We start from the raw sequence: 72,089 nt of genomic DNA on the forward strand, positions 1-72,089 counted from the left end.
GATGTGCACTTCAAAATAATCCCAAATCTTAAAGCCAGAGAGAGATAGAGAGACAGAGAGAGTCAACTCTTTATATAAGGTGTGCCTCAAATGTTCGGACTGCTAATCCCAGATCTTCAAGCCTAAACTTCTACTTATCCTCTAAGCCTACATCCCTAAGAACTTGCCATAACTAATTGAGATAATTGCCCTAAACAAAGCTATTCCAGAGCAACTCTAACAAAAAGACAAGAAACCATATTCTTTTAGCCACTCCAAGTGGGATTAAAATGACGATGAAAGGAATAAAGACATTTCACATATTTTATGGTTTTGATGAAATTTCTCTATTTTGTGGTAAAATATAGCAACATGGAATTAATTAGAGTAAACGTCCTTTGAAAACACATTTTAATAGATTGTCCTTTGGTTATCCATTGTCATCATACAAGAAATTTCGAGCTCAAGCTTCTCCACCTCTTCTTCAAGTGAGATAAGTTGTGTTGCTAAAATTTTGATTGGATCAAAGCAACCATGTTATTCTGCTGTCTATATGCAAGATCAGTGCTGTCAAATGTGACATAAAAAAGGACTCATCTGAGATCCAAGCAACAACCTCATAAGTTCATCTGCTGTAGATTTGTCCCCAGAAATTGAGTTCTTCGTAGCTAAAACAAGCAACGGATGCACCAAGAGAAGCTTCTGAAGATCCTGAACCACATTTTCCATCACACTTTGAAGAGAAAGGCTTTTCCTAAGATACGGAGATGTTGCACAATGCCAAACAAGTTAAGGCCTTGAAGCAATAGAACTAGAAAACCAGGTAGAAAAGAAACATACAGAGCGCGTTTCAGTAAGAAAACAATAAGGCACATGTTAACCAATAACGTGAAAAGGAAAGGAGCAAATGTTTTTAAAGCTTAAGAGTGACTGTTGTTTGAAATGCAAATGACAGAAAACATTTAGAGGAGATGTGCTAGCTTAAAATGTTCATTGATATAAAGATGGACGTGAAAAGGTAATGCAATCTAACCCAAAATGCAATGGACAATGGTAACAGCAGAGAAGTACACAACCACAGAATTGGAAAGGCAACCTTATTAGTATTGAGAACTTAATAAAAAATTAAAAAAAAAAGAATAAGGAAATATTATATTTCCTACCAATGTACAATCTAAAACCATTTAGTTTAAAGGTCTATTGCCATTCACTCCTGTCACCATTTTCTGGGTCTGCAAAACATTCTGAAATAGCAGAACAAATGTTCACGAGTGTCTTAAATGCAAACTTCCACATGCATACGCTTCTAGGCTTCTGGAATACCTTCAGTAACATTGAGTCCACAGTTGAAATAATCAATTCTCATTGAGTGCAAAAGTGAAACAATGACTGAGTGGCTCAACCATAGACAATGACAGTGAGGGGAAATGGGTGATGAAAAGGAAGAGTAGGAACTTGCATGTATTGCTGGTAGAATGAATGGATAGCAAGAATGGTTCATTGAAAAAATAAAATCAAATACACATCCATCCCTAAGTCTAAAGCAATCCACAACTGGGAATTGTACAAATTTATAAATGAGGTAGGGAATTGCTAGTAGAAAGAAGAAAGCTACAAGGCCATCAGTTTATTTTAGATTCAAGTGCTTCTTCTCCAGAAGTCCCATAGTCCATTCTAAGTATAAGTTTAGGTATAATTTTTTGCAAATTGACAATGTCCAAAGACTAAGCCGTGAGTCTTATTGATAAAAACTTTAAAAAAAACTTTTGGCACTAAATTTTCCTAGCTGAAACATGTTCAAGTTAATGTTGTATACATTAGACCAACACTTAAAATGGTGAGAGAATGGCTAATGCTTGATTGGCGAACCTCAATTTATAGTTTTCTTCTATCTTCCTCCATTCAAATGCAAGGAGAACAAAAATCTCCAGTCTGGATTTTAGTACTAATCGAATATAACAATGTTGACAAGCAAATGAATATGATAACAGTAAATTGAACAGGAAATGCTAAGCCACGGCTTTGTTTCTACTAAAACCAACAGAATGGGGACTTAAGCTATTGGAACTACATCTCTACAACTAAATTCACAATATAGACAATGAACAGGCATCAGCTGAGCTTCCTGTTTTTACTTTTTATCCTAGCTCCACTTTTTATTTCACTTTTGTCTTTTATATCTGCTCAGCCAAGAAAAAGTGTCTGCATAGCCCAAAGTAGCCCAAAGCATATAGAGGGGAAGATATTAATCCATCAGGTCTATTAAAAATCATCCTTATGTCTTTTACCTGTTGCTGCCTCCTACAAGTAGTGATGGCAAAGCACGATCCATCCAGTAGAAAGCTCCAATGCTGGTGATAATAAAGAAAATTACAGATATTGAGAAACAGAATACCTTTTGGGTAAGCTGAAACCACAAGGTCATTCATACCAAAAAAATAAAAATAAAAATAAAATATCTCCACTTGAAATTAAGACTTAAATTCTGCAAAAAAAAAAAAAATGCTTTTGCCGTTATCGTGGTCAGATGCTAAGATGGTACTTATTCATACAGACAATAGGAATCAACAAAAACTTCAGCATACCCTAAGGATCAAACTACCAAATTTTACATGAAGAAAATTTTAATTGGTTTCCCACACAATGACTACCTGATACTTCCTAACAGGTAACCTACCACAGTAAAACACCCTGTAATATATAGTGCCAATATATAGATATTACACTAAAAAAAAAACTCTATATGCACATAATTATAATATGCATAAATGCTACATAGTGGTTCAATCATCTATGTACACGGATATATTCTAGACGCAGATACTTTGACATACACATAGTTATGGATGTGTGCATGCACATAATTCTTAAAAAGGAAAGGAAGTCTTCACAGCACACAGTTGGCTCTAGCACCTTCATTTTTTGTCTTCTTTTGTCCATCTCTGATTAAGTGATTACAGGAAGTATTTGGGGGACATGCGTTCTAATTAAGTGATTTTTTTCTTGAATTCCTTCTTTTACAAAGTACACTTGAAAGAAATGTTGGAGATTTTCTAGAGTATCACAGACCAACTTGCTCCAATAAAGATAAAAAATTTCTCCATGCAGTTTGGGAGTGGATGATTAAGTTATCACATTCCATTTACTAGTTACATGCCTAACATTTTAAAGAACTTATTATCTAAATATTATGATATTAAGCAATTTAAGGGGGCATAAAGAAAAAGATCAACATTTTTTGAAGAGCTTAATGTAATTTCACAAGCTAGATGACAGGTCCCTATGAGCATCCCAAACCCAATGGAGTCACATATATGCCCAAAGCCTGTAGATAGTTCTACTTGCACAGACAAGTATGTTAAATTTTCTGCAATAATTGCTAACAAAAATTGGTCTAAAACATTATGCCAGTCATGCAAACTTGGTTTTGCTGTTTTACTTTGTTTAGAGTTGTGGCCTTCATTAAACCAGTGAAGCATTGTGAGAAACTCTTCAAAGAATTAAACTAAGGATGTTATACCAAGATGAGAGCCTGGGAGCAAAGAAGCATATACTTGCTATTAGGATTCTTGGCCAAACCTGTCCAACACAAGCAAATGAACACCAACACCTTGTATATCCTTTTGCTTTTGAAGTTGATTATTCATAGTCTGCTGGGCAGAAAACAAAAGAATATTACTGAAACTGTATATCTTTGACATTATAACACCATAAAATAGAAAAGGTGCATGAACAAGTAACCAAAACAGACATCTTTGATCCTCAAATTTTGAAAACAAAATCTATGCTTGTAACCTACTTCTTGATGGAAAAGGAACTTAAACATGCAAAGGACCTTCAGAAGAGTTAGTACATCATTCATTTAGCTTACAAGAAATGTAACAAGACTCCAATGAAAAAATAATGATCAAAACATAAGTGGCGTCAAGAAAGAAATGAATGTTTACTGTCATTTATTTTCTGTAATGCATGTTATTGGTAACTAAGTAGTTTGCATAAGTTTCTTTTAAAAATCTAGTTTAGTCCAAAATGTATAAACACGTGAAAACAAATTACGCCACGACAGACAACTATAAAGAAGTGTATGATTCCAAGTGCAGATGTATGCAAAAGTAACTTTCTGCATAGTAAGGCCAAATTGTATAATTCCGTGTGCAGAAGTGTCTTTTTCTTTTTTGTTCCTTTTCATCCTGAGCATCATAAAGATGCAAAGCATGATTGCAAACTTTAAGTCAACATTCTCTCCTCCTTCAAGTATCAGTTCCACCATAAGTGAGCATAAAAGATTCCAAAAATTCAAAAAGCACAAGGATAATATCGCAACAGGAAGATGCAATAACTCATGCTTTTTGTGTACTAAAACTTCCTTGCTCAAGAAAAATGAACTTCAGTCCACTAGAAAAAAACAAGCAAGGAGAGTATTATTTGGAGCTCAAAAATGTTGAACTCCCATTTGCTAACTCACCTTAAGAGTGGCAAGAAATTCTAAACTATTGTAACAACGGATGCATAAGAAGCGTCTCATGCACTCAGCAAATAATTCTTCATCAGATTGAGTTTGTGACTTCGTATCTGAGTAATTGAAAAAAAAAAACACCAAAGACTGAATTAGTTTCAAATTCATCCAGCCCCAACATGCTATAGGAAGACAACAAAGTAGTACATGTTATTAAATCTATCAAATCATATATCCTGTCTATCTTCACATTTCTGTCTCTTTTTGGGAATGAAACACAATTAACCTTTCCTACACTAACATGTAAAGGATTTTTCACACTAGCAGCCCTAATTGCATGTTGCATGTACGGGAATTTCAAATACGAATAGAGGTTAGCATCCAGGCCCATTGGGAGTAAAATAAAAGAAATAAATTTTTACCCTGTTTGTAAATGGAACATTTTTCTAGTAAAACATTACATTAAATGTGTTCCTATTGTAATTTAATTCCTCATTGTTCTCTTAAAACATTTCGTATTTCAACACCAAATTATGAGAATGGAGTGCTCTGTTTATCCCCATTATATTGCCATATAATTACAACCCCACCAAACAACTGGAAAAGAACAAAACTTATATAACATCTAAAATCATTATGCAAAGATGAACTGAAATAATACATGGAAACGTATGACTTCTTACCGTTGCTATTGGCTTGAATTAATTTGTGCTTTAACAATCGGGAAAAGCGTAAAACATCGAACCGACAATCCAAGTCAACAAAAACAGCTAACCGCTCCATGCCTCCAAACTGGACGCCTTTCCATTGCTTAGGCAAAATACAACTAATCGCAGCCTGAAAAAAAATTCACAAAAAAGTTTCAAGAAAATAGTTTTTCACATATTAACGATTTAAAAAAGAAATGCAGAACTAGAATTAATTGATCATTAATTAACTAATTCTAATAAATTACCTGCATTAAGATGTGGGTTTTACCGGAAGAAGGAGGGCCGGCAACCTCGACGACGTTTCCGGGCCGGAGAGGAAGCTTGTGAAGCGGCGGAGGCAGTGGCAAAAAGGGTCGCTCCGTGAAGAGCCGAGTGAGCATTTCTTTAGCTGTTTCATCGGCTTTTATCCAATCTTTCACTGCTGACTCCATTTTCGGTTTTGGAGACCGACACAGGAGTAAAGACCAGACGTCAAGAACAACTACAGATATAGGCAAAAGCAGTCAAACAACAGTCTTACATGTCAATATAGGGAAAATCGCCACTTTAGTCCTTAAATATTTCACTTATGTCAATTGCATCCCTCAATGTTATTTTAGCCTAATTTAATCCTTTAACTTAAATTTCTTATCTAATTAGATCCTTTTACAGCAGCGCCGCCCACTAAACTTTTTCCAACACAAAAGTCACTACCTAATCAAGGACAAGAAAGGAAATACAAGTCATGCCATATGCTAAAACAAAGAAGTCTGAAAACTGTCTATCAAATGGGGTAGAATACAAATTTTACACTAAATTGGGGAAAAATAAAAATTTTCCACCGCCATTTATCACCGGTCAACGAGTCATCGCCAACTCCCTCACCAATCTTCTTCAGTGAACTTTCGAAACAAAGAGGTTCTCTTGGAACTCTCAAATTAGTAGCTAATTTTACCTAAACAGCTAAGACTCCTCTCTCAATCTGTCAATATTTCTACAAATGAGACATCGCAATTTTCTCTTTTAACTCCCATAAGTTCTCTACCAATGTTGCTGCATTGTTAATTTCATTGGATTCCTTTGTTGGGAAAAAAGCCCGTGTGAGTGTCGTCAAAGCAGCTCATTTTATGAATATTTTTGTGAACATTTTTTTTGTTTGCTCAATATGTATTCAAGATTGCATATGTTGAAGGGGCCCAAAACTGTTAGATGAAATGCTTGAGAGAATGTCAGTGGCATGAACCACCATGGTCTCTGGTCTGCAACCCTCAAAATTGCGCTAGAGGCATTTGAAGTTTTTGAACCTCTATTTACTGGAGGGTAGATAAAGGACTTGAACAAATTTCTCAATGTTTTTTATGATGCGACTGGTCATGGTTCTGGGGAGACAACAGAAAAGTCTCATCTCCGATCTCCCTAGAGACTTCCATGGGTTTGGAAGCCTTGAGAATTAAATTCCATGGATTCTACGTATTGAAACTTCATCAATTTTCTGATTTTTGCCAACTTTGTGAGAAGGCGATGGAATTTGAGAAAGAAATGTAAAACAAGAGAAGGCAGTGATGCTTAAGGAAAGGTTTTTGTTGATGATTAATGGCAGTAATGGATGAAGATTTTTTTGTTAAGAAGAGAATACATATGATTCGGTGGTGAAATGCTTTGGTGGAGAAGACACTTTTGCAGGTTCTTTTTGACAATTTCTGTTTTCTTCCCTAAGTTAGTGAAAAATTTGTTTTTTTCCCTTATAATGGAAATCCATTTTTCTTATATCTAACATTCGCCCTGACTTTGTAGTTCCTAGATTGCCCATAGTTGGGCGGTGATGTTATGCCGGAGAGATTTTTATTGGCTGCACCACCATGAAAGGATCTAATTGGACACCAAATTTAAGTTAAAGGATTAAATTAGGCTAAAACAACATTGAGGGATGAATTGGCATAAGTGCAATAGTTTAAGGACTAAAATGGCGATTTTCCCTATCAATATATCTTCTAACGTTTCCCCAAAAAAAAAAGTCAAACAACAGTCTTACAGAATTAGGTTTTGCTCCCAAAGAAAATTGAAAATGGTTAAAAATGCTCTTTAAAAATTTAAACTTTTGACCCCTTAGGATTTAAAATTATTTTATGTTCTGTACGTAGGCTTAGATATAGTAAAATTCACTCCCATTAACGTAAATTTTCATGTGTGTACGTGTATATATATAGTCAAAGAACTCCTTTTGTGTCGGAAATTGAAGCGATACTTGTTAACTGAGAGGTAATGATATGTAAATTGATAAAGTTATCCCATGTAACTTATCAACCATATAGACTAAGGTTCCGTTTGATAAAATTGAATCTGAATTCTGAAGTCTGAATTCTGAAATCTGAATTCTGAAATCTGAATACTGAAACAATTAATTTGCTGAATTTTAAGCACTGAAAAAAATATATGAATGTCTGAATTTTAATGCTAAACCTATTTATACTGTTTGATAAATATTTATACCTGAATGTTTAATAAGTTTAATTTGATAATTTTGCTCTTATATCTTTTCATTCAAAAAAGAAATGGAATATATGATTTAATTAGTTTAAAACTGTAAGGTATGAAAATGACAATATTTATTTTTAAATCAAATTAATATAAAAGATGAAATATATTATATAAGGAGTATGGAGAAGATGTGAAAGTCATTAAAAAGGGAGAAAAGATAAACTAAAAATCGTTAGATAGAGAATATTAGATTATTTAATTAAATCAGAATTTTGAACATAATTAACAAATAAGGGTAGATTTGGTAGATAAAATAAGGTAGTTGAAGTAATTCTATTGATTCTTATCAGAATTAAGCATTCAGTTAGGATTCTTGTACTGAAAAAAATACACACAGGTTCAGCATTACTTAACAAGTTCAACAAATAGATTTTCATTTATCAAACACTCAAAACATCTGAATGTCTGAAAAAATTCAGATTCAGCACTTTTTTATGTTATCAAACAGACCCTAAGTGTGAAAGCCGGGGATCCACGTCGGCGTCGTCGTCGTCCACATGGCGAGAGGGGATTGATTTTTTGGTGATGTGGCGCAAGATGATTGGTTGTCAGCTAAGCTTGGTTGCACCAGATTTTTCCCTCCCCTTCCTTCATCCCGTCTTTCCTTCCTTCTGGTTCTGTACTGTCTTTTCTTCCTTGCGCTTCATCAACCTCCTGTCTACCCACTCATCAGCTTCATCTCTACCCACTCCAACCTACTTCTTTTCGACCACAGATTGGTGTTGTTTCCGCTCCAAAATTTGCTTTGGTTGCACCTGATTTTGTCTCTCCTCTCTCCTTCGTTTGTCTTTCCTTCCGCTTGTTTTTGCTACTGTGCTGCTTTCTGTCCGCTTCTTTTTCCCTTTTCGGCCAGACCCTGAGGCTATTCCCACTCAAAATTTACTGTGTTTTCACAGTCCTTGGACAGCTTCCCCACCTTCTCTTTGTTCTTTCCTTCCCGAGGATTAGGTGGCTGTGATGATGAAGCATGTTGCTTGTTCTCGTTATTTCGCCACTCAATGGCTTCAGATTTCTTGTTTGAACCCCCGAGCGATGAGGAAATCGAGTACGAGCACGACGACAGTAAGGACGACTCAAGCGAAGAAAACGGAGAAGCGAAAAACAACGCCGTTAACGAGGAGGAAGACGAAATATCAATTTCTCCAGCTAAAAAGAATAAAAAATCCAAGCACTCTTCCTGGGATTTCTCTTCCTACTCCCAGTCAGTTGCCGAGGAGCATGCCCGCCGCTACACCACTTGAGGACCACTCAATTGAGTTTCGATTGGCCGTGCCTAAAGGAGAAGGGTATATTCGGAATCCAGTCGATTACATGGATACGACAGGTTATGAAGCATTGCTGCAAAACCTAGCCGAAACTGATAGCGGTGGGTGGCGAGGAGCGCCTCCCGCATCAAAAGCTTCTGTTGAAGCATTAGAAACCACGGAGATTAAGTCAGAACTGGAGGCATTGGCTTGTGCTGTATGTAAAGATATAGTTGGTGTTAGAGAAATGGTAAAAAAATTGCCTTGTGGACATGGGTATCATGGGGATTGTATCATACCGTGGTTGGGGTCGAGAAATTCGTGCCCTGTATATAGGTATGAGTTGCCGACAGATGATGCAGAGTACGAGGAAGAAAGAAAAAAGAGAGCTGCCGCTGCCGTTGCTGCTGCCGCTGCCGCTGCCCTGAGTTCTTCTTCCGGTGGCATTGGCGGTATTAGTGGTGATTACGAGATTCTGTTCTTCTAATCACACCGGTGGCATATACGTTTACTTTCTACAATTATTTTTTGATTTTCTTTTTCAAGAATTAGCTTATGGTTTCAGATATTTTGACTCGCGGAACTCTCTTTGTGGACTAGCTTGAGGAATTGTAAACTTGTTTCTTCTTTTCTTGTGTTGGGCTCTAAGAGAGCCAAATTCGGGGAGAATTTAACCATGAGTTAGAATGGAAATCACAACCATGGGTTTGACACCACATCCAACCCAAAACCTTAAGACATTGGGTCTATGGATCATTCCCACTTATATGTTTCTCATTCTACTCATCTCTTTCCATTGTGGGATATTGATTCACACTTGATATCCCAACAATCTCCCCCTCAATTGTGAATCTCTTCCACATCGGACCTCTCTCCCTAACCCATCCACTCCATCAACCCCACATCAATCTGGAGTGTACGATTCTTACTCAAGAGCCCACATGCCCTTGCCTCACTGCAGGTCTACATGATTATTTTTTCCCGCTCTTATCCAAGCCACGCCTTACCACTCCCATTGGCTTTTTATCCTGGAGTCACTGCCCAGCCGAACCATCGGCTTTGATACCACTTGTTAGGATCCAAGCGGGAAACAAACAACTATTGAGACATCAAGTGCACAACAATTTAATGAGAAACAAGCCACAAGTATGAAAGATAGACGACACACAATATTTAACGTGGTTCGACTCCACCATTGAGCCTACGTCCACGGAGAGAAACCTGTTGTTTATTATGAGAGGAAAACCCTATATAAGAATACAATTTGAACCCAATTCCAACCCTTGTATACCATCTCTCATCTCTTAAGAAGCCTCTCTCATACCCCATGTATAAGACTACATGATACCCACTTGTGTGCCCTTGTATTTCTCTTTGTGTGTGTCTTGTGTAGCATGCCAACCCACCTATTTATAGAGGACATTACTGCCAAAAAAATCAAATAACAATTAGAAACCAATACTATTTCCTAAACTCATATAGAGTAGGAAATAACATCTAGTTAAATAGGGTTTTACTTGACTACTACTTCAAATAACTAAAACCAATTAGAAAACTAGTTACTTCCACACAAAACAAGAAATCTACCTAAAAGAAATTAAGCCAATTTCCTAACATCTTGTTAATGTAAATAAGATTTATTTCGATAAAAAACTTGTTTCTTCTTTATCTCGAGCATCGTGTCCTTGGGGCTAGATAACATGGAAACTAAAACATTTGTACCTATGAAATTAATGATATCATTTTAAACATGATATGCTATGCTATTGAGGTATGCAATTTAACATGTGCATTCGGGTGTTTTAGGAGCTTTACTTATGTCATAAAATGCAGTTAATTTCTAGTTTCTTGTAATAATCTTTATTTGTTCAGTCTGGCAAACCGCAGCTATTAAAGGAGAGTTCACATCGATGGTTCTTTGTGTGCATAATAGATGTTATACCTTTAATTGAAACTGCAGATGCATAACATGGATGTATTCTTTAGAAACCCTGACCGTAATGATCTCCCCAGTGTATTCAGGCTGAATCTTTGCTGAACGTCAGTCAATGCTGCTGCCCGTGCTAGCTCCCAGTGTAATGCGTGATACTTGGTCGGGGATTTGCGGAAAGGCGTATGATTTGCACAATCTCTTGTGTGCTTGGATTCAAGTTCTCATTAACGTTTTGTTATTTTAATGCATGAAAGCGCGTCTTGCCCACCGAGATTGTAAAGTGCCTATTTACTTCGTTATTTGTGTGCAAAATTCATGACTTGCATTTTCTGCTCCTGTTGTGTGTTGCGTTTTTATCTTGAATCTTCGTATGGAGATGAGAACAGATATTTATTTTAAGAAGTTCTTGAGTTCGAATTCCTGGTTCTTATGTATAATAATAATAAAAATCAACCGTAGCTTGAAGTGAAACTTGATGTAAAGATGCATCATGTTTTACTACAATTTTAGGGTGTTGTAATTTTGTGCATTTAGCTTGATGAATGCTCGTGCACTCTCAATGCTGAAACCCTAGCCGCCAACTGGGAAGCTTTCATTCTGGCCCCCGCCCATGAAAAGAGGTGAAGAAACAGATTTCAGACGAGAACTTGATGATGATCTTCTCTCCTCCTAATGAGATTTAGTGAGAATGGCCGCCCCCGGAACCGGAAAGCCGTAGCGTTCTCAATATTGGTTTGGTAGATTTCTGCTATTCCACTTCTACTTCCAGTGTGCTTTTTCAGTAAATGATTGTTGTACGGTACATTGATTTTTAAATTACTACGACTACAAGTAAAAGCTTGTCCAAACCAAAAAAAAAAAAAGAAAAAGAAAAGATTGAATACGTGGCTAAATGTCAATGGGTAAAACCGAAGGTAGAATTGGGAGGTGGAACACAGGATCCTAATCTTTTATTTTTTTTAAGTATATTATTTGGTTGGCAATTTAGCCACTAATTAACTTTGTAGTATTGTACTATAAAGAACTTATATATAAAGTGGGAATGGGTGGTGGAATTTGTTGTTGGTCTTTCATCCTTCTTCATGTAGAAATCACGTGCACCATGGTTGTTGACTTGTTGGTCCTGGAATTCTTGTACCGGTTTCGTTCCCTTTTATTTTCCAAACCACCTGAAACCCTGTGCTGGAAAACATGTGCTAGAAACCATGTGCTTTTATCTCTCTCTTCCCCCTCAGTCTCTTCTGGTTCTCTTTTCATTTCTTCCTTTTTCTGTCATTCTCTCTCTTTTTCTTTTCCTCTGTCATCTTCCTCTTCCTCAAGCAGCAAGACTAATAAGGTAATCTTTTTTTCTTTGCAGATTTGCATTAAATTTTTTTTAAAATTTTTTTGCACTTCTAGAAGACCTCTGTTCCCCATTGTACTCTTCTTCCTCAGATTCATCTCCTGTTTCCCATTCACAAGTTTCTGACTGTTGCATGGTTGTTTTTGTTGAAATTTTCTTATTTTGTTCCATTTTATTGTTATTGAATATTTCTCTTTTATTTTTTGTTAGAAAACCCTTATTTTGTTTCTTTTATTTTTTTTGTGTCTAATGTTTTCCGTTTGTTTTGGCTAGAAGTAAAAAGAAATCCGTATTATTACTTTATCTTTCATTTTTGATGATGTGTTATACTAATGATATGCCAGTGAACCACAAAATCCATTTGGGTGTTTCCGCCTTCCTGCTCATAAACTTTGACAGTGGAATTAGCACATGAAGAGGTAATACTTTGTCTTTTATATCAGTGCTATTTTTTTTTGCCCTTGATTTGTCCCCTTTTTTTTTGAAACTCCAAAACTTGGGGTTTTTAAATCTTTACTTTTACTACTACGCCTCCTACTTATCCCATTTTCCCTCTTTATGATTTAAGTTTTAATCAAATTCCATAGCTATTTCTACAATAACTATAAAGAGATGTTTCCTATATTACTAATTGTTGATGTCATCAAATTGGGTGTTGAAAGCTGAAAATTTTTGCTTAGGTTGGATGGTTGGATGTAGTAGTTACGGGAAACAGGACAATTGAAATTTTAAAAGCATGAATTTTTCACTTTATTGATTGGAGCAAGTTCAATTGAATGTTTCTGAAATTCAGTTGATAATGTGAAAGTTTATGTTAAGCTGGCAGTGGAACTGAATCTAACGAGTTACGATGTTGGAGTAATTGGTGTAATCTGTTTAATCTTTTGTTTGCCTCACTATGTTTTTGCTGTGTAATTATTTTTTATTATTCGGATAAATTTCTCAATATTTTATCTGCCTAACTGTTTTAACATTGTGGATGATTGTGTTATTTGATAAATTTCTCCAATAGGGAAGGTTAAGAACCTAGATACTTTCAATTTGGAAATTGGGTGTCTAATAGTTTCTGTGTCATGTTTTGCAGACATCATGATCGTTATCATCTATCGATAGTTCAAAAGTCGCTGCTTATGCATTGTGAACTTTTTTTTTTGTACATTTGATTTTCTCTTCATTGTTTTCTTCCCTTTTTACTCATCTAAAATTTACTTTTTTTTTGTGATTGCAGGTGGAGAAAGTTGGGCTTTTTCCTCTTCAACATTGCTGCAATACTCTAAGATATGGTATATTTTATTTCATTCACTAATAAAAAGTTTACTTTAATGCACTGTGATTTTTATATTTTTTAATCAAGTTTTGATTGTGATTTTCCTGGTTATTCATTACTTGGATGCTCTTTCATGAGCTTCCTTTTCCATTCATTAAGGAGAATGCCTGATTTCTTTATTTGCTTTGCATCTCTATGCCATTAAATGTTGGATCTGTTTTTGATAGTTCTGTGTGTATTTAGTTGCTGGGTTTCCAGCCACAAATGACCAAAAGCATTGTAAGTCATCAAGGATTTCCATTATTCTAGATTATTGTTTCTAAGTGCCTTTTCCTCATGTCTTTGCATAAATTTTGCCTTTTCATTTTTCTTTTGCTAGTACAAGTTTTTCATTAAAATTTTGCTAATTTTGTTCTGAGGGGATTTGCTTGTGTATCTGATAGGATGACATTTTGAGGATATAATATAAATTATAGTAAAGTTAGTTCACCACCAAAATGGCTTTTCTTCTCTTTTTTCCTGCCATTCAAGAGGTTTTTTTTATTCTCAATGGAGCTTTTTTCTTCCCTTCTTCGTACCTTTTGGCTGGCTTTCATGGTACAGTTTAGTAGTACAAAATGCAATAAATCTCTTGGTAAAACTTCTTAGTTATATATTCCATGAATCTAAACTGTACAAGCTAACAAATTGCTTTCAACCCTATGTCAATTTTCGCTAAATTACAAGGACTAGCATAATTTTACTGATCTGATTGTTTCAATTTGGATGGTCAAATTTTTTCTTATTGGATGGGATAATTTGAAATTTAGAAATCGTATGCAAGCGTGGAATATACTTGGCAATGGATGGACTAAAATTGTTAGAGTTGTTTTAGGCAAGTAACGGGAATTAATTCATGGTAAATGATCTACTTATTTAGTGTTTTAATATTTGCCTTGCGTTAATGCCTAGATGTTTGAACATCCATTTAAGCCATTGGCAATTTGCGATTGATTAAACAAAATCTGTGCAAGCTTAAAAAAATATGTTTGCAACTCCTGTTTGTAAGTGCCATGAGTCTCTGATCATTGATTCTGTCTAACCGTATAGAAAAATGGAATTAATAAAATAGCTATATTTGCATTACCAGATTGCTATAAGTAAGAGAAGTCAATGGAATTCCTTCCCTAAGATACTTGCATCTTGTGTCTTACATGTATATTATAGTATAACTCATCCAAGAATAGTCTACTTCTATGCTGGGGAACATTTATGATACTTGGAGATTACTTTTGATGTCATTTTCTGAAGATAACATAATATTGCCTTTTGTTGATATTTGTCACTCAGGTGCTCCAAGAGAGTTCTAACATTTATTTTTGCAGTAAATTATGGGATTGTATTATTGTACCTTTTAGGTTGATTAATGGAATTTTCTGAAGATAACATAATACTACTTTTTGCTGATATTTGTCACTCTCAGGTGCTCCAAGAGAGCTCTAACATTTATTTTTTCAGTAAATTATGGGATTGTATTATTGTACCTTTTAGGTTGATTAATGGATGCTTCTTACCCTTTTGACTGTTGAACCTTTTTTTGAAATTCCATCAATTTTTTGAGATGCCTAATGAATCTATTCAAACCGTTTGTTATAATCTAACTGAGCTGGTCAGCTGATAATGTTTCTAAACCTGGAATTTTTTTTAATTTTATTTTTTTAATGTTGTTTCATAGTTCTTTGAATTGAAAGGATTTTGGCTGGCTTTAGCATCACTTGATAAACAGGACTTTTCTCTAGGCAGCAAGCCTTTTATGATTTTTATGAAGTTGGCAAAATATTAGAACTTACCAGGAATTTTCAATCTCTTGTATTGTGACGTGGAGAAGATTATAGTTGCTAAGTGTGATTTATAGTTGTCTTTCTTTTGTGGGTCTTTTATTTTCTCAATTCTTAAAGAGAATCCCTGCCTAAAGTCTCCATTTTTCCTTTGTTTCCAGCCTTCAAGCATGACAATGGAAGGGTGCACAAAAAGAAGCACCAAAGATGGTGATAAATCCACACTGGTACAGGCGGTTAACAAAACCTGAGCTGCTTCAATTTTTTAAATTCGCTCGGTTAAAGAACTATTGTTACTCAAATTGATGTTAATTCAGAAATAGTAACTATGATATGAAAGCAAGTATTATGATACACCGCTACATCACTTATCTCTTGATGCACTATATGTATATAAGAATACATGAGAAACATGTGATCCAATAACAATCCAAAAAAAAATAAAAATAAAATTGCCAAAAAATCTAATTGAAAAAGGAATTATAATCTTTTTGAATGTAATAATGGTAAAAAATACGTTGTAAAACTGAATGGAAAAAGAGCTAGAATCTTAATGGTAAACAATCTGCCTAGTAACAAATCCAAAATATATCTTTTGAACCAGGCTCCAAGTATCTGCACATCTGCGGTCAAGGCTTCGTCATTCATGGTAGAAGTAAAATAAACAATGCTCACGCAAATGTATAGAGAGCAGCAACAATGGCCTAAAGATTGATTGGTCTCTTTACTTATTTGATTATTCCTTTGTTGTATTTGTTTTCTGTGAGAGTTCTATCATTTTCATCTGAATTATGTGTTTCTCGGATTATCAAGTTTTTGGTTTCAACAATATATCACACTATTAGATAACATCATCCTTAATTTTTATAATATAATATAAGGTTTGGTTCTAACATCATCCTTAATTTGTATCCCAAGATTGCTATTTTTATATTTCCTTTCCTTTTTTTCATTCTTTTTTCCTTTCTTTTACTCAATCTTAGGAATTAAGCATTCTGAAATTCAAATCCCATGTCTACTCATTTTTTTAGCTAACAATTTTTTATAAATAGTTATTAATTAGTAGTTATTGATAAGGCTGCTGGAATTAACTCTCCAGAATTCAAATGCCATGCTTACTTTTTATTTTATTTTTGGTACTAGCAATATTTGGTGTTTTCTTTCCATCACATTGTTTCTTTCTTCTTTTTTTTAAGTGGTTGATTTTTTTTAATACTTTCTGATAATGTCACATAAATTAGCTAACTTGACATCGAATCCAATGCCAATTTTTTTTCTTTTTTTTACTTACAATATTTGTTATTTTCCTAGGGTTTCAGTTTCTTTATACTAATAATAATATTACTATAGTAGATTATGGAATAGTGCTGTTGTGTTTAATAAATTGTTATTAATTAGTAGTTATTGATAAGGCTGTAGGAATTAAGTTTCCTAAATTCAAATCCCATGCTTACATTTTTTTATACTAACGATATTTTTTCACTTAAAGTAATTTTCCCAAAGTTGCCGTTTTTTTTCAACAATAATAATACTATTATTATAGTAGAATATAAAATTGTGTTGTTACGTTGTTTTTTCCCTTTTTCTTTATTAGTAGCTAATTAATGAAAAATAACGCTGTAGAAATTAAGTATTTCTAGGGAAAGAAAAACACTTGCCGATTTCTTTTTTTTTTTAAACTACAGTATTTTCTTTTTTTACAAGGTTGTTGCTTTTTTATAATAATGTTATTATTATAATAGAGTATCCTTTTCCCTTTTTCCCCTTCTTTTATTCTCTTTTTTTACCCAAAGGTTTCTTTTATTTTTAAGTAGTTACTAATTAGTAGCTATTGATGCGGCAGCGTGAACTGAGTATCCTGATGCAAGAAAACATAATACTATTCTTCTTTCTGTTATGTGAACAACTAATTAAATACTTTAAAAAGTCTTTATATAATAAGCCGATAGAATGTGGATTTAGTATATAAGGGTGTAAATTTAGTCCTTCCCTTATAGTTCTTTCAAACAAAATTTAGAAATTAAATATAAATCAAATATCCAATTATTCTGACCCACACAATATACATATGTGCATAACCAAATACGCATATTAGTAAATCCAAATATATATTACAAAATAACTAATCCAATTTTTATACCTCATTTCAACAAATGATTTAATAAGTATCTCCATCCAAAAAATAATATCCACACAGATGAATTTGCATCCTTTTTAATGAAACTCCTTCTTATCCATTACTATGCCATTCACTCTTTTTTTATTATGACACTATAGTCTAGGGATGTACGCGAGTCGAGCCAATATCGAGCAGCATGCGAGTAGCTCGGTCAACGACTTGGCTTGAACTCGGTCAAATCGAGTTCGAGCCGAGTCTCGAGCTACTCGAGTATATTGTCGAGTCAGCAATTTGAGACTTAAGGCTCGACGAGTAGCTCGTCGAGTCGGATATATTTAATTAATATATATAATTTAAATAATATATATGTATTATAATTATAAAATGACCGTTATGGATATAATTTATACTGAATTTACAAGATACTCTTCTTTATAATAAAATTTCATAAGGGCAGAAAAGTAATAACATAATTGTAAAAGACCTAAAAAGAAAAAATGTTGGGAAAAAGCAAAGAAAAGCTTCAGACTTTAGTTTCTCTTCCTCCCTTCTTCTCTGTTCGAACGAGTGACTTCTAAACCCTACCTCCGTTACTCTCAATCTCTCACTCGTCGCCGACGCCGTTGCTCGCCGCATCTGTCAGCCGCCATCGCCATCGCTTTTCTGGTTACTGGTATGTCTGCCTATGCTCTAATGTGCATTTCCAGTTCTATTTTCATTTCCCCCTTCATTCATCTTCGCTTCCCTCTCTCTCTCTCTCTCTCTCTCTCTATGGCACTATGGGTGTGGGGACTGGGGACGGGGAATGGGAAGTAGTAGTATGATTGATTACTGGGTCTGGGAGTAAACCCAGAAGCATATTAAATTTGTTTTCCTGTCAGCCTCCATCGCCATTTGGATCTGATGAAACACTTCTGCTTTAATTTGTTTTCCTTTTTTGTCTTTTTTTGGCCTTTTTTATTAGGCATGCGTAAGTGTAACAATGAATACGAAAGCTGTGTGGAATTTTTTTGCCTCTTTTTTGTCTTCCGCATTTGAATGGTATGTTGTGTGGAATTTTTCGTAAAAATGCCACGCAATTGGCTAAAGTAGGACACGGTTCTACTAAATTGGACTTCAACTGAATTGGTAACCTTTGTCAAAAGTGGTAAATTACTCACAACCCTTTTTTTCAAAAAAAAAAAAAAGAATTTGAAAACACACTCCATCATCTTCACATGGCTCTAAAATCTAATTATTGCTCTCTTTGTGCTAAAGAATAAATTCTAACTTCTAAGAGCAGATTTCTAAAACCCCAAAAAAAAATTTGTAAATCATAGATATAAGGTGTAGCCTGTCAATCCTGGATGTTAAAAAGAAAGAAGGAAAAACAATTTGAGTATTCCGTGGTAGTCTGGATTTAATGACTTGATATGGAGAGTTAAACAAGCACCACTAGAATTGTTGAGTGTAATTTGTTAGAAATGCCATTAAAACAAAACACACTCTGTATAATTCCACTAAACTCCACAAACTTCATTCCACTTTGTATAATTCCTCTAAAGTCCCTAGATCACTTACATTAAGAGACTAAAGCTCAAAAAGCTTGATTAGGCTCGACTTGATAAGGTTTGACTAAAGGTCGAGCCTTATCGAGTCAAGTCTCGAACTTAAAAGAATTTTCTCGAGTCAAGCCTCGAGTTGCGATTTTTAGGCTTGGTGAAGCTCGAGCCAAACTCGAGTCTAGGTACATATAGGTCGAGTCGAGCTCGAGTATAGCACTACTCGAGCTCGACTTGGCTCGAATACATCCCTACACTATACCGCTGCAGTTCCATGTATTAGCCCTAAAGATTTGATACCTTATTTATTATATATTTAATAATTATACCACCTTAGTTGCATTCATTATACATAGGGGTGCAAACGAATCGAGCTACTCGCGAGCAGCTCGGTGTTAGGACATGGATTAGTTGTAATAAATGCTCAAATTGAGCATAAATCAATTGAAGTCAAACGGTGTCGTTTGGGTTAGTAGTTAGTTAAGTCGGTTAATTAGCAATTTGCAGGTTGTTAGGATTAGTTATAAAAGGGGACCCACTCATGTGAAGAAGACAGTTTTTGGGTAATAACAAATTCCATCTCAATTTCCTCTGATTCTCTCTCCTTCTTCTCGCTTCCTCTGAATGCTCAAATTGGGCATAAATCAAACGGTGTCGTTTGGGTTAGTAGTTAGTTAAGTCGGTTAATTAGCAATTTGCAGGTTGTTAGGATTAGTTATAAAAAGGGACCCACGCATGTGAAGAAGACAGTTTTTGGGTAATAACAAATTCCATCTCAATTTTCTCTGATTCTCTCTCCTTCTTCTCGCTTCCTCTGATTCTTCCTTTTCTCCTCTTTTTCCAATTTGTTTCCCAAATTCAACTCTAATCAATAACTCCAATTCAGGCCATTGTGCTTGAGTTCCTGACAAATTGGTATCAAGAGCAAGAAGATCCTAGGAACATACCATTAGCAATGGTAGAAGACACTAGATTCCGGTCATTGGAGGAGCAAGTAAGGAAACAAGAAATCAAGCTACAAGAATTGGTAGAATCTCTCCATGCATCACAGTCAAAGCAGCAACAAATTAAGAAGGATCTGAAACAAGAACTAGAAGAGAGTAGCAAACGGATGGAAAGCCTGCTAACAGGAATGGAGCAGAATCTCCACAGACTTCTGGAGCAAAAGCTGAACAATCTTCTGCTAAGGACCCCTCCTATGAAGGAGAAGACTACCGAAGGGGATGGAAGAGTGCCAGTAGATCATACGCCACTTTTACCAACTCCACCAGCTCACCACAGGATACAAACAGAAGGCGAAGCTCAAAAACTTTTCAAGAAGGACTGGAGTAAGTTTCAGATCCCAAATCCTCCCAAAATTGACTTACACTTGTTTTCTGGAGAACATCCTAGAGATTGGTTGAGAAAATGTAATAAATACTTCTTGAACTATCAAGTTCCAAACAAGCATAAAGTTGAAATCATTGAAATGTACTTGGAAGGAAAAGCTGACAAATGGTTTCAAGGTATAAGAATTGAGAAACCTAGACTAGATTGGGAGGAATTTGAAGATCTGTTATGTAGGAAGTTTAATGATAGGACGTGCAAGGACATAGTGGAGGAATTCAATAAACTACAACAAGTAGGTAGTATTGAAGACTATCAGGAGAGATTTGAGGAATTGAAACCTCTGATGATGATCAAAAATAGAAACCTGGATGAAAGCTATTTCATTTCTAGTTTTATAAGTGGACTTAAGAAAGAAATTAAGCTTGTAGTTAGGATGTTGAAGCCTACTACACTATCTGAAGCCTTTGAGCTGTCTCAATGGCAAGAACAAGCCATAAGAATCCAGAGCAAAGGGCCTAAAGAGAACACCAGATCATTGGGAGAAAACAGATTTGGTATAACAAGGAGTACTACTACTTCTGTGGGAACAAATTCTTACAATGTCCCTGCCACTAATAATTTTAAGCACTCTAAGTTCAAGAGTTCACCAGGGGATACCAGAGAGCCAAAAAGGATATTTGCTCAAGAGTTACAGTATAGGAGGAGTAATGGTTTGTGTTTCAGATGTGGAGAGAAGTATGGGATAGGACATCAGTGCAAAGTGGGATACACAAATTGTATGATACTGGAAGACGAGGAGGATGCTGCATTTGAGGATGTACTTGGAGAACAAGATGAGTAGACTGGGAATCCTGGACAGACCATGGAGATGTCACTGCATGCCTTATCTGAGGCTTTAAAAAGGAAAGCTATTACACTCACAGGTATCCTGGATGGAGAGGAAGTACTGATATTAGTGGACACTGGGAGCTCAGACAGCTATATTAGTAGTGAGCTACTAATTGGAATGGACATAAGCTATCAGTGGGTGGATCAACCTTTTTCTGTCATCATGGGAAATGGATCAAGTGTCACCAGCAATGCTATATGCAAAAGGGTGAACTGGAGGATTAATCAACACAACTTCAGTTATGACCTCAAAGTGATGGAACTGGGAGGTTGGGACATAATCCTAGGAGTGGACTGGATGACACACTTTAGTCCCATCACATTCGACTTCCAACAACTCAGGATATCTCTGCACCATGAGGGAGATGAAATCCACTTACATGGCCAAGCAGATAACTGTGATATGGACTTGATCAGAGGCAAAGATTTAAGAACATTTATAGAGTACAAGAGGCAGATGTGTATGGCTATGAGTGGCAAATAGGACAAGGACAGAGAGGGGGAGTTAGAACCTACACCCCAGGAGGTAGAGGCTCTGCTACAAGAGTATAAGGATGTATTCCAGACTCCTAACTCACTGCCTCCAAGTAGGAGTGTGGATCATGAGATACCTCTCAAACCAGAGGCTCAGCCCTTCAAACTGAAACCTTACAGATATCCTCATTGCCACAAGGAGGAGATAGAGAGACAGGTTGCTGATATGTTGCAGAAAGGCATTGTCAAGCATAGTAACAGCCCTTTTGCCTCCCCTGTGCTGCTGGTCAAGAAGAAGGAAGGCACTTGGAGATTTTGTGTGGACTACAGAAAACTGAATGAGATCACTGTCAAGGACAGATTTCCAATACCCAACGTGGATGAATTGCTGGATGAGTTGTCAGGAGCTGTGTTTAAAACCAAGTTGGATTTGACTGCAGGGTATCACCAAATCAGAGTGAAGCCACAGGACAGCTTTCCAAACTCATTGTGGGCATTTTGAATTCTTGGTAATACCTTTTGGCCTCACCAACGCCCCTGCAACTTTCCAGTCACTAATGAATCAGGTGTTCCAATCGTACCTGAGGAAGTTTGTCTTAGTATTCTTTGATGATATCCTGGTCTACAGTGCCACACTGGAAGATCATGTTCATCATTTAAGAATTGTGCTGGAACTTCTGAGAGGACATCAACTATATGTGAAGAAATCCAAGTGTGCATTTGCTCAGAAACAAGTTGACTACCTAGGACACACTATTACTGATAAGGGGGTCAGTATGGATAATTCTAAGGTCCAGAGCATCTCACAATGGCCAGTACCAAGATCTGTCAAGGAATTGAGGGGGTTCTTGGGACTTACTGGCTACTATAGGAGATTTATTAAACAGTATGGACTGGTATGCAAACCACTGACTCAGCTACTTAGAAAAGGTAATTTTAAGTGGAACCCCCAAGCACAAACTGCATTTGATCTTCTTAAGGAGCTCATGTGCACAGCTCCTGTTCTTAAGCTGCCAGACTTCAAGCAGGCCTTTGTGGTAGAAATAGATGCCAGTGGAGGGGGCATTGGAGCAGTTCTGATGCAGGAAGGACACCCCATAGCTTTTTTAAGCAAGGCACTGTTAGCAAGGAACCTAGGCTTATCAGTCTATGAGAAAGAGCTACTTGCCTTGGTAATGGCAGTTACCAAGTGGAGGCATTACTTGGTTGGCAATCACTTCATTATTAGGACTGACCACCAGTCCTTGAAGTACCTACTGGATCAGAAGCTGAACATTGCTCTTCAGCACAAATGGATGACCAAGTTGATAGGTTTAGATTATGAGATATAGTACAAGAAAGGTACTAAGAATCAAGTAGCAGATGCACTGTCAAGGAGACCTGATCATGATCCCAACTTCCCACTACACTCCTGCCTAGCCATCACTACTGTTAGACCTGGATGGATTGAAGAATTGCAGAAGAGCTATGAAACTGATAACCAGTGTCAGGATTTCATAGCTTAGATATCATTGGATCCCAACTCACACTCTGACTATAAGTGGGCTGATGGAGTACTTAGATATCAAGGCAAGATCTATATTGGGAATTCCAGTGACATTAGAAGACAGGTTATTCAGGTCCTACATGCTTCAGCCTTAGAGGGACATTCTGGTCAGAGAAATTGTTGGCAGAAGGTAAAGAGTCTGTTCTACTAGCCAGGAATGAAGAAAGAGGTGGTGGCATTCGTACAGAACTATGACATATGCCAGAGAAATAAATCTGAGCATGTTCCCTACCCTGGACTGCTACAACCAATTACCATTCCTACACAAGCCTAGTCTCATATATCTATGGATTTTATTGAGAAATTGCCCAAATCACAGGGTTATGATACCATATTGGTAGTCATTGATAGGTTCACAAAGTTTGGCCACTTTATTATGCTCACTCATCCCTTCACAGCTAAGACAGTAGCTCAAAATTTCCTGGATAACATATACAGACTGCATGGTCTGCCAGAATCCATCATTACTGACAGAGATAGGATCTTTACTAGTGGTTTTTGGAGAGAGCTGTTCAAGGTGATGGGAACAGAACTGCATTATTTATCATCCTATCATCCCCAATCTGATGGACAAAGTGAACGACTGAATCAGTGTGTGAAAACTTACCTAAGGTGCATGACTGGGGAAATGCCTTCTCAATGGAGTAAGTGGTTGACAATGGCTGAGTGGTGGTACAACTCTACTTACCATTCCAGTCTTAAAATTACCCCATTTGAGGCATTGTTTGGATACAAACCAGTACCCCTACCTCCAGGTCCTTACTTGGAATCAGTGGTACCTGCAACTTCTGACATGATCCAGGAGAGGAACAGGGTTGCCAATTATATCAAGGATAACTTAGTTAAAGCTCAACAAAGAATGAAGTATTTTGCTGACCAACACAGGACTGAAAGGGAGTTTGCTGTGGGCGATTGGGTGTTCCTGAAGCTACAGCCATACAGGCAACAAACGATTGTAGTCAGGAAGTGCCTCAAGTTGTCTGCCAAGTATTTTGGTCCCTTCCAGGTAGAAGAGAAGATTGGTTCAGTAGCCTACAAGCTGAAGCTACCTGCAGGCACCAAATTGCATCCTGTGTTCCATGTGTCATTGCTCAAGAAGAATGTGGAGCCATTACAGAATAGTTCAACCAAACTGCCAAAGTTGGACACTCATGATCAATGCCCTTTGCAACCAGAAATCATTTTGAAAAGGAGGGTCATCTTGCGAGGAGGACAGCTTGTTGTACAATTCTTGATCAAATGGGATCAACTGGACTATGAAGAAGCTTCATGGGAGGACAAGTCTTTTATTGAACACCAGTTTCCCATATTCCAGACTTGAGGACAAGTCTGATCTTAAGCGGAGGGAATTGTTAGGACATGGATTAGTTGTAATAAATGCTCAAATTGGGCATAAATCAATTGAAATCAAACGGTGTCGTTTGGGTTAGTAGTTAGTTAAGTCGGTTAATTAGCAATTTGCAGGTTGTTAGGATTAATTATAAAAGGGGACCCACGCATATGAAGAAGATAGTTTTTGGGTAATAACAAATTCCATCTCAATTTCCTCTGATTCTCTCTCCTTCTTCTCGCTTCCTCTGATTCTTCCTTTTCTCCTCTTTTTCCAATTCGTTTCCCAAATTCAACTCTAATCAGTAACTCCAATTCAGGCCATTGTGCTTGAGTTCTTGACACTCGGTCAACGTTCGACTCGAGCTCGGTCAATATCGAGCTCGAGCGGCCCGTTTATAACACGAGTCGAGCTCGAGTCATGTGTATGAAAGCTCGAGTGGCTCGCGAGCCATAGGAAATTACATAAATATCCTACTTATATAACTAATTACTAAGGGTCCGTTTGGATTCTTGTTTTTGGGCCTGTTTTTGAAAAACTGTTTTTCACAATCCAAATGCTACAGTAAATGTGTATTTAAAAACAACTCCAAAAACACCATATCCAAACAATATATCAAAAACAACTCCAAATACATATTTAATATGTTTATTTCAATTTGTATATTTCAATTATCTATAGGATATATATATTATATTAATTTAAATATATTTATTTATACATATTATAAATATTTTATTTTATATAAAATATATTTTATATATTTATATGAATATTATATATTATATAAATTATATATATTATAAATATGTTATTATACATTTATATAAATGTTATATATTATATATATTTAATATATACATAATATATATTATATATATTGAACATTTATATAAATGTACATTTAAACATAATATATATATTTATGTACATTTATAATATACATTTATATTATGTATTATATATAATATAATACATTTATATATTTATATTAATATACAGAATATTAATTATACATTTATACATAATATTAATAAATTTATACATTTATATTTATTACATTAATACATAATATTAATATATATTTATAATATATTAATTTATACATTTATATAATATTCATTTATAATTTATACACATTTATAATAATATACATTTATACATTTATAAATATATTTATATTATGTATTATATATAATATAATACACTTAAAATACATTTATTTATTTATTTATAAATATAATATATAATAAATAAATATAATACACTTATTTATTTATATATAATATATAAATTTATTTATAAATATAATACACTTACTTATATAATATATATAAAATATATAAATATATTTATTTATAAATATTTATAATTGTATTATAAATGCATAAATGTATATAAATATAAAAATATAAAAATTATAATTTATACATTTATAAATATATTTATATTATGTATTATATATAATATAATACATTTATATATTTATATATAAATATATTTATTTATAAATATTTATAAATGTATAATTGTATATTGTTATAAAAATTAAAAATTATAAAAATACTCGAAAATATGTTTTAAAAATACATCTAAAAATAATCCATAAAACATCTACAGTAAAAGTTTTTTATATAATTTTTGAAAATAACCGCAAAAACAACTAATCCAAACGGATTTGTATTTGAAAAATGAAATGATACAGTGCTATTTTTTAAAAACAACCCCAAAAACAGCTAATCCAAACGGATCTAAATTAGAAACTAGATAACAATTTCTCCAAGGGAAAAATCTATTTTTCATCCTCAAACTTTGTGACTAAGACACATTTGGTCCCCAAACTTTTTGACCAGACACATTGAGTACATGTATTAACTATTTTTTGCCATATTTAGTCAAAAAACGGGAAAATTTTCAATTTGGACGGTGAAACCCACGTGGCCGTTAACTTATGCATCGGGAATCAATGCAAGTCAGACTAAAGTCCACACATTCTCTCTCTAATGCAAGTCGACACAAAATGTTGACTAAAAGTACACTCAAAATCTAAGGGTGGAGCTCCTTTTCCTCTCCAAGTTTATCTCTTTCCCACCGAGCTTGTGGAGTGAAAAGCTGCGTGAGATTAGCAGAGGTGGGTATCTGCTTGCTGCTCGTTATCACAATCACAAGAAGACATGGATTGGGGCTTCTATGGGGGACTTCCTTCGGGAAAGTCTGTGGATCCGTTATGTAACCTCAATGTACTGGTCCATCACTACTCTAACTACAGTTGGTTATGGTGACCTACATGCCGAGAATACGAGAGAGATGATCTTTGACATCGTTTACATGCTCTTTAACCTGGGGCTGACAGCATATTTGATAGGAAATATGACCAATTTGGTTGTTCATGGAACCAGTAGGACCAGAAAATTTGTGAGTAATACCTATACATTGTTTTTTTGTGATTTCTTAGAGTCAAGTCTAAGTTTAGGATATTTATGTTAACTGCTTGCACATGATCTTCAATTTTAATGAGGCCGTGCATTCATACATAAACAGAGAGATACCATTCAAGCTGCATCAAGTTTCGCTCAGAGGAACCAGTTGCCTCTTCGCATACAAGATCAGATGCTCTCTCACTTGTGCTTGAAGTTCAGAACTGACTCAGAGGGGCTGGAGCAGCAAGAGACTCTAGATTCTCTTCCAAAAGCCATCCGGTCAAGCATTTCACATTTTCTCTTTTACTCCCTAGTGGATAAGGTGTACTTATTTCGTGGCGTGTCCAACGACTTGCTCTTCCAACTGGTAATTCTTTGGAACGGTAGAACATTTTCACTTTTCAAGTTTGAGCCCTTATAGCATTTACTTCCTATACTGCCAGGTTTCAGAGATGAAAGCTGAGTACTTTCCTCCCAAGGAGGATGTAATTCTGCAGAATGAAGCTCCAACAGATTTTTACATTCTTGTGTCAGGAGCAGTGGTAAAATTGGGCTTCCTTTTTCATCTTTTTCATTGTGATTTATCGAAAGTCATGTGCTTGTAATTTGTTACCCTCATTTGGACTTGTAAAAAAGCTATTGACTCATAAATGCCTGCTGCTGATGTTTGAACTGCTCACAGGATTTACTGGTTTTCAAAAATATTGGCGAGCAGGCAAGTGCAATGCATATGCTCGGATCAAATACTCCCCCCTTGTTTTTCCCTGGACTAGACTATCTACTTCAACAAATAATGAAAGATTTAGACTTTCCTCTTATATTGAAGATGTTGTGACTGAATTTTCAGATTGTTGGGGAGGCAAAAAATGGTGATCTCTGTGGTGAGATTGGGGTTCTTTGCTATAGGCCTCAGCTGTTCACTGTACGAACAAAAAGACTGAGCCAGCTATTGCGACTGAATCGAACCACATTTATGAATATCATTCAGGCCAATGTTGGAGACGGGACCATTATCATGAATAATCTCCTTCAGGTCCGTCCGTATGCTTCGTTAACTGGAAGACGATTTTCAATTTTGATTGAAAATTTTCGTTACAAGGTCCTTTTGGGTTCACTACTGCACACACTCTGTCATTGACTATCATTGAATTGCTTTTGGCTTTCTTCATTGGTTGCGCAGCATTTGAAGGAGCTAAAGGATCCAATCATGGAGGGAGTGCTGATAGAGACAGAGAACATGCTAGCTTGTGGAGTGAAAAGCTGCGTGAGATTAGCAGAGCTCCTAAAATTATGATTTGTATTATCTTGATGTTGGCCATGCTACTTATGATCTCTGTTGCTGGGAAAAATAGGGGACATGCAAGAGAAGGAAAATTGGTACTAAGCTTGGAATGAGTTACCGAATCTGGGGGTGATGACTGTGGTTCGTTCCTTTCATGGGGCAGAACTTTGACTGAATTTGTAAATGTAGAAATAGGATGCTTTCATGGGGCATGCCTTTCCTAAAATCTGCACTATCATATGTTTCATGGGGCATGCTTTGTAAACGTAGAAATAGCATGCTTTCATGGGGCAGAACTTTGACTGAAGTTGTAATAAAATCTGCAATCCCATATGTTTAGTATATATTCTTTATTTCATGCTTTTCCTATTATTAATTGCGTGAAATGGTTGTTGTGCATCTTCATATATGAGATTGTGTGATATGAAGATTGTGTTATCTCCTCAGTGCTTTTTCTACTTAATGGTGTAGGAAAAGAATGAGTTTTTGTTTTCTTTTTTTTTTTTACTTGTTCATTCCAAAACTTTGTCTCATAATCAACTTGAAACGTAATTTTTGAGGGATATCAGTCCATGAACATGAACCTTTAGAAACAATAAATATAGTGATCACAAGAACTACCAAAAAGAGAGCTACATGAGATCAATAAACAAAAAGATGTAAGAATTACCCTGTGAAGAGCTCATTGTAAAAAAAAAAAAAACTGCAGACCTCAGAACTCATCATTTAGGAGCTCCACCCTTAGACTTTGAGTGTACTTTTAGTCAACATTTTGTGTCGACTTGCATTAGAGAGAGAATGTGTGGACTTTAGTCTGACTTGCATTGATTCCCGATGCATAAGTTAACGGCCACGTGGGTTTCACCGTCCAAATTGAAAATTTTCCCGTTTTTTGACTAAATGTGGCAAAAAATAGTTAATACATGTACTCAATGTGTCTGGTCAAAAAGTTTGGGGACCAAATGTGTCTTAGTCACAAAGTTTGAGGATGAAAAATGGATTTTTCCCATTTCTCCAAGGACCAAGAGAGTGGAGGACGGTGGACCCAAAGTCACAAACACATCTCCTTCTTCCCACTCGGCTGTTCTGCTGTCCGCATTCTTCTTTCCCCAAATCAAAAGCAAGCCCTAGCCGCCGCTACCACTGTCTTCAAGGCTCAAGCCACTTCTGCCACCACCACTGCCGGCCTTCAATTGAAGAGCCCTTTCTCTCCGACTCCCAGTTTGTTGGCCACTTCTGCCACCACCACTGCCGCCATTTCTCTCCGACTCCCAGTTAGAAGCTACGGTAGGCAAAGCGAACAATCTCCGACTCCCACCACTGCCGCCCTCTCCAACGCCCATTTCATCAGCTCCATTGGTGGAGGGCCTCGCGAACAGGCAAAGCGAACAGGTTGTCCTTTCTCTTCTTCCCTTATTAATTTCCTCTTTCCTGTTAATGGCGACCGAGCTTTCGTTAGAATTAGATCGCCTCTTCTTTCCCATTTCCGTCCCCAATTTCTCTCAATTTATTTAGAATTTATTTGGACTTTCGCATGTATTGAATTGTTTTCTATATCATGATCGGTGAATTAAGATTGTACTGATTATTGATTGGAAGAAGGCTTTCTGTCAATGTACTTTTTTCTCCTTATTTTTTTTTGAATTTGGATCTGTTATTATTATTAGGGACTGTTTTTTGAAGATTGGTAAGAATATTGGGTTTCTTTTCTTAACTTCTTACATACATTTTCATGGAATATACCTTCTGTTTGATTGAAATACTTTTGGTTTGTAGTTTTTGATTGTTCACTTTTTATTTTCTCATTCTGGGGTAATTTTTAGCTTGTCCTGTTAGAAAATGCAATCTGGATTGCGTTTAAAAATTATGTGCTTAGTGACAGAAATTTTCGAGCCAATTCGAGCTCTTGTCGAGTTGAGTAAATCGAGCCTTATCGAGTCGAACTTGAGCCAGCTTCTTACTTATTTGAGTCGAGCTCAAGCTCGAGTGTACAGTAATCGAGCCTGACTCGATAAGTTTAATGTTTGACTCGGCTTGTCTCGTTTGCACCCCTAATTATACAAAACAAAAAAATCCATAAATTACATGAATATCAACTCATTGTGGGCATCACTTAAATTGTTTGCGCACGGTGTTCTTCTGCTAGTTTAGCTAAAACCCTCTAAGTCTCGTGCAGTGCAGCAAAAGGCAACTGCTGGTGTGTAAGGTCCAAAAAAGCAGCAGCTCCTCCTCCTCCTCCTGAAAGCTGAAATTGAGAATCCCCATAAGTCACCAAACACAACATCATCTCGCTAGTCGCCACTCAATGGCTTCAGATTTCTTGTTTGAACCCCGAGCGATGAGGAAATCGAGTACGAGCACGACGACAGTAAGGACGACTCAGGCGAAGAAGACGGAGAAGTGGAAAACGACGCCGTTAACGAGGAGGAAGACGAAATATCAATTTCTCCAGCTAAAAAGAATAAAAAATCCAAGCACTCTCCCTGGGATTTCTCTTCCTACTCCCAGTCAGTTGCCGACGAGCATGCCCGCCGCTGCACCACTTCCATTGACTTCAAAATCTCCCAAGCCCTCCTCCAACAGCGATCCACCCCTGCCCCCTCCCCGCCTATCCCCACCTCTGACCACGACCACGACCACGACCACGACCACGACCACGATCACGACTCCGATTCCCAACCTGACTGTCAAGTTAGTAGCTCTCAACCCCCCCTTAATTTCTCATTTCATTTTTTCCTTTCTCCTTTTTCTTTTGGGTGGAATTGCCTTTTCGATAAACCTACCTAGACAGTAATTCTTCCTTTTCTTGTTCCTTCTTTTGAATGAGGCTAGTGGAATCTAATTCATTCCGGCTAATGCTCACCCCTACTTCAGTATTTAATCCCGGAAGTTACGCAATCCACCTTCACTTTTCTACTGATTGAATTGTCAAAATTTGTGTCATGTTATCAAGTTCATACATACACTATGATCTTGACACTTCCCTTATGGTATTATCTTGTAAACGTGATAAAAATACTTTTCCTTCTTTTTTTTTTGCTTTGTTTCTTGGGTTAAAACTGTAATATGTACTCCAAATAGTAACTAGTATGATTGAAAGGAAGCTAGAAAGTAATACTTTTTGTTAGTTTGTAACTGTCCCTATACCTAGGCATTTAAGTTGTTAAAAAACCTAAACTTGGGGGTATTTGTATTATTTTGGCTAATATAAAGTAAGAGAAGAGTGCCTGAAGCTAATGCTGGAGTGTCAAGATCATTAGCCTCTTTTTTTTTTTCAAATAATAATAATTTTTATGGGTTTAAAATTTAGGAAGACTATAGGGAGGAAGATGATGATGATATGGCTAATAGTAATGCTGTCAGTGATAAAAAACCATTCTTTGGGTCGGCGGAGGAAGTTTCCTACCACGCAAATTCATTTCTGGAGCTGCATCTTTCGAGGCCCTTACTTCGAGCTTGTGAAGCATTGGGCTATACCAAGCCCACACCAATTCAGGTTTCTGTTTCTTTTCCATTTTTTTCTTTTGGTTTTTAAAATGTGACTTTAATTTGATGGATATATGATAAAGTCACGCATCCAGTAGTCTTATGTTTTTGTGAGATGATAAATATTTGAGGATCTTTTGTTGTAGGCTGCATGTATTCCGTTGGCATTAGCAGGCCGTGATATATGTGGAAGTGCAATAACAGGTTCAGGGAAGGTATATAATATAGATGGAGATATTTATGGGCTTTATTTCCTTATTTCTTTTAACCGATGTATGCTGGTTTTTTGCCATTATGATTGGAAGAAAAAGAGAGAATTTTTTTTTTTAAAAGTTGGAAGTGCAATAACAGGTCCATGGAAGTTATATACAGATGGAGATGTTTCATGGGGTTTATTTGCTTATTGTTTCTTTTAACTGATGTATGCTGTATTTATGCCATTATGCTTGTAGAAATAAGAAAGAGATTAAAAAAATTGTAGAAATAAGAAAGAGATATTAAAAAAATTAATTGCAGTTATTGGTATGTTTTCTTGTTTGACTTTGCTCATGCAGACGGCTGCCTTTGCCTTGCCAACACTGGAAAGGTTACATTTCCGTCCAAAGAATCGCCCTGCCACTAGAGTTCTAATTCTGACGCCAACAAGGGAGTTAGCTGTGCAGTAAGTTTTGAGATTAGGCTGTCAGTCGATTCACTTGATTTGTCATATAAAATTAGAACAGTTTTATTCCATTTCCTCAATCATTCCCCATGATCTTAATTGTGTCTTTTCTTCTCCTCAGTAAAACTCTTTCTTTCTTTTCAAAGTCAACCGAAATATGTTAATGATGATAAAAGTGGTGCATTGACTTCTCTGCTCAGGTTTATGTTTGAATTATATTTAATTGATTGGCTAATTTTTATTCAACCTTTTGAATCAGGGTCCACAGCATGATAGAAAAGCTTGCTCAATTCATGACAGATATTAGATGTTGTCTGGTGGTTGGTGGGCTTTCATTGAAGGTTTGTTGTTTATCATGCTTGCTTTGCAAGAGAACTATGCCATCTCATCTTGTGCTTTTTTATCATTCATTTTCACTTTGCTGCATCTTTTAAATGTAGTTGTATTGACTGCCAGATAAACGCTCTTTAGTTCGTTTTCAGTTCTCCCATATCTTTTGGCTTGTACGATGCTAGTCAATGCCTTCTTTACTTCCTTTTTCTCCCCACTGCCTTTGCTTCTAGAATTAGAGTGGATTTTGAGCTGAATTTGGTTCTACATATGAGTAAGCTTAAAACATTGTCAAGCTTCACATTAGTTTGGAGTTAGATGGAAAGGTGGCATGCTACTAGTGAATAGGAGTTAGGCATTTGTATCACATAATAGGTAATAGTTGGAACTTGGTTGCATTTGTTTGCAAATACGAATTGGATAGAGTATGCAGAACTTCCTCCCTTCTGCCCCTAAATGCTGAAAAGGAAAAGTAGAAGAAACAATTGCCCAGGGTTGAAGTTAATTTTCTTCTGTAGGGACTGGTGGTACATATTTGGGAATTTTGTTAGTCTCAGTTTCTATTTAAAAAATGCATGGAGGTACCAGATCATGGTAGTTCCTCATGTGATTACATTATCTAACTATTAGTGTTTTTTCAAGGACTTTACTTTTACACTACTGATGGTTTATCATACCTTGTCTACTCATAGCATTTGGTTGTCTACCAGAGAAAGTTTGCTAACCTTGAGCAATTTTCAGACGCAAGAGGCAGCTTTGAGGTCCAAGCCGGATATAGTTGTTGCTACTCCAGGACGTATGATAGATCATCTCCGGAATTCTCTGTCCATAGATTTGGATGAGCTTGCTGTTTTGATCCTTGATGAAGCGGATCGTCTCCTGGAGTTAGGATTCAGTGCTGAAATTCGTGAGCTGGTATGTTTGACGACTGTGTCTTTTTCCTTGTATGGAGAATGGGCATTTTTAGGAAGTTTTGCAATGAGAATCCATTTTACTTTAACTCCTCTAATATTTTTCTTTTCTTTCAATCGTTTTGAATAATCCCTTCTGTGGTTGTTTTTGTACTTTGGGTGTGCTTTCTTTAAGTGATTATTGGAGGGCTTGTCTCAGGTAAGACTGTGTCCTAAACGTAGACAGACCATGCTATTTTCAGCTACCATGACAGAGGAAGTTGATGAGCTTATCAAGCTATCCTTGAACAAACCTCTGCGACTTTCAGCCGATCCATCCACAAAAAGGCCAGCAACTTTAACTGAAGAGTAAGTCATCCCAGAGATTCTCTGGCACTTAGCAGCTTATGCTGATGGCAAAGGGTTCTCAGAGCCTTGTATTTTTATTGTGTACTACATCGCTATTCATTTTCTTCACCATGTCAACTGGTTTGCTGAAAAACTTGGTTTTCTTTAGACATTGCGAATTTATTGTCCTGTTCTGCATTTATGTAGGGTGGTTAGGATACGCCGGATGCGTGAAGGGAATCAGGAGGCAGTACTTCTTGCTCTGTGCTCTAGGACATTCACATCTAAAGTCATTATTTTCAGGTTTCCGCAGATAAAGTGATACGAGTTCATTCGTTAAATTTTTGTTCGACTCCTGATGTATAAATATGGTTGATAAATAGGTTATTTGAGTGTATGTTTTATGTTTACATCATCCATGTTATGAGTTCAGATAATTGAGAACCTTCCAGGTCTTAACACTGGTTAGTGTTGATTTAAGTCTACATTTTCTCAGAAATTTCATTTTCATGTGGCAGTGGGACAAAGCAGGCTGCCCATCGGTTGAAAATTTTGTTTGGGTTGGCTGGCTTAAAAGCTGCTGAGCTTCATGGAAATCTGACCCAGGCTCAACGCCTAGACGTGAGACTTTGCATCCTGCATCCTGCTTTAAAAATTAAAGTAGGTTACTTTGTAACTGTTCAGCTAGCATATTCTCATTGGTACTTTTTCTGTAGGCTTTGGAACTTTTTCGGAAGCAACAAGTGGATTTTCTGATTGCAACTGATGTTGCTGCTCGAGTAAGATAATTAGTCCATCTTTTGTAGGGTTTTATTTTAGCATTGCTTTCAATTCTTTATTCTGTCTATATTGTACAGTCTGAAAACTCGGCAGCGCAGTTAAAACACAAATTTAAAATATCACGTGCTTATGGCCTAACTTCTTTTCTTTTTTTAGGGACTTGACATTATTGGAGTCCAAACAGTTGTCAATTTTGCATGTCCTCGCGACCTTACAAGGTTTGTAATATTGGTCCCCCCAAAAAATTGCTTGGAGTTACATGATTTCAGTTGTTTTGCTCTTCTTGATTCCGTATTTGTATGCAGCCATATGCAGTTTCTTCTATGCATATGTTGTTCTTTGGAGCCTTCCCTGGTCTCTGAGAATTGAATTTCTTTGGATTGATTGTATCTTTGAATTCTGTCGGTTCTGTTAATTTTTTCTTCTTAATTTTATTTCCAGTTATGTTCATCGAGTCGGTCGTACAGCTAGAGCTGGTAGGGAAGGGTATGCTGTTACTTTTGTGACTGACAATGATCGGTCTCTTCTGAAAGCCATTGTAAGAGCCTCATCTTCATTTTGCAGAGTTGCAATTGTAGAATGCTTTGCATTTTGTGCATGTTTGTGATTTTTATGCTTCAATGAGAAGGTGTTCTAGTGATTGGTAATTGTATTTTAACTTAATATGATATTGCTATGCTCCATTACATCTAGTGACGGGGGAAATTTCTATGATTGAAACTCAATATTGCACTACAAGTCAGAAACATTTTGGATTTTGGTCATGTCCACAAGCCACACTTTTCTAAAGGCAAAAAGGTAAAAATGGTTTTGAGATCTTGCCTGCAAATAGCTGGTTTTGGCTGTGATTCTTTTGTCTGCAATGTGATGCCATCTCGGACTGCAACATACCTGCTGATACCTCTCAAGCTTCTAGCCACTAATTTGAGTAATTTCATGGTTCTTAAGATTTTTATAACTCTATATTAACGTTAAGCCTTTCCCCCTAGATTGACACCCTGCTGCATTTTTGAATGAGAAATATGCCAATCAATCAGTGTTGGTCCTTGTGAATGAATCACTACATGAGAAGTTCATTTCAGATGATTTTGGTGGTGCAACAGGGTGTTCTTTTTTTTTACCCCTCCTTTTTCTTTAGTAGTTTAGACCTGAAAGAGAAGGATGTTTATGCTGGTAAATGTAAATGTGATACATTCTGGCAGGTTAAAAGAGCTGGGTCCAAGTTGAAGAGCCGAATTGTGGCAGAGCAGTCCACAACTAAGTGGTCTCAAATGATTGAGCAAATGGAAGACCAAGTTGCCGAAATTCTTCAGGAAGAGAGGTTTCTCAATATTCTAACACTAACCTGTATTTTATTGAACTTGTGCCTTTTGTTTCAACATCAATTTGGTTTTTGCAGGGAAGAAATGGCTTTGAGAAAAGCAGAAATGGAAGCCGCTAAGGTTAATCACGTTTCCTTTCTTCTAGTTTCCATTTTGATATTTATGAGAACAACTTGCTTGTTCGTGGTATATTTTGTGAAACAGTTGACTTGAAAGTAGACAATACTTTATTCTGGCACCAGCATCATCTGAAAACTGGTGTGACTTGTTTCCATGGCACTTGCATTGTTACCTGCTGGAACTAGACACATATCTTTTGTGGTATCATTTTGACAAATATTAACAGGAATTCCTCAATGCATTGCAGGCTGAAAACATGATTGCGCATAAAGATGAAATTTACTCACGCCCTAAAAGAACTTGGTTTGCTACTGAAAAGGAGAAAAAGCTTGTTGCAAAGGCGGCCAAGGTAAGTTTCAACTTTCCATGGGGATACTATGGAAATATGAATCTATGCTTCAATTTTGATGATGAGATACTTGGATGGTTTGTGGATCAGTGGTCTTGACTATTGTTGTGCTGATTTGAATGCTTTGCTGCGCTATTCAAGCTTCACTACTTGGCTCTATGAAGATTTCAATTTGATCATTTTTTAAGTCATTATGTGGGGAATAAGAGAATGTTCATTAGAATTGGTTTACTATCCGTTGAGGCCTTTGGAACTGCTGAATCCATTATTGTCTCTGTTGTTTTTGTGTGTTATTGATCAGTTGGAAACATACCACACTTCTGGTACTGTGGTTTTTAGCTGTGGACACCTTTTTCTGACCTCGTTTTCTTAGTTTCTCTGCTTATACTCTATATTTAGTATGAAACAAATAGAAAAATCGTTTGTTATTTTCACAGGGTCTATATTGTGAAAGTTGGTAGTCTGTTTGTTTTTTTCATCCCAAAAGCAAGTCTAATAACTAGCCCATTTGTTTTTTCTTAGGGCCCAAATATTGCTTAAAGTCCAAAGTCCCAAAACAAATTTGAGGAAAGGCCCAAACATGGCTAATCAATGTCCTCTTCCTCACTCCTCAATAGCCCTAAAAACGGCATAGCTAACACACTCCTCAAGCTTTCATCTTCATCATCAGCCCCAAATCCTAATTCCCAACTCAATCTTCAACACATTTTTTCTCTCATCGCAGCATGACCACTGTTCACTGTCATCTTCCACCTTGAACAAAAACACACAGCCGCCACTCTCAGCCACCTCTCAAGAATCTTAATCATCATCACTGATGCTCCTTTTTCTTTCCTTGAAGATTTTGATAATCATCTCGTTGCAAAAATTCAACTTTCCCTACTGGGATTCCGTCATCTGCTTATTCTCCTATTTTGTTTCAACTATTCTCACAGAAATAATGTTTAGGTGACTTGTTGCCCCTAGAATCAGGTATTCTGGCTTTGCCGCAACAGTAGCACTTGTCTCAAGGACCTCATGTGAAAATTTTGGCATTTGTCCAGAATCTCCATTTCTTCCTTCTCATTTTCTCTTTGTAGAGGGTTTCTGTTATTTTTGTGAACCCATTTTTGTTTCTCCATAATGGCAAACAGGATTCATGAGATTGCTGCAATTGTAAGGCGTTGTGTCAGGAAGGGTCAAATGCCATAGCCTACTCCTTTGTGCCAGACCTGTATTGGTTTCGTAAATACGGATCATGATTTAGTACCCTCAGCTGTGCTTGAAACCTTGCAATTGATTTTGCTGCACATACATTATTTTTTCTTGACTATTCCCCTATGTGACCCATGTTTATAAAACATCAAATTTGCTAGCTTCCCTGTAGTTTGTAGTTTTTGAATTTCTTTGTTGCTTGAATCTTCCATTTTTGCTTTTATACTTGCATGGACAAGACTAATTCTCATTAATGGTATCTGGTTAAGTCATGGACTCTGGATTCGGTTTGTCTCCTTAATGCAAGGTTGTGGCGGAAAGTATTTGATATGGAGATAACATGTTGATTTCTGTTGCTAGGAATTGTTGCAAAATAGGAAGCATCCTGGAAATGAGCTAGTTAGTGCTGAACAAGCTGAAGATCTTAAGATGAAAGAAAAAAGAAAGCGAGATAGGGAGGTTCGTATTATCTTTTATTGACACAAGTACAAAATTGTTGGCATAAGTTGTCACACATTTTTATCTGATTGTTTTCTTCAGAAAAATCTTCCTAGAAAGAAAAGGAGGAAGTTGGAAGCAGCTAGAGAGAAACTGGAAGATGACAGTGAAGTTCTCCAGGTATGTACACTTGCTCTTACTTTTTGCCTCTGACTGTTTATGACTAAATTCTTGCTATGATTGCATGCACGTTGTAGCTTCATTTGTTGCTGACCTGCTTTACTTTCTTTGCCAGTGTTATCATTTACAGTTCTTTAATTGACTGTCTTTTGTTCTTATAGCTAGTTTCTCGAGTATTGGGTTTAGCAATAATTTTTTTCCCCTCCAGGGCATTGACAAAAGTAAGAAAGAGAATGCTGGAATTTCCCTTGTTGATTTAGCTTATCGGCGGGCAAAAGCTGTGAAAGCTGTGAAAAGGGCTACTGACGCTGGAAAAATTACAAGGAGGGTGGAAAAGAAATCCAAACATCCTTCCCAGAAAACCCAATCTAGAATGGAAGAGATGCGGGAGCTTTTTCAGAGTGACATGAGTGAGAAAAAACAGAAAAGAAACCCTCAAGGAGGTGGGAAGAAGAAATCCTCATTCAAAAGCAAGTCAAGGTATGAATCTGGTCATGTTTCTCTTGTCATATCCTATATGTAGAGTCTTGATACACTGGCCGAATGCTGAGTACTCCCAAGATAAACTCTGCTTCATAAGTTTTTAAAAGACCATGCGAGTGACTAAAACATAGGATCTGGTTATGCCTAATGTTAAGATTTTTGGACGTCAGAGGTTGGAGAGTATATCATATTGTCACATATGTATTGATTTGAGCTTGTTACTTGAGTTGCGCAATAGCTGTTTGATCTTCTGCATGGGCCTGGAAGTTGGAAATGGGCAATGCAGGATAGCAATGCTATTCAAAATGCGTTCTTAAGACCATTGTTACTGATGCAGGTACAAACGGAGGTAGCAGAACAAGCAGAAGAGAGTTTAGATTACACTGGAAGTAGAGATGCGTTTTTGTTTCAGAATTACATCTGACCGACCTTGAGCAAATATATATATTTTTTTAAGTTTTAGTACGGCTGTAATATAGCTGTAAGTGTTTCTTTGTGGACGGTGATTAATTAATTATTCACTTCTGTACATTCTTTTTTGCATAAACAGCGTTTTACGTCTACCTCTAATTATTCAGGTAGTGAGTAGCAAACTCATGATATCATCCTTGGCGACTTTTTGTAAACTCAAGCCACCTGGGAATCGAAGTAAAAAAATTTCCTCGTTTATTAGCTTGGCAAACAAAGTTTTTCTTCTTCTTCATTTTTTTTTTTAGTTGGAGACAATCATGAATTAATTGGTAATTGGGCCTCTGATTCTGTTGTTTCTGCTTTATTAGTCGATGCATATGTTGCATTTAGTTGATGAAAATTTTCACTGGTTTTAGTCACGCAGGCGAGGAGGAAGTGTGAAAGGACGGCACCTTATTTCGAGAGTTTTTTGAAAGAATAATGATCGTACTAGTTGCTTAGTCCCCAAACAAATAGCTCCGATTCGACTGTAATCGTCGTCCTGCTTTCCCCTTTCGTCGTAGAGATTCGACTGAAATCGTCGGCCTGCTTTCCCCTTTCGTCGTAGAGCGTTTGATACGCCCTTACTAAACTACTAGTGAAATGAATGAAACGGATTTTGTTTTACCCTCATCTAATGCATTCTGAATTGCGGATGTGCAAATCCCTCGCGGATGTGCAAATCCCTCGCGGACTAGACTCGTGAAGAACTTCCAAGTTCAAACCTGACGCGGCCAGTTCATGGGAGTTTACGAGCCTTAAATAGAGTTACCAAGCAGACCTGGTTAGTCGCTTGGTCGGTCGCAGAATATGATCGGTCCGACGGATGACTCTCGCCGACAAATTTTAAGGCAGAGTAGATGGCTTTCCAAGTTAGCAGTCAAACTGATGACACAAAACTAACGGTCTGCTTCTAGATGGCTTGAACACGTCAAGAGAAACATGGGTATCAGATGAGTATCAAAGTAACAGTGTTGCTGCTGGGTTTTTTTAATCTTTTTTTTCCTTCCAATTGCTGCTGGATTTTCTGAGATTGACTGGTTCGATGCACACTGTAACCCGTAAGGGTCTTGTCAAAGTAAAAAAAGAATTGAAAGAAAAAAGGAAGAGGAAGGAAGCAAGAAAAATTTGCTTCGCTCTCTCTATCTGCTCTTTTTCACCGGTGGCGGCAATCAATCTGGCCGTCCGCGCTATATAGGCAATCGAGCCCGACCATTTAATGAGCCGATCTAAGTTTGAACCTAAAAAATAGGTCCGAATTAAATATGAGCCGAGTTTGGGCCTTATTAGGTTCAAACCCGGTATAGGGTCGACCCTTTAATTACCTATATATATAATATTTATATTTTGATATTATGTATAATTATATATCCAAATATATTATTACTAAATACTAAATATATATATAAATTGCAAAACACAACAATACATTTAAAGACTCTTTCATGAGCTTTCTTGAGAGCCAATATTAGTAATGCATAACTAGATCTCTAACTTTTCTTATTGGTTGAGTAAATTTTTGTATTGGCATAATATTTGTTGATTTCTTTTTGGTCTACAAACACAAAAATCATCAAGCATATTTGGATTTAAATCACAAGATTATAAAAAAAGTTTCAACTTTTAAAGATGTATTGGCCTATGATCGCATGTTTTATTACTATTTTTCATGCATTTTGAACGAATTAAATATAAATATTGTTGAAAAAAATTTTGGTTTATATACTTGTTAAGAACTATTATTTGTTCATGTTTAGTTTTAACATTATAGTCTTGTAAATGTTAAATTAGTTTTACAACTTAATAGTTATAGTAATTATATTAAGAAAATTAAGGAGTAATAAGTGAGTTTGGGCTAAACTCGATTAAGGCTCACAACCCGAATATTATGTGAGTTGAATATGAGTTTCACATTTATGAACCCGAAACTCATAGCCCGAAGCCCGAAAAAGTTTCAAATTAAATGAGCTGACCTTGAGCTCATCAAAGCCCGGCTCATTAGGCCCGATTGACAGGCCCAGTGAAAAGAGAAGGTTTCTTTAGGCCTACTCAGCATCAATTTTGATTTACTTGTTTTGGGCAATTACATAATCAACCCAACCTTGTTAATTGTCAGCCTGGATGGAGAACCCTTAGAATATTAATTAACATCTTATCATGCACTACAAAATACAGAGGTTATAAATAATGAGATAGACCTAATCCATAGATTTATTTATGGATGTTCCAATCAATTGGAGAGTTGATATATGATGACAAAGAAAATTGTTGTGGCTAAATAATCCACGAGTAGTTTGAGAAATTGAGTCTACCTAAATATTTTTCAATTCGAGTTAGAATATGTTAGGGTACTTTTGAGACTGCCAAGAACGAAATGCGGAAAGACGTATACTTGAGATGATGAACATAAAAGATGTAGTATTGTTAATTGCCTATTCTCTATGAACGTGGATACTTGAAGCATTTATCTAAAGGGAAAATTCCAGAAACCTTCCTTGAGGTTTCTGATAGTTTCCCTTAATATCCCTTAATTTTGAAAAATATCACTTGTCTCCCCTCCTTTTGTCTATTTGTAACATTGTCAATCTATTTCAAAATATGTTATTAAAAATTCATCACTAGATAGAGAAGATGTTTCATTTCAAAAGTACCCTTTATTATCCTACCCTTTTTTTAAGAAATCATTATCCTAAGAATTTTGTACCTTATACAGTTCATGGTAAGGACAGCTATCCATGTTATAGAAGAAGAAATGATGGTAGAAAAATAAAGGTGCACAAGCATGAGTTGGACAACAGATGGGTGATACCTTACAGCCCGTACTTATTAGCTTTGTTTGATTGCCACATGAATGTTGAAATATATTCGACTGTTAAACTTGTTAAGTACCTTTATAAATATATTTTTAAAGGTCATGATCTTATTAGTTTTAATCTTCTTGATCAAGAATCTGTTGGTAACATTGATGAAATTAATCGCTTCCAACAAGGACGTTGGGTTTCACCTCCCAGAAGCTTTGTGACGCATATATGAATTTCGACTGACAGAAATGAATCCAGCAGTTTACACCCTACAGGTTCATCTTCCTGACCAACATCGTCTTGCTACAGCTTTACAGCGAGATCCCAAACATTATACCTATAAATACGATGATGCATTCATTCAACAATATTCGGCCTTGATTGAAGACGTTGGAATTCTTGAACTTAAGAATACTATTTCCATTCCTAAGTGGTTACAACGTGTCCTAATGTTTGTTTCTCCATATCCACCAGGTAATTGTAAATTCACATCATTTCATCCTTGTATTACAAAAATGCTGTTTTCTGACTAACTGCTATTTCAATTATTCTTATTCCAGATACTGCTCTTCCTGAGGTTAATCCTAATGTCTATGGGCCACAACCATTCTATTTTACGATTTGTTTTACAAAAAATAAAAGACTGGTACTTCTTTGATGCATGCTAATCGCCTTTTTTCTACACAGAAAATTCTAACAACCATAACTAAAGATATTGTTAATTCGACAGCATGTTCCAGATGGCCTTATTCCAATGATATGACAGTGCAGACAGCTATTCCTGACTGTCAAAGCAAGAGATGCATATTGGTTGATCACCTTAACAAATTTTCAATTTGATCAAGGCTGGAATGACTTTGCAACAGACCATAAGCTTAGCACAGGTGATATCGTTCTGTTTAAACATTTAGGAAACATGTAGTTCAACATAACCATCTTTACAAAAAACTGTCAACAGCAAACATTTCCCTGGACTACACAGCTAACACACAAACCACAGTCAGATCCATTCGCACAAATGCACTTTAATAAGACTACCTGTGTTTATCAACAAGTTATCACCGGCTTATCAGATAGCTTCGCATAGGATTTAACTTTTCCAGCATTTTTCCATCGCGTCACTCTTGAAGATGCTCTTCAACTGGTATCTTTAATTTTTATATTGTTGCTATCATAAATTATTATCCAAAGAGCCTAACCTATAGTATATTTTCACAGAAGCTGCCCTTTAAAATCAGCACGCCAGATCAGCAAAAGAACCGCACTTTAGTCATTCATCTACATCGGCAAAAAATTCATGCTCAGCTACAATGCACTAACAACTGTCTTACGAAAGGTTGGATGGAATTTTTGGACCAAATTCATGCAAAATGAAATGAACTCTTATTCTTCCTTCCAACAGCAATGCTCAACTATCAAGTCATCATCTGTGCTGAAAACAGCAGCAAAAAATACACTGCAGAAGACACAAGAATGGTGCTTCAATCATATGAATTTGAGACAACACTACCAGTTTGATGAGTCCACTTGCAAAAACTCTTTTATCCTTCTTTTGTATCCGCCTATGTTCTATATTTGTTTTATCTAAAGAACTCCAAACTCATTTGCCTGCTGTAGGAGTGCCCAATGTCATAAGTTAAATGGTCAACTTTTTCTTCTATGCAAGACACGACCAACAGGAAATATTTTTGCTTAAAGTCAGAAGAAGCTGTTTAATTTTTGATGTTTAGTTTCCTGAACACATAATCAACTGTTTGTCCGTGCAGCATTCTATTGTTTCCATTTCCTCTTGAAAATCTTTTCCGATTGTACTCGTTTAATCCGAAACAGCTACTACACAACAAATCTAATGTATTATGCAATAATTCTCTTCATCCAGGATGCATTATATTAACAACAGTTCACGCTCCCATAAAATATATGATTAGCAAAAGAATATATACATAAAAAATTTAATACAGAAACTAGCTATTTAAAGAAATCACCTGTGCAAACCCTATGCAAAACACAACACCAGTGGTCTATTATTTAGCCGTTCCCAATATACGACTCCCTTCCTATAAAACTTGACAGTACCCACTTTATTTGTATAAAACATTTCTAGGCACGACACCTTTTAGCTATATGGTTACGAAGCACTCGTGACTCATAGTAAAATCCTTGCACGAAAAATTCATTGTCCAGACTATCTTAGCTGTCTCCTATACCACGCTGCACCTTTGTCAATCACTTTGCAACCCAATTCATAAATTTCTTCTCTTTCCAACTGTTTAAGAGACTCATTTCACAGACAACAATTCCTGGCTCAATTCTCTTCCTCCCACCGCACTGCACTTGGTCTTAAGGTAATTTTCCTTCTCCTCTTTCTTCCTATTTTTCATTTTTCTATCCACTGGACTGAAATGCACCTACTTTTACACTTTTTTTCTTCATCTGCCCAATTTTTTGTCTGGTATGTTTTAGAATGTTTTGTCTAAATGTTTTCTTTTAAGCGAAAAAAGTAGAAATAAACTTTTGTGTGTACATATAGGGGTTTAAAAAGTACACACACTTTTGGGGTTAAATAAAAAATATATGGTATTTGTTAAATTGGTTGCTACCGAATATGACGAAATTGGAAGGGGTATTGCAAGAGTTATTTCAGTTTGTGGTTGCACAAATTACTCGATGAAAAACTAATCCTTGCTGCTTATTTGTGCCTTTTTTTTGCCAGCCCAAGACTTCTTCACTAAAATCATTTTTTTTTCTCGCATGCTTTGAAATACCTTTGACTGCTAATTCATTGTGCATGAAGTAGATCTCAATCTTCTTTGTGGTAGTTTTGAGCTCAAAGCCACCAAAATAGAGCTTCTTAGTGATAGTTGATGATCATATTTCAGTTTTGTTCACTACCAAACATTGTAAGGGATAGGATTTCCATTTTTGTCTTCTACTTGCCAATGCATATTGTTGCTTCCCAAATAAGGTCTGTTACAGATGTAATCACAAATAATTCTTATTATTCTGTAGTATCCTAGCTTGTGTTAAGACTACCCTTGCCAATTGTAGGTTTTACATGGTTTTGCATGACTGTTAAATTAATTTACTCTGCTTAGTATTTCACTAATTTTCATTTTCACCGACATTACTAACTAAATATTAACTGGCATATATACCACTGCGCACAACGCAGTGCACACCACCTAGTTAAAGGAAAAAGCATGTAGAAATACAGTTTTTGGTTATGCACTTGTCTAGGTGATATGAGCAACATCTTATTGGCTCTTTTGTTTTCATATAAAAATTTTGTTAAAATAAATTTAAATTAGTCTTTCTACTCAGTTATCTATTTGAATTTGTGCTCTTTTGTAAGGTGAATATATGCAATCCACGCTCAAAAAGAACTTCTTGACGTAGTGACTTGGTAGCGGCGACGGTTGTTTGCTGTTGTAGAGTTAGTAAAGTCCGCAAGATTCAAAACATTTGTCAATGCAAATTCCGTTGATTAAAGTGGAACCTAAACTATTTTATATACTGGCAAAGAGGAGATAGGACTCTACAGATATATTTCATTTTACCTTTGACAAGATGACAATAATTCCATTAGATTTCATGGTGATGACGAGCCTGACTGTGGATAGTAAGAATATTTCCTATGACACTACAATTTCTGATGACTACGACTATCTAATGAAAATATTTGGATATGTGCCAGAGATGGATAGTGATGGTTAAATCAAGGTTGATAATCTACATGAGCATTTCATTATCATGAAAATTCCACATGATAACCGAGCTTATGCGATGACAAGGGGATTTATCTTGTATATGTTTGGTTGTTTGGATTGTATTTTTCTGGATTTTTTTTTATAAAAAAATATTGTAGCGATTTGATATATGTAAGATAAAAAGATAATTAAAAAATGTGTTCATAGAAAAATTTGTACGCGATAAAATTTCAAGTCTGCAAAACGACAAGAAAAATACACGACAAATATATGATATATAAATTTAGAAAAGTATATAGGTACAATCTCTGGGGTTTTCTCGAACTTGTGGAGAGTTTCCCTCGATTCTTCTCCTCGAACACCAATCCAAGGGCTTCGCAGCTTGTTCTTGGATCCACCACCGATTCCTTCAAATCTTGATATAGAAGATTTGAAGAACTTTAGAAGATATTTGAAGACTCAAGTCTTGATATCTGGGAGACTTGGAGAGCTTGAAGAGCCGAACCTTTGTAGCTTGGAGCTTCAATGCTTTGAGCGTATATGATGCTCTTTGAAGTCCCTCTGTGTATTTTTTTGTGTGCGTTTGATTTGGTTGAAAGACCCCTATTTATAGCTGTGGCAAGGGGTAGAGGTTGAAGACCTGCATACCACTTACTTGTCTTGCAAGACGTGCAGTCATATTAGGACTGTGCTAGCCAAATATTATCTCTTCATTTTATATTTATTAATAAAGAGATAAGTAATCCCTTGATTGGCCAAACCCGTGGGGACACGTGACGTGGCGCCGTTTGACTGGTCAGGCCATTGCAGTATATAAGAGATATATTTGGATAAAACAACTCTAAATATTATCCCTTTGATAAGAAATAAATATTTAGATATTTATCCGATAAACATGTGATATGATGTGATTTGGTTGGTGGAGATACCCCTGCAATTTGAATTGATTTGGAACACCTCACCTTGACACGTGGAGGAATATAATTGGCTATTTAATAACCAAACTTTCCAAGTGTACATGATATATGGCAATATCCGATTGGATGAAAATATTTAATAGACCAATGGTAATTTTTAGAATTTAATTAAAATTCCATTGTCTACAAATGCCCCCTCGAAACTCGTTCGTGAATAAAATTAAAGCGGGATTTGAGCGAACGAGCTTCGACAATTTTTTCCAACTTAATTCGATTGTCCTAGGAGCAGGACAACATTAACCTCCAATTCAAATCCACAAACGTATGAAGTTCCTAGCCATAGCTCTCAATTGATAACAAGCTCCCGAGGCCAGTTCCAAGTAACATTTGGGTTCCAATTAGCACTTGATGTTGATGATGACTAAGCAAGTCCCGAGGCCGGATTACTCCAATCTGAAGTCTTATAGTAGAGTCCGTCAATGGACTTAAAGCTTTGCAATATCTTAGCTTTTGAATTGGTCATGAGAAGACCACGTGGGGTGCCACCAATACATGCAAAATTCGGTGATATCAATCCAGGACCAAAACATACCAATCTAAAGTTTCAAGTCCACCGCTAGATGTATCATTAAACAAATTCTGCTGGTTTCAATTTTCAAGGCCGAATGACTTCATATCCATTTGCCCAATCACCTACGTGCAAGGTGCTCTAAAAATGAAATCACAGGAACCCAATTGATCTCCCACGCATTTTGCTTATCAATCACCCACGGCACTCCACAGATCCAAACCCCAAGACCACTTCTCCTTGTCGGCCTCGGGGACTTGGGCGGCAACTCTTCAAGGATTCATCTAATATGACTAGGACACCCGAATTAACAGCTTTCATTCCCTTGTTGGTTTCAAAGTCCAAGCGATCTAGAAGTTCGAAATCGACTGCGATGGAGCCCATCGCGGAAGCAATCTCCCAAGACTTAAAAGACTTCGTGAGCAGGTTTTTTTTCCTTTTAACTCGGATTGAATGTTATAAGGGCAAGCCCTCCAATTTTTTAAAAGATCAATTGACTCTCTTTAGCCTCATATCCACCGCCCCAGCCATGTGTTTAATATTCCCAAGCTGAACCAGAAACTAGTTGCCATCGGAGAATCCCAAGTAGAATTTGAGATTCGTTAGAATTCTACAAACCACGTATAACAAAATCTAATTAACCAAGCATGAAGTCCTGAAGCCAAACTGATGTTAGAATCATAATGGACCTTAAACTCATGTGCGCAGGACCTGAAAGTAATTTGAGCACCCGACATATATTAAAACTCCATATCGGATCAAAACTCCACGGTGACTTGCCATTACAAATTCCGCTGATATCCACGCAAACCCAAAGACTTTGATGAACTAATTTCGGTTTCGGATGGCAATCAGTATATCCATTAGTAACTGGAATAAATTAGGAGTCCGCAGGATATGCACACTCCAATCTTAATTGACCAATCAGGAAGGTCCCGAAGCCAGACTCACGTTGGACTTGTAATCAATCTCAAAGTCATCTTACGGTTCCTTGCATTAAAGAGCTTAACTCTACCTATTATAAATAGTCAGGACCGAAGCCGGGAATTCTTCACTGAAAGCTTTTAAACCAAGCTTTGTTCCTTTCTTCTTACTTGCCATCATCCAGCTGCCGCTACTGGGAATTGCTTTGTTGCCATCACCACCGCTTATTATTTGCCGTTCGCTCTACTCAACTGTCTTTCAACTGATAGAAACAAGCTGGAGTTGGTCATCACCTTTGCCGAGCTACTCTTAAATTATTTGGAGGTACGCATTACTTCTCCAAGCTACGAGTGGATTTTTTTTCTTTTGCTAGAGTCTAAAACTCTCCCTTCCTTTTTTTTATACTACTGTCTCTCGGACCTAATCACAATGCTACTAGTGTAAATAACCAAGATTATACCCGTGCGTTCACTTGTGAGAAGCCAGAGACAGCAATAATCACTTCCCGCTACTGCCGAGTTGCCTTGTCGCTGCTACCAGCGCTTTCTTGTGGTTGGCGATTCGAGAGCTGCTGCCTAGAACTGCTACGGTCGCTGGTGCCACCAGATTGATGCTTGTTACTTGTAAACTGCCTCCATCGTACTGACCTAAAGCCGTTGCGCAAGCCGCTGCCGCGAGAGTTGATCATCCTCCGCTGGTTGCACTCCAATATTTTTCCGCCTGCCAGGTACTTGAAGCCCTTTTTGTTTCCTCCTTGCAGCATTTAATTGTTTCAAGATTTTTGCATGCAAAAGAATTGGTTTCGGTCAAGGCTTTTGCAGGTTTCATCATTGGATGCTTTAGTCACTAAATAGCTTTGGTCATACTTGTCAATAAATAGCCTCGGTCAAGGCTCTTGCACGCTTCATTGTTTGACGCTTTGGACATGATCAGCACTTGGAATTTATTTGTCTACTCCACGTGTGCTTTTGACTTGTATCTCCAAGACAGTTTGGCCCTTTGTGATTTATCTACTAAAATAATGCCAAGCATGATATTTGAGTTATCCCTCAAGGCTGAGAATTTAGTCTCAATTTTTGTACCCCCTTTTCTTAACACTAAAATTTTTTTTTTTTTTTTTTTGCTAATCTATTAGGACAACACCAAATATGATATTTGGGCAAGAATTTCTCTTCTTTTTGCTAGAACTCTGACCTCAATCTCTTTTTTTTTTTTGCCCCCCAAATATCACTATACATGATTTTGATCTAAACTTTACTAACTTGCTTTTTTGTAGACACCTTATCTTGTGCCTAAAAAGGATCTTGGAGCAATTTCGGGGATTTGAGGAGAGGCAACCAATTAGGTAATTTAATTACCAAACTTCTTGCACGACGCTCCTGCATCCTCTAATATTTTCTTTTACAAGATTCCAGCAATCATGCAAATTAAGGACTACGCCGTGCCAGTGCCGCATATTTCACTGACGGATGAACGGGGAGGAACGCAATCAAAGAGCTTGTCACTACATGTTTACAAACCCGCAATTGGCCCGCTCGCTGAATCCTTCATACCCCTCGAAGGATGCTTTCATCTCGAAGACTGGACTAGCAAGTGGACTAAGGAAGTGGTGGCACCGTCGACTTTCTCCACTACGTCAAGGGAAGAAGAAGTGGTCGTGCTAAACTCGTCTCTTCACAATGGAGATCCAGAAATAGCCAAATTCACTCTTCCGTTCGTGGGATTCAATGTTGACAAAGCTACATGGAAAACCCCTTCGTCATTCTTCGGCGAGGCGTGCTTTACCTCCCATTATTGGGAGTGGGTTGAGGACATGCTTGGAAGGCATAAAGACATACTCACACGCGCTGGGATATTTGAAGCCGTCTACGCGTCGAGATACTCCTACGACCGCTGTGAAAATATCTTGCGAGCCTTCTTCAAATATTGGTGTCCCTCGACGAACACACTCCATACGCCCGTTGGGGAGTTGTCCATCACACTTTGGGACCTTTATCGACTTGGTGGCCTTTCGATCGATGGCGCGTTTTTTGATGAAGTTGTTCCTTCGGCGCGGGAGCTCCTTACTCGTGACAAAGAAGGGAAGCCACTTCTCCCTGAGAGTTGCAGGCATCTTTTTTCGGCTTACTACCACCTCTGGACGAATGACCAAGGGGTATGGATGAAGGACTGGATTCGCTTCTGGTTCAAAGGAGAGGCTAGGTATAGGGCTCCTCCGAGTAGAGCGAATAGAAGGAAGACCACATCTAAACCAAAAATGACTTACAACCCTTCTGGAAGCGTGGAGCCTTACGACCTTGCCGATACGAATGACTTCAATGTCCCTTTTGACACCCTGGGTATCCCAGGGTCTCTAAGAAAGGAGACCTATATTGCGGCATTCATAGCGTGTTGGATCTGCAAGTTCCTTTTGCCAAGCAAAAAGGTCGACCGTATTCGCCCAAGTGTTTTCAAGGTTGCATGCTTAATGGCTACAGGAAAAAAATTTTGTCTTGCAATTCCCGTCCTTGCGAGCATATATCATGGGTTGAGGGAGATCGTCCACGCCCCTAACCTTGGAGAATGTGAGGTAACTTTTCCAATCCATTACGTCTATGCTTGGATTGGCCAATACTTCGATGTATACTACGAAAATCATCAAGTGAGTAGCCACCACGCGCGCATGACAAGATTTAGTGGTGAGAAGATGGCAATATTTTATGGCCAATTGGAAGCTGAGGAAATCTTCAAAGAAACGAATCCTTTGATGCTTCCTAAATTGTGCTGGACTGAGAATGAAGAAAAGGCGTTGATCGATGCCGGATCCTTATCATCAAGACTCATGAGCTACTTCATTAGTCAACGCTCTTGCCATTTAACTCTACGTAAGGATAATACTTTCATTACTGAAAAATATAATCCTTGCAGGTTCAGCAGTTAATTCGGTTTTTGTCAGGACATCCCCAACAACTTGAAAGAGATCACTCACACTTATACCTTAGGTGAAGCTATTCAACTATGGGATTCCTCAGTTCGCACTCAGACGCGATCTCGGATGACTATACCCATGCACAGGAAGTATCCATTGATCACCAAAGACTATGATGCCTGGTGGTCGACTCGGTCAAATAGTGTCTCTTCAACTCCCTTAAAATTTACCGTTAAGATCCCTCAGCAATCATCGAAGAAGAGCAAGATTACCTCCGCCAACGAGTCAGTGCATCCTAATGGAGTTATAGAGATTGTAACGGGTCTTACCTCATCTACCTTGCGGAAGAACAAAACCATTAGTAGCTCCTTGGAAAATATTGTTACAAGAAATAAGTCTTCCAAGGACTCTCGACAGGCCATCAAAGAGGCGCAACCAGTGATTCCAGCAAAGAAGATGCCGCCCATGGTTTCAAAATCTTTATCAGTGACTCACACAGAAGAAGATGTCGAAATTGAAATGATGGACGATCGTGGTTCTCTCGAGGCTATAGGACAAGAAGGGACTCAAGCTCAGGGTATCGAATCTACCCAGAGAGGAACCCATTCGTTGGCAAGCGGCAGTAGTAGCCAAGACCGTCATTGGAACCGATCGAAGAAGAGGACATCTTCTGATTTGGAGGAAATTTCCTTTTCACCACCGTCGGTTGGAGTGTCGCCACTTAAGGTAATCATATTTTCCTTTTCTTTTTTTTTAAAAAAAAAAGACCCTCAAAACATTTTTTTTTTCAGCCCCCACTTCTTGAATTCCACCAAGAAGATGTTGATACCAATTCACCACTTGAACTTGAGACTGATGCTATAATTTCAAACAAGAAAGGTGACGAAGTCGTTATCAGCATCCCAAAGCAACTTGCCCCCAGTGGAGGCGCTTTGTCAAAGAAGGAGCTGTCTAATTTGCACGAAATCCGGAAAAAACCTAAGGTAGCATTGGTTTCAGAATTTCATGGTCAAAAATTGATCCAGGCGCATCGAAGGAAGTACTTGCAGAGTTTGTTGATGGATTTTCGCGGACAGATTCTTGACACTCCAACTGAACAGATCTCTTCTTTAAAAGAGTGTGCAGAGGAAATCATTGCGGAAATCACAAGAACGGATTCTACCAATGGTCTCCCTTTAAAAGATCACTTGATGGAATTGTTTGCCAAGGCGGAGGCATATGATGTTCTGGCATCCTCATCGTGGGAAAGGATGAGCAAAGAAACACATGCAGAACTCCTTTCCAACGCGACCGTCCAACTCAAGAGAGTTAAGGCAAAGGAAGAAGGACTAACTTGTCACTTGCAAAGTCTTGAAGAAAAGTTGCAGTCCATTGAAGACAGGAAGAAGGTTCTGCAACAGGAACTCATCAGTTTGGAGAAACAAGGCCTGGAAATCAGTTCGACTATCGATCAAAAGTATGAGACCTTCAAGGAGATCCAGGCTGAAATAACCCAAGCGCATGATGAGCTATCTTCCATTGAAAATACTAGCATCATGACTGATAACGCAATGAAGGAACTTGAAGACATGAATTCTGCACTTGAATCATATAAAGTAGCTGTAGTGGAATACAAATTTGATATTTAGACTTTCCACCATGTTCTTCTTTTCCTTGAATTATTTTATCACTCATTTTTTCCATGTAATGAGTTTTCTTTTGAATAATAAAATGCTTTTCATTTCTTATCTCATGTTTTTTTTTAAGAGAAAAGAACTCAAATGGAGCATTTTATTATTTTTTTTTATTTTTTTTTATTTTTTGGAAAGAGAAAATTCTTTTTTCATTTTTTTTTTGTAAGGGACAAGGATTTGATTTGGAGCGGTGTAACTGAACTTAGAGGATGCCCTCCAAGCTGCCTACGTATCCCAACAAGGGAATCAAGTCACATGTAGTTCCTGCCGTTCGCATTTTAACCTCATGCGGGCCAGGAGTATCTATTTGTTTACCACCTTAGACTTGGTGGAGTGTTTCAGCAGTTTAACCACATACTACACTGTTGGTGGTTGCCATCCACAGTTTTAGCTCATGCGGGCCAGGAGCATCGCGCGGTTCCGATTATGCATAGTACCTTTTTAGGTACTTGCCATTGATGGGGCCAACCCTTAATCCATCTTCGGCAACCAACTTGTATGAGCCATTTGTATATACTTCTCGAATGACATATGGACCATCCCACTTAGGAGTAAACTTTCTTTGTCCGCCATGAGTGAGAATGATTGGTCTCCGAACGGCGAGCACTAACTCTCCAATTTGAAAAGAGCGGGGTCGAACGTGCTTATTGAATGCCTTTGAAAGGCGAGCTTGATAACACTCAATCCGTTGCTGAGCTTCCAATCTCTTTTCGTCGAGTGCTTCTAATTCCTCAAGGCGAAGACGAACATTATCTTCTCCACTGAGCCCTTCTTGAATTGCAATTCTTAGCGAAGGTATTTGACACTCAAGTGGAAGAACAGCTTCAACACCGTAAACAAGCGCATATGGGGTTGCTTGTGTGGGAGTTCGAAAAGTGGTTCGGTATGCCCAAAGCGCTTCTCCAATCCGAAGATGCCAATCCCTTTTCGATTTATCCACGATTTTCTTCAACAGATTACATAAGGTCTTGTTGAATGCTTCAGCGAGTCCATTTGCGGCAGCGTAGTACATGGACGAATTGTATTGTTTGAAATGAAACTTTTCGCAAAGTTTGTTCATTGCTACATTGCAAAAAGGTTTACCATTATCGGTGATGATATAACGCGGGACCCCATATCGATAAATGATGTGCGAGCGGATAAAATCTACTACATTCTCCTTTTTGACCTCTCTTAGAGGAACCGCTTCGGCCCACTTTGAGAAATAATCCGTCGCTGCCAAAATAAAAATGTGTCCTCCAGAAGATTTTGGAAGTGGTCCAACTATATCCAAACCCCAAGCATCGAACGGCCAAGAAGCTACAGTTGGATGCAATGGTTCAGGAGGTTGACGGATGAAATTGCCATGGAATTGACAAGCTTGACATTTTCTAGCAAAATCAATACAGTCCTTCACCATTGTTGGCCAGTAGTATCCCATTCTTTTAATGCGAAAGTGTAATTTCGGGCCAGATTGGTGAGCACCACATATCCCAGAATGAGCCTCTTCCATTACTTGCATGGCCTCATCTTCTCCAAGACATCGTAGAAACACCCCATCGAAAGTTCTTCGGTAAAGCGTCCCTTTGTAGTAAATGAAACGTGGCGCTCGACGACGTATATCAACCCTTTTCTTGGGATCTTCTGGTAACTTCCCATGACTAAGGTAATCCACTATGAGATGACGCCAATCCTCCTTTTCGATCTCATGGACAAAAATATGATAAGTATTTTCTTCCTCACCATCGTCATTTTCATCAAACATCGGAGGTATGACCCAATTTTGGCATATTGAAATTTGATTTCGATGAGAAGGTAGAGTGATCATGGACGCCACCCTTGCCAAAGAATCAGCTTGTTGGTTGAAATTTCTTGGGATATGTTCTATAGTGACATTACCTAAATATCCCATGAGTTGCCTTGCATACTTATAATATGGGATCAATTCTGGTTTCTTGACATCATAAACACCAAGAAGTTGATTTACCACCAATTTTGAATCACCATAGACTCTAAGATGCAACTGCTTCATGTCTACAGCCGTTTCAAGACCGAGAATCAACGCCTGATATTCAGCCACATTGTTGGAACACCGACGTGTTAAAGTGAAAGAGTATGGCAATATATCTGCTTCAGGAGTATAGAAGACAACTCCCGCACCAGCTCCATCACGGTGAGCAGCTCCATCGAAATACATTGACCACGACGATTCCACCATAAACACTTCTTCATCGGGAAGTTCATCAGTCAACTCCCACTCGGCAGGTAGGGGATGATCGGCTAAAAAGTCTGCCAATATTTGTCCTTTGACAGCCTTCGCAGGTACGTAAATAATTTCAAACTGTTGAAACTGAAGGTACCATCTGGCGAGTCGATCAGACAGTACAGGTTTTGCCATGACATATTTAATGGGATTAGACTTAGATATGAGTCGAATAGTGTGCGCTTGAAAGTAATGTTTCAACTTCTGAATGACAAATATAAGTGCCAAACACAACTTCTCGATGGGTGAGTAGTTCAACTCATTTGATGTCATCATCCGGCTCAAGTAATACAGCGCATTCTCCTTACCTTCATCATTTTCTTGAGCGAGTAAGGCCCCAACCGACCGTTCTTGAGCGGAAATATAGAGAATCAATGATTTTCCTGGAATGGGCGCAGCCAGCACTGGGGGATTCATGAGATACGCCTTGATGCTTGTAAAAGCATTCCTACACGATTCATCCCACTCGAAGGGTACCCCTTTCTTCATCAGTCTACTAAAGGGTTGGCATCGCCCGGCCAAATTAGAGATAAACCTCCGAATATATGCCAACTTCCCTTGAAGGCTTTTCAATTCATGAATGTTCCTCGGTTCAGGTATGTTCACAATGGCATCGATTTTAGATCGATCGACCTCTATTCCCCGTTGATGAACGATGAAACCGAGAAACTTGCCAGAAGTGACTCCGAATGCACACTTCAAAGGATTCATCTTCAGTTGGTATCTCCGAAGGCGTTGAAAAACTCTTCGAAGATCTTGGATATGATCCTCTCGCTTCTTGGATTTCACCACAAGGTCATCAACGTAGCACTCCACATTTTTATGGAGCATATCATCAAAAATTCTTTGCATTGCCCTTTGATATGTCGCTCCAGCATTTTTCAAGCCAAATGGCGTCACTTTATAGCAATAAATTCCCTTAGGGGTGCGGAAGGCAGTTAGCTCCTCATCCTCGGGCGCCATGCGTATTTGATTGTAGCCAGACGATTCATCGAGAAAAGATAGTGCTTCATGCCCGGTTGTAGCATCTACCGTCAATTCTGTGATGGGGAGAGGAAAATCATCTTTGGGGCAAGCCTCATTTAAGTCTCGAAAGTCAACACAAACTCGGATTTGCCCATTCTTTTTCCTTACAGGGACGATGCTTGAAATCCATGTTGGATATTTTACTTCTCGTATGAATCCAGCTTCAATCAATCGATTTATCTCATTTTCTATCAGAGGAATCAATTCGGGCCGAAAGCGCCTTTGCGTCTGCTTGACAGGTTTTGTTCCTCGCTTGACAGACAAATTATGAACGGCGACCCTTGGATCCAAACCAGGCATTTCTGAGTAATTCCAGGCAAAGACGTCCCTGAACTCGAGCAGCAAATCAACATACTCTTTTTCTTCTTCAGGAGTCATACAAGAGCTTATGTAAATTGGGCGAGGATCGTCGCTTGTGCCAAGGTTAATCTCTTTTAGCTCATCGACCGTATTTTTTACCCCTTGTTCAAGTTCAGGGGGAGCGTCGTCTGCATCTTCTTCTTCTTCTTCAGGATCACTGATCGTAATATGGTGACAGGAAGCCGTACTTTCTTGACCCTGTTCTTCAAAAATGGTTTCAATTCTTACATTGAATAAGTCTCCATAGTGCATGAAGAAATTGGAGACTCGCTTTCTTGGTCTGTTCTTCTTTATTGGAGTAAGACTTTCTTCCCTGGCAACTTGGTACTCTTGTTTCTTACTGCCTAATCTCTCATAGACGGGCGACTTCAGATTTTTCGGCTGCGGGCCAAGTCTGTCAAACACAGAAGTACGCTTTGACTTATTTCCCAACCTATCGAACACAGATTTCTTTCGGCTTGTGACCTCTATTTCTTCGCTCACGTAATTACAACTTGCTCTTTTGATCATTATACGCACTGGAGAAGGTGGTTGATAACCCAGACCCATCGATGAACTTTCAACATTATAGCCTTTTCCTTTCAACATTTTCTGCGTAGGTGTTAATCCATGAGTCTTCTCGCCAGTCACCTCAGGAGGGAGTTTGCCCAATGTATTCTTCTCATTTGGGTTATAACCCGCCTTAGCAAGAAGTCTATAGGCGTTTGGATCAAAATCTTCTTGAGTCCGATTTGTTGGTAGCGAGTAATGTTCCACTGCCGGTTCTTCTTTGGGACGGACAAATCCTTGCAAGCTCTCCTTCTCAATTTTGACAGGCTCTATCTTGGTGAGCGGAACATTTAATGTGTCATTTCTGATAAAAGAAGACTGACCTTCTTCTCTTTTTGATCTTGGAGTATACCGCAAAATGGGTACTTTGGAATCTTGACTTTCTTCCCTTACCGATTCCTTTCTTTTTGCTTCTTTGTGAAGATAAAATTTGGCATCGGCAAAGTGAGTTTCGGCTTCCGTGAACGGTTTGTCGTCCGCAGTGACTTTCTTAACAATACCGTCTCGACAATACTTGAAACATTGATGCAGAGTAGATGGTATAATTTCATTCTCGTGAATCCAGGGCCTTCCCAAGAGCATGTTATAAGAGGTTTTGGCTTCAATGATATGAAATAACGCACTTGAAGACAGCTCACCAATGAGCAATTCAAGCCTTATGAGGCCAATTGCTCTTTGCCCCCCTTGGTTAAATCCTTGGATCATGAGGCGGCTCTGGGAGAGTTCATCACTTGAGATTCCTAACTCTTTCATAGCACGTACGGACATGATATTGACGGCAGATCCCCCATCAATGAGTATCCGATTCATCTTTTGTTCTCGAACATATGCACTAACAAACAAAGGTCGATTGTGGGTCTTGAACTCAACAGTTAAATCGTCATCATCAAAAATGATGGTCGTTGCACAATCCACCGGTGGTTTATCATCGATTTTGAGCTTTTTCTCAAATTCAGTGCCAATTTGTGTGACTTGAGAATTTTCGGCTTTGACGACATTACAAGAAGTGGAATTATCAGTATCGTCACTTAAATACCCTTTGGGTATAAATTCTCTTAATGTCACGGGCTGTCGAACCTCTTGAAGAAGCTGAAAATCTGACGAAATTGGTGTTGTGGCGACTCCCTTCTGTTTCTTTGTCGCATTTCGTCGTTTCATCGTCACTTTCGGCTTTGTCGAATGAATGCTTTTCGAAAAGATGTACTTCTTTATTTTTGGCTTGCAAGTCCTCTTTCGAGTGACTAAAGTCCATCCTTCGTTGTCATCTTCAATAACATTTTCAATTGACGATTTTTCAACCTCCTTGGGCGAAGCACTGCTTGTTGTTAGAACTTCTATCGGACAACACACAGACCCAAACATTATTGTTGTTTGGTTTGCCGATGCTTTATCTTCCTCGAGAAGGATCTTTCCTTGACGTGCCAATTCCATAATTTTGTCTTTAAAGACAAAGCATTTAGTGAGAGGGTGACCAATCAAGCGGTGATAACAGCAATAATTCTGATCATTGACTTGATCGGCTTCCTCTGGGCGCTTCATTTCAGGAAGTTCAAGGAGTTTCTCCTTGAAAAGGTCATCAAACATCCCTTGTAAATCAGATTCAAGAAATGGGTATTCTTTTTCTTGCATCTCTTTTAACGTGGGTCTTCTTGCCGACCTATTTTGAAAAGAGTCTACTTTTTCGGTGATTTTTCGACTCACCTTGGTAGCAATTTTCATGGGGGCTGTGTTTATTGCCATGGACTCCTTATTACTGAATTTTGAAGAAGGCTTGCCCCCTTTTTTATTTTCTTGCCTTTCATTGCTTTGACGAGGCGGCTGCACTCGCGGAGCTTGAATAGGAAGCCCATCAGTTGCATTGGCCGTGATGCTTAACTCCATATCATGAGCGCGAGTAGCTAATTCTTCAAATGTATTTGGGCGTATACCTTGTAGAATATAGCTCAGGCTCCAATGCATTCCTCGGATGCACATCTCTATGGCAGAGGGCTCAGACAGTCTATCCTTGCAGTTGAGACTCAGACTTCTCCACCTATCGATGTAGTTGACCACAGGTTCATCCTTCCATTGACGAGTGTTAGTCAACTCCAGCATACTAACAGTTCTTCTAGTGCTATAGAAGCGATTTAAAAACTCTTGTTCCAGTTGACGTGCGCGGAGTATACATATACAATTAAGCTCATCCTAATCAAGTTTTACATTTATAAACTCCTAAATACCCCACACGCGATTTATCGCAAGTATACGAATCGTGAGCGAGTATAGGGTATTAAGGGTCGATCCCACAAGGAAGATTGCAATTACCGGTACTACTAAAGCTTCTCTATTATTTAGACTATCAATGAATTATAACAAATTAAAGCCTACTGAAATTATACAAGAAAATAACAAATGAAAGCTCCTTAGGTTGTGGTATCCCTAACTACTCATGCAAGTGTTATATTTGGATCATTGAATACTACATCTAGGCTAATTATGGTGTAATTTCCTTATGCATTTGAATCCTACTTTCGTAGTGAATCAATTATACTCATAACTAATCCATACCTATTTTCATGGTTATAAAATTAGCTACAAGTTCATTTCTTCAATGAAATTACATGAAATGAATCACTAAAAACCACATAAGTGCACCTCTACTTTCGTGAGTGTACTCCCTATGTTTAGCACTTCTTGAACTAGTGTTAAATCTCAATTTTCATTGCAGAAACAACACCTTAGATAATCACAATTAATGGTACCAGATTAATCATGATTTCAAGAGCTAAAGTGCTAAATAACTTGCTCAAATCATAGCAGTCAAATAACCAAATAATAAACACTAACAATTATAGAAAGTTCAACCAAACCCAAGGTATAAACTTTAGAAACACATAATGAACACAAAATCCAGAACTTGTATATTAACTAAACTTGGAATCAAATACAAAAGATAAAGAGTTTGGAAGGAATACAACCCTTGTCACATGAGCTTTCTTCCTTGCCTTCTTCATCCTCCATCTTCATCCTAATCTAGATAATAAACAAGAATGGAAAAGCTACACTACTCTATACTAAGCTAAACTAACACTAGAGAGATGAAAGAGCTACATTTCTGCAACTTCAAGCTTCTCCCGTATGTCTCTCTATTTTTCTGCTATGAACTCCCCATCTCCTTTTTTGCAATGAATTTGGCTATTTAATGATGAAAGGTGGTCAAGAAATGAGGATTACATCTCCCTTTTACAGCTGGGAATGTTTCTCACATGTCTAGCATCCAATGTGAGTTGGTGGAGGTGAAATTGAGTTTTACGCGTACAGAGCAGCCTTTTCTGACCAGTGATCCGAGCTGCTACAGTACCTCGGATCCGTATGGATCCGAGCTCGGATCCACTAACCCAGAAACAACCGAGGGTTCGGATGAATAGTGGATCCGAGTGTGGATCACTTGCTCTGTTTTTGGCCCAATTTCAACCAATCTTTTCTTGATGTTAGAGGCTGAACCAGCTCATGTCTAAAACACGAAAGTTGTAGCCTTTTGAGTTATCTTTCTAATGCATCAAGAATCACCTCATTTGGATCTGTGTAGGCTGAGATATGACTGGAATACCCTTGCCTGCTCATTGCCCTGTTCCAGCTTCGACCAGTAGAAATTTGCTATTGTAATTCGGCATTTTGACCTGGAAAACCTTCAAACTGGATTTAGATGTCTTCACCAAAGTTGTAGATCTATATCTTATCTTCAAATGGGTTCAAGAATCATCCCAATCCGATCATTGTAACTCAAGTTATAGCCGAAATACGAAAATGTGTCAAAACTGTCAAAATACACAAAATCCAAGTAAAAAGTGATAAAAACCTCATTTAATCACTTAAAAACATTTATTCACCAATTATAGCCAAAATGATTCATATTCTTCCAATAATATAACCAAAGTGACTAAAAATAATATAAAATGTCATACAATTATTACGTAAATTAGTCACTTATCACCAGTTGTTCCCAATTGTCGATGGACCCCGGAGTGAGATCAGTGTACCAGTCAAATGCGTTGCCCTTCAAGGATCGGACGAATTGTTTGACTAGCAGGTCACCATAGGTTCCAGCGTTATTGCAAGTTTCGACAAAATGGGCCACATGTTGTTTTGGACTGCCTTTTCCATCGAACTGTTGAAATTTAGGCGGTTGATATCCAGCGGGCATTGCTAGGTTGTCAATTCTAGCAGTGTAAGGCTTGCAGTAGGTAAAGCTTGACTTTGAACCACCCTCCTTTTTATCTTTGATCACGCCTTCAACAAGCTCCTTCAGTTGTTCCACGGGAATAGCTCCATCGGCGGTCACATATACTTCCTTCACCTTGTCTTTACCTTTTTCACGCTCTTGGTGCTCCTTACGATTCGCATGGCTTCCTTCAGGAGCATGATCTTTCTGGGTGAGCAGTTGAGCAATGAGAGCATCTTGGTCCTTAACGTGTTTCATCATGGTTTCCATCATCTTGGACATGTTCGAAACTTGTTCTTCGAGACTCAAAGTATTTGTCATCATGGCGGGCATTGCAGCAGAAGAAGCAGCAGAATCTTCAATACAAAATCTTGAATGAAGAGTTTCATGTGAAGAGGCTGATCCAGTGCTTGATGAATCATCGTCATGCTTATAAAATTTGGGTTCGGATCCAAATTCGAGCATGGCAAGAGCCTTCTCAATCGAGGTGGAAACGTCTTGGACCCCCATCGTGGAGGAATAGCTCATTTGTGATGTTGACCCGAAGACGGGAGTTGGCGCCGAGGGTTCCATGCTACTTTGGGTGGAGGCTCTCGTCATACTCCTTGTCACGGGGCCAATAACGCGGGTATTGGTGGCAACGTGTGCAGCTTCCTGAACAGGCTTAGCATCAGTAGCCTTGGAACGTGCAATCACGATTTTGTTGCTCTTTGGTGCCATTGGTGATAGACGTAGTTGAATATTCGAGGAGAAGAGATGGAAGGCAGAGATGGTCCCACTGGGCGTGCCAAAAATTTGTACGCGATAAAATTTCAAGTCTGCAAAACGACAAGAAAAATACACGACAAATATATGATATATAAATTTAGAAAAGTATATAGGTACAATCTCTGGGGTTTTCTCGAACTTGTGGAGAGTTTCCCTCGATTCTTCTCCTCGAACACCAATCCAAGGGCTTCGCAGCTTGTTTTTGGATCCACCACCGATTCCTTCAAATCTTGATATAGAAGATTTGAAGAACTTTAGAAGATATTTGAAGACTCAAGTCTTGATATCTGGGAGACTTGGAGAGCTTGAAGAGCCGAACCTTTGTAGCTTGGAGCTTCAATGCTTTGAGCGTATATGATGCTCTTTGAAGTCCCTCTGTGTATTTTTTTTGTGTGTGTCTTTGATTTGGTTGAAAGACCCCTATTTATAGCTGTGGCAAGGGGTAGAGGTTGAAGACCTGCATACCACTTACTTGTCTTGCAAGATGTGCAGTCATATTAGGACTGTGCTAGCCAAATATTATCTCTTCATTTTATATTTATTAATAAAGAGATAAGTAATCCCTTGATTGGCCAAACCCGTGGGGACACGTGACGTGGCGCCGTTTGACTGGTCAGGCCATTGCAGTATATAAGAGATATATTTGGATAAAACAACTCTAAATATTATCCCTTTAATAAGAAATAAATATTTAGATATTTATCCGATAAACATGTGATATGATGTGATTTGGTTGGTGGAGATACCCCTGCAATTTGAATTGATTTGGAACACCTCACCTTGACACGTGGAGGAATATAATTGGCTATTTAATAACCAAACTTTCCAAGTGTACATGATATATGGCAATATCCGATTGGATGAAAATATTTAATAGACCAATGGTAATTTTTAGAATTTAATTAAAATTTCGTTGTCTACAAAATGTAACAATTTTTTTTTGGAAAACAAACAAATATTTCCAAAGATGACTAATGGTAATTGCACCAAAGATGAGTAGATATTATCGTTTAAGTTTTATAGAAAAACTATTGATTCCCTTAGTGCTGACCAAGTAATGTCCATGTTTGGAGTTTAGACTTTTCATATTTTTTTTTAACTTTTCGTGTTTTGCTCTAACTGTCATTATTAACTATGCAGGTTAATTAATTGCAGATCATGAAAAAAAAAAATGAACTTTGTTGGCTGCGTGAACGTATTTCAGCAATGAACCCAACGTGGCTTATTTTTGAAAAGTTAGTAGTGGCACTCCATTTCCCAAAGCGCAGGCTGATTAGCACTAATCAAAAAATTAATTACAGCAATTAATTATAGCCATTGCAGCCATTCATCTCTGACATTATCTCTGACGCTGACCCACGTTGTCCACATGGAATCATTTTGGACTAGTAGTTGAAGAGCGCTTCTGTGAAATTACCGTTTTGCCCCTACATCGACCACTCGGTCAATCAGTTGATATTTCTTTGATTCCGTCGTTCATTGATCCTCCTCTTCGTCGTCTCAACTCTCGACACTTCAAACTATTTTCCAAATATTGATTGCTGTCACGCTATTTAGGCCCCCTTCCCTCTCTCTTTCTCTCGCGCACTACACACGCTCAAACAGACTGCAACAACTTCTACTCTTGTGGCTTTGGGTTGTCTACAGTCCATTTGTCTTGTAATCTTCTTGCAGGTTAATTTTCTTGACCTCCAATTTCTTGGTGTTCTGGACTCAACTTGTTAATTTAATTGGTATGATTAACATTTGGTTTCTGGGTTGTCTTTATATTGGTTCATACTAGTAGTGATTCTTTAATGGAGACTGGTTTTTTATGATGTGGGATGGCCTTTTTTTGTTTTGTGTTTTTGGTAAATTTTGCAATTTTTTGTTCTCATTCTTTTGGTGTAAATGTGATGATTTGAGAGTGGTCTTATCTGGGACTTCTTTTGTCCTGTTTTGAGTTTTCTTTGTGGTATAATACTTTGGATAAAGTATTTCTGCAATTTAATTGTCCCAAAAAGCCACTTTTCAAGTAATCGTGAAAACTTTGTTCAGAAAGTTGATATCTTTCTATTAGCCCCCTTTTCTAAGTTTATTGCCTTTTAATTAATAGGTTTTAATTGTGTATTCAAGATAAGAACAAAAGGAATAGTTCTTTGTAGAATTAGTAGGCTTCTTTATGGAGTTTCCTCTTCTAAGTGCTTGTTTTTAAGCTAGGAAGATACCAATATGAGTGCGTGGTCTATGCTTAAGTAATTGTCGGTGCTGGGAAGTGTTAGTTGAACTAGGGGAGTGGCCTTTGAAATATATAGGATTAAAAGTTTAGTGATACTTCATTTTTAACCTTTAAAATGCTCAAGGACTGCATTTTTGTTTTTCTTGTGCATTGAAGTTTGGGCATATAATTAGTCTGAATTTCTACTATCCATAGAAAACCGAATTAAAATGTGAACGGTGTACATAAATTGCCCTTGCAATTCCAAGAGGTTCCCTTAAGGTTCTGTTAAGTAAGTCTGTCTCCATATTCAGTTTTTTCATGTTTTATGTCTCCTAAATAGGTTGTGTTGAATACATTCAGTTTTTTCTCATTGTATGCCTCGTAAATAGGTTGCACACGTGTATACCATGTTCTGTCTCGCATTTAATCCAAGTACTGGTGCAGTTTGGTTTAGAAGCACAGTGGACTACTCCTTCTAAGTTAAAAGTAGTAAACTCTTTAAGGTTATCAGCAGCTTTTATAAAAGCTGGATAATTGCATTTCTTTCACTGTTAATGGCTAAGTTTGACATGGAAGCATGTTTTGGTATGGCTTTCTGATTATACCAACTGTTTGAAGTGCAAAATTGCTATTGAAATTAGATGAAATAACCATGTCTCGTATGCCAAAATGTCTAGTTGGCTATCTTTTCAGCTAGATGTGAAGTAAAAGAACAGCCAACACCTTTACTAGTCCTTTGAGTTTCAGTTCCTTTGGTTTTACTGGCTTTTGGAGCCTATGCTTTTCTGGAACTGGAATGCACCAGTTCCACACGTGTAAGTTTGCTGCCAATAAATCATATGGGTTGGTTAGCAGGCTTGCAGGTTGAAAACTTGGCATATGAAGGGTGAGCAAACCATTTCCATGATACTCCAAAATGTTAATTCCAGTGGCTCGTTTACAAGTTTCTTGCATGTCTTTTAATATTGGTTTTAAAGCAGTCCCTGTTCCCTACAATGTATTTTTGACTTGTGCCATTCCTATGCACAAAGCTATGATATAACTTTCCCTTTTACAAACTATACCTTATTCAGCCTTGGTGATGAACTAGGAATTGTTGGTGACTACTGTTATATTGCTTCAGAACCCTTGAATCAATTAACTTGCGCTGTCATCCTTTGTCTTATAATTTACCAACCTTGTTTGCTGACAAATTTTCCTATTACATTAGGATTTCTACACTTAATTAGCTGACATTATTGTTTTGTCTGCTATCTTGTTTTTTGCTTGCTGTGATGTTTATTGAAGTATGTTCTTCTCATGATGTTTCTTTATTCATTTCTTGCAGCATTTTAAAGATGCCTGAGGGAATATCAGCTGAGGATCTTATCAGCAATGTCATGGAAACACTTTCCGATGGTGTGTCCAAACATAAATCTGTGTCATTTTTTGAGGAGCAGAAATCAAGCTCAGTCTCTTCTCAGTTAAACAGATTGTTTGGGCGCCAGAAACCAGTTCATCATCTTTTAGGGGGTGGGAAATGTAAGTGTGATCTAACAGTTCTTTCTGTTTATATCGTGTTACAATGATATCTGTAGAGACAATTTTACATCTCATCTCTTGTTAACCTGTGTGTATAGCTGCTGATGTCCTGTTGTGGAGAAATAAGAAGATCTCAGCTGGTGTTCTTGCTGGTGCTACAGCTGTTTGGGTGCTTTTTGAATGGCTCAACTACCATTTTCTCTCTTTGATATGCTTTGCCCTGATTTTTGTCATGGTTGCTCAGTTTGTTTGGTCAAATGCTTCAGGCGTTTTAAACAAGTATTCTTTCTGTTTAGACTACTCTAAACTTTTTTCTTTCATCACTCTGATTCTCTATGCTAATACCTTGGAGTTTTAATGGCAATAGATCTCGATCTGAAGTCCCACGCTTTGTTCTGCCTGAGGAGCTTTTTGTCAATGTTGCTAAGACCACAAGTATTCAGGTCAACCAGGGTCTGGGCTTCCTTCAGGACACTGCATGTGGAGGAGACATCAAGCAGTTTCTGATGGTAAGAAACATATTGTCATTATCTTTCCTCTACATATATGCTCTTTTGAACATATTGACCATTTATTGAGGTCATAAACAATTCATGCATGAACTTTCACTGACATTCCATGTCAGGACTTCTTAAAAACTGAATAAGTTTAATGTGTTCTTCTCTCTTCAATACCATTACAATTTTCTTCAAGCTTCGGTTGATTATCCGACACTCCAGGTAGCTCATCCCTCTGGCTATGAGGATCTGTTATGAAACTTAAATTTCTGCGTGCAACCAAAACTACTCATACATTACCAGTGATCCAAAGAATAGATTGTGGCTGAGCAACAATATAAGGTCTAGCAAGTCTTTGGTGTGTGGGTAAATTGTCCAGTAAAGAGTTGAGGAGCCTACTATAGCAAAGTTGGGTAGGTTTAATGCCAAGAATCATTTCCTATCACTTTATCTCTTTTCTGTAAGAACCTACTTATTGTGAATCAGGAGGTTGATGACTAAGAGGGATTTTGAAGAATGCTAGTCATTCGGAAGTTCAGTTTCCTAGTTAGGGGCATGGTAATAAGATAATAGGGAAAACATATTTCAATTTCAAAAAGCTTTGAGAATGTTTGTAACCTTCTAATTGCTGCACTCAAAAAGTTCGGGCCTGTGGGTGACTGCCATTTTGACACTGTATCCACTTTTGGCACTCAGAGCCTATTTGAAAGTTCATCCACTGTGGACGCAATCCCCTATGGCCAGGTTCTGTATACTGTTTCATTTACCGTTGGCTCAGACTTTTAGTCCATAACCTAACCTGTCCCTGCCTTGTAGGACCACTGTATGTCGCTCACCTTCTAGTTAAGCGTGAAATTTGCTGCTTTGCATTTCCTGGAACTCCTAAAGATAGATATAATTTATGTGAATGATGATTGTTGTATCAGATAAATATAAAATCTAAAGGCAGTGTATGATATAACTCCATTGTTTATTTGTGTGAAATAAAAAGCTACACATGCTTCACACTGGGACATGCGCAGCAGACAGGAGCTGAGTCAGGATGTTTTACTTCCTTTTCAATAAACCATTATAATGTTATTCCTGCTGCTATGATCTTGAAAAATTTGCTGGTTGACTGGTCTTTTCTGCTTCCTATATTCTTCTGTTGGTTTTCCAATTCTACATCATTTGTCAATCTCTATAATACTGATCTGCAGTTTATTTTCTCTGGGATTTAAGGTTTTTGTAACTTGGTCTTGTAGCACTATATCAGATGCACTGCTGTAAGAAATCTTTATGTCTCTTTCTTTATGAGTTTAGGTCGTAGTAGCCCTGTTTTTAACTGATACTTCTTTTAGGCAACTAAAAGTCAGTAGTTTTCCTTCATTTTAGGTTATACTGAGCTTATTTGCTGTTGCTGTGATTTCAAGCTGGTGCAACTTCATGACTATTCTGTTTATAGGTAAGGGATCTCTATTTTTTGAACTTGTGACTTTATCAGTTTATTTGGTGTTGACTTCACTGACACCTTGTTGGTTGCTACATACATGGCATGTTGGTGTGTCTTCATGCACTGGCCATCTTTTATTTATTTGTTGATAAGAAATCAGCAATCCTTCATTTTGCACCCCAAGTTCAAATTCGGTCAACTTAAATATCTTGGCTACAAGGAATAGAAATCTGTGGCATCAGCAAAAGAAACGGGCAAAGCTACAATTTTCTTCTTTAGAAACACGATCAAGAAGGAGTTAATATGTTTTTTTTGGCTAATCAGATTATGCTGAAGTTCAGAGATATTATCTTGTTATTCTAAGTAATTTAAGATTCCTGTGTAAAAGATGCCCTGCTTTATAGCATCGAATCCCTGGATCGAACATGTGGAGAAGGGATAGCAGGGGTTGGGGTAGGATGTGAATTGATGAAATGCTATTCATGCATTTGTTATGTGGGGTATGAGTTTTACGTGGTAAAAGTTTTCTTTATCGCTTAGAAAAATTTGATCTATTTCTTCGGTTAGCTCCTCCTGCAGATAGATTCTTACTCTTGATTTACCATCTGATGCAAAACCCTGTCTTGAAGGCTTTGTTGGTGCCCACACGCTACCAGTTGTGTATGAGAAGTATGAAGATGAGATTGATGGCTTCGTACATAATGCCCTCGAACAGCTACAAGGCCGTTATCGAAAGATGGATACTGGCTTCCTTAGCAGAATTTCGAGGGCAAGTTTCAAGGGGAAGAAGCATGAATAGATTACATCTATTCTGCAGACAGACAGATGCAGCAACTTATGTACACAATTGATTGCCAACTTGAACTCAATGTTGTATCTTTGTAGAGAATGTAGCATCTGTACCTTGCATTAGTTGCTTTGCTTGAATTCACCCTCAAAAAATGGTACTGAACTGTTTCATTGAAGTCAATCATCTTGTAACTAGACATTCTGATGTTTGGCTGAATTTGGAATTGACAGTAAATACACAAATAATGGAATTGGAATGTTTTATAGTGTGACAGATTTTGGTATAGTTTTTTATCTTTTTTTTTTTAAGATAAGGTTGTAATGGCTATAGATTAAATGTGATAGGCTTGTCTAGTTGATGAAATTAGGCATCCCCTTGATTGGTGTATTTTTGAAAAGCAAATGCATTATTGTCTTTCATTTTCCAAATTATACATTTATAAAACTCAACTAGCAAAGGTAATCTATTTGTTTTTAAATTTTTTAAGTAGAGAGGAGGAGGGGGGGGGGGGGAATTTAAGAAACGAGGCGCGGAAATGACAGAAGATATTAGAACGTAGTACGTTTAATTTTTGATATTTTAACATGTAAATGACATAAGGCTTATGCTCTAAGAAGTATTTAAGGAGTGTATGTGTAAACAATAATTATTAGTTTTTTTTTAGTAATAACTAATAGCCAAAAAGTGAATGTTTATAAAAACTTATAAAGGCTTCACATAACCATTTTTTAGAAAATTAAAACCATGACCGGGTAATATTATCGGATCCGGGTATGGATTAGGGAGTTCAACTAACATTAACGACCAATCCGAAAACATCCTTAATTAACCCTTTGCTAATCATCACACACCAACTAACACACAAACACGCCAACAAACACACGCAGTGACAGACAGGTCTTTCCCTTTCATACTTGTGTCTATTGTGCTTGCTGCAAGAAAACAAATTTCCAGGCTTTTCAAAACCTTAAGAGAAATTCCACCAAGAATCCAGCTTGAAATCTCAGCTTTGATCACAATTCATGTCATGTTATATACGGAGAAAGTTCATTTCTTCCCATAAAAATACCAACTTTTTGGCTATGGCTTGGTTTCCGAAATTCTCTGCTGTTCAGCCTTCATCAGCGGCCCTGAAGATCTCTTCTTTTCTGGGTTTTATTGCAATTTGCAAGAAGGGTTTTGGATATCAATGTGGTTGTCTTAAGCCCAGTTCAGTATTTTGTTGCCTTGGATGGAACAACCAGTTTCAGTACTAGCAGTAGCACTAATAAGAAGCTAACAATGGGGCTGATGGGAATTCAGCTGGAGCGCAATAAAGGAGTAAAGTTATGGGCTTTAGGGGATTTCAACCGGGTTTGGATCTGCCCAATTGGCCCCCTGCCTGGCCAGGCTTGGTTTCGCTCTGTTCAGCAAGATAATCAGTGGTATAATTTGTTGATTTTCTTGTATCATTAATTTTCTTCTGTTTTTTCTCTCTCTGGCACACACAAATTAACGTCAATGTGTGTAATGTTGGTGCATATGATTATTCGATGATAGTTGAGGTGTATACTACTTGCTTATTGTAGCCTTCTTTCATATGTAGGCTCTTAGTTGTATTGAATGGATTTTTTTTTTTTAATTTTTGAATAGTTTCTTTTTTGGAACCAAAGGGGTTGTTCTTCCTAGTCCTGTCACATACTCGAGATTTATTGTGATGGAGAACATAATTAAGCCATTGAGATAATTTGAATTGCAATTTTTTTTTTTTTTTGTTTTGGAGGGGGGGGGGGGGGTGTTATGATAAATGAGTAAAATGTTTTACGTTGGATAGCTGAGTTATTATGTACTAATAGAATTCGAGGTTGTGTGATCAGATAGTGGAACTGAGTAGTGATTTATTGTGATGTTGTACCTATGGTCATTTGGAAATGACAGCTGAAGTTTGCTATTGAAGTCAGTCCAAGTAGTTAAGTTACTTTTTGTTATTGTCTTTCAACTTGTGAATGAAAAAGGCTGTTAGATGCCATCAGTAATTCTGAAATGTTTCTATGAATCTCAATAAACTAGTCACTCATCAGTTATTCTGATAGTTTAAGGCGGGATTACCTTATTTTTATGCTTTGATGGAAATTTAGAGTTGTGGATCTTCAATTTATATGCTTGGAATGCAGTTGCATGTTTGTGTTACAGATTTGTGAGAGTTGGGGGATTTTTTTCTTAGATTGCATAGAAATGCATTTTGTAGATTCCTTTTCTCTCTGGCAGTGTATATATGTGCAAAAGTCTAATCTGTCAACTATATCTCTAGATTTGTACATCTGGATCATCAAATTGAATTTAATCAGCTGCATTTTGTTCTTGGTACTCTAGTTGAGTAGGTTAATTTCTGGTACTTTGGTTCTCTTTCCTTCTAAGGATTGAGCTCTCTCTATCTCTCTCTCTCGTGCATGCACTCACACACTTTCATGCATGCATGCACTCTCACATGTTAAGGGAGACACATGAAGATAAAAACGTTTGCGTGTTGCTTAATACATACACTGTCTAAAAATCCATTGTATTTGTACTGTCTACATTTTGGATAATCAGATCTTGGGAACGTCTTTTTGTTCCTTCTCTAGTGGAATGATTTGGTTTCTTTCTACATTGGAGTGCTTCTACTGCTATCTTCAAAATATACTGGAAATTGTCTACATTCTCTTTTCTGTTTTTTCCTCTCTTTATACTGAAAATTACACGTGCAATCTTATGGCAATTTTCCAGTATGGAAACAAGATAACTAGACAGTTTTGTTGAAAAATTTGTGTAATCAGGAGAATAATAAAGCTAATGAAAGTTTGCAATTTTGCACAGCTATGCTACTGTTTACAGTGTCTTGTAGTTGTGCATTCTTATTGCTGGACAATTACTGCATGCTGTTCAAAGTTGGATTGTGGTAGATGAAGCTTCTCTTTTAGTGGTCAGAAACTGATCCATCAGGGTTATAATTTATTCATGTTAGATAGAATTTAGCCTTTTTAACCTATTTGTATGGGAGAGAAAAAAGAGTGATTCCAACAATTCACTTGCCATTACAACTCTTATCCAAACAGCCGGGTTTTAGCAGTAATGACTCAAGAGGGTCTTGGTAGCAAAGCAGGATTTTGCTCAGAAAGGATGTGGTTTTGAAGATTTCACTTTTTCAATGGGGAATTATCCTGATATGAATGGGAATACATAAAGGTTGTCAGTAGATGGTCCTGACTCCATGAAAAATCTTAAATGCAGCTAGTCCTTCAGAAGTGGTTAAGTTAATTGGGCATTTCAGCCAGTGTTGCATATGCAATTGGACTGAGTTTCTCCGCCTTCAACTATTTTCTGCATAAGTCATTACTTTCTTACAGGAGGCTTCTGAACTTTATGCAAACTCAAAAAAGTTCTTCAACATAGAATAGATATTCTGAAAAAACTAGCGGACTAGGTAGAATCAATTTTGAATTCTACACATTATATCCGTTTTGAAAATGTGTTTTCCACAGGTCTTTGAGTTTGTGCAGCATTCACTTTTGACTACTATATTCTATTTCTTTCCTTTAAAGACATACAAATAATGCAAAGAAATATCAGCATTCACTTTTGGATCAGCTTGCTTTATTTGTATGTGTTTGTTGCTGATATTTCTTTCTAATTGTAGATTAATCACATGAAAGCGATGATAATACAATATCAGTTGTATATTTTTGTCGACCTACAACCAGATGGATTTTGATCATGGCAGTAGATGTCATCATTGAAGCTCCTTTCCAAAAAAATATTTCC

At 37.4% G+C, this 72,089-nt stretch overlaps 4 protein-coding genes and 2 long non-coding RNA genes across 9 annotated transcripts in view; 5 read left to right on the plus strand and 1 right to left on the minus strand.

Annotated features, from left to right (window-relative positions):
* The window catches only part of LOC113769998 (DNA repair protein XRCC2 homolog), a 7,944-nt gene extending 2,362 nt beyond the window's left edge, over window positions 1–5,582 (minus strand). For 2 of the 3 annotated variants that reach the window (XR_003468373.1, XM_027314344.1), the window contains exons 1-6: window positions 5,391–5,582; window positions 5,119–5,272; window positions 4,445–4,551; window positions 3,559–3,629; window positions 2,268–2,330; window positions 596–733 (exon numbers count right to left, since the gene is read on the minus strand). Coding sequence is in view for 2 of the 3 variants with exons in the window: in XM_027314344.1 (XP_027170145.1) it covers window positions 596–733; window positions 2,268–2,330; window positions 3,559–3,629; window positions 4,445–4,551; window positions 5,119–5,272; window positions 5,391–5,576 (719 nt within the window). In the remaining variant the exon portion in view is untranslated. The remainder of the gene's footprint in view (window positions 1–595; window positions 734–2,267; window positions 2,331–3,558; window positions 3,630–4,444; window positions 4,552–5,118; window positions 5,273–5,390) is intronic. The other variant, XM_027314345.1, reaches the window with a different exon arrangement.
* Window positions 5,583–8,694: 3,112 nt separating this feature from the next.
* LOC113770244 (E3 ubiquitin-protein ligase CIP8-like) lies at window positions 8,695–9,393 on the plus strand. The gene has a single exon (XM_027314652.1). It carries the CDS (start codon window positions 8,695–8,697, stop codon window positions 9,391–9,393), a length of 699 nt encoding a protein of 232 aa, XP_027170453.1.
* A 2,729-nt stretch (window positions 9,394–12,122) lies between these two features.
* Window positions 12,123–13,470, plus strand: LOC113770429. The gene is made up of 3 exons (XR_003468408.1): window positions 12,123–12,175; window positions 12,526–12,600; window positions 13,410–13,470. It is a non-coding gene; the product is annotated as an uncharacterized LOC113770429 (long non-coding RNA).
* Window positions 13,471–30,528: 17,058 nt separating this feature from the next.
* On the plus strand, window positions 30,529–39,478 carry LOC113770247 (DEAD-box ATP-dependent RNA helicase 28-like; the record flags this gene model as incomplete). Its single annotated transcript, XM_027314657.1, has 19 exons — window positions 30,529–30,885; window positions 31,505–31,690; window positions 31,827–31,895; window positions 32,235–32,341; window positions 32,601–32,682; window positions 33,413–33,586; window positions 33,782–33,930; window positions 34,117–34,212; window positions 34,428–34,530; window positions 34,626–34,688; window positions 34,846–34,907; window positions 35,131–35,227; window positions 35,892–36,010; window positions 36,089–36,131; window positions 36,379–36,480; window positions 38,035–38,133; window positions 38,215–38,292; window positions 38,501–38,772; window positions 39,113–39,478. Coding segments are annotated over 19 exons (2,274 nt in total), but the record flags the coding sequence as incomplete, so codon positions are not given.
* Window positions 39,479–63,345: 23,867 nt separating this feature from the next.
* Window positions 63,346–68,582, plus strand: LOC113770600 (reticulon-like protein B8). 2 transcript variants are annotated; one of them, XM_027315114.1, is made up of 6 exons: window positions 63,346–63,602; window positions 65,397–65,590; window positions 65,689–65,869; window positions 65,958–66,099; window positions 67,462–67,531; window positions 68,149–68,582. In XM_027315114.1, the coding sequence occupies exons 2-6, from the start codon at window positions 65,407–65,409 to the stop codon at window positions 68,316–68,318; spliced, it is 747 nt and encodes a 248-aa protein (XP_027170915.1). In that variant the 5' UTR covers window positions 63,346–63,602; window positions 65,397–65,406; the 3' UTR covers window positions 68,319–68,582. The 2 variants fall into 2 exon arrangements, with proteins under 2 accessions (XP_027170915.1, XP_027170914.1); XM_027315113.1 differs by having other exon boundaries at window positions 63,347–63,543.
* Window positions 68,583–69,193: 611 nt separating this feature from the next.
* Window positions 69,194–72,089, plus strand: part of LOC113772287 — a 6,064-nt gene continuing 3,168 nt past the window's right edge. Inside the window, exon 1 of the long non-coding RNA XR_003468519.1 lies at window positions 69,194–69,733. This is a non-coding gene — a long non-coding RNA (uncharacterized LOC113772287). The remainder of the gene's footprint in view (window positions 69,734–72,089) is intronic.

This window comes from Coffea eugenioides, chromosome 5 (assembly GCF_003713205.1).
Source record: "Coffea eugenioides isolate CCC68of chromosome 5, Ceug_1.0, whole genome shotgun sequence".
Lineage (NCBI taxonomy): Eukaryota > Viridiplantae > Streptophyta > Magnoliopsida > Gentianales > Rubiaceae > Coffea > Coffea eugenioides.

What these genes read in the sequence shown, in the direction of transcription:
- LOC113770244 (XM_027314652.1), top strand. Translation starts at nt 8,695, where the DNA reads ATGAGGAAATCGAGTACGAGCACGACGACAGTAAGGACGACTCAAGCG.
- LOC113770600 (XM_027315114.1), top strand. Translation starts at nt 65,407, where the DNA reads ATGCCTGAGGGAATATCAGCTGAGGATCTTATCAGCAATGTCATGGAA. An exon ending in TCTTTTAGGGGGTGGGAAAT is followed by an intron (nt 65,591 to 65,688) that starts GTAAGTGTGATC and finishes CTGTGTGTATAG; the next exon opens with CTGCTGATGTCCTGTTGTGG. An exon ending in ACATCAAGCAGTTTCTGATG is followed by an intron (nt 66,100 to 67,461) that starts GTAAGAAACATA and finishes CCTTCATTTTAG; the next exon opens with GTTATACTGAGCTTATTTGC.